The sequence below is a fragment of the Thamnophis elegans genome, chromosome 6 (genome assembly GCF_009769535.1).
Source record: "Thamnophis elegans isolate rThaEle1 chromosome 6, rThaEle1.pri, whole genome shotgun sequence".
Classification (NCBI taxonomy): Eukaryota; Metazoa; Chordata; class Lepidosauria; order Squamata; family Colubridae; genus Thamnophis; species Thamnophis elegans.
Window position 1 is genome coordinate 24,074,125 of NC_045546.1, and position 72,089 is coordinate 24,146,213.

Genomic DNA, 72,089 nt, shown 5'->3' on the forward strand with positions numbered 1-72,089 from the left:
TTTCTCATGGTTTTCTAAGTCAAAGTTAGTGTCTGTTCTAACATATAAATCCTTTTATTGCTTGAGTCTATATTCCTCAAAGAATATAGATCCTTCCCCAGCATCTTATCAATCATAGGCTCTGTTTACCCTCTATGGTTTTGTTAATGGTGCCAGCTGGAAATTATTAGTGTCAAGGCTTTTTCAGTTGTGCCCTTGTGCTATGGAACATCCCCTTGAGGCAGGGGTGGATTCCCGCTGCTGCTACTACAGGTTTGCTCAGGGACACACTGCACACGCTTGATACACATTACATGTCCATACACAGTACTAAAAAAAAAGCTGGCAGTGCCTATGGCGTCACTGAGAGAACGGGTTCGGGGGGGGCAGGCCAAGTTACTACCTATTCGGTCGAACCAATTTGAACCTGTAGGAACTTGTAGGCTTGGGGAGATCTCTGTATGGGGTTTCTGTTTCTATTCCTTGCTTTGCCTTGCTGTAACTTTCAGGACCTTGGAAGGTGGGAAAGGAATGTGCCTAAAGCCAGCTGCCTTATCTCATCTCTGGGGAAGAGCAGCAGTGTTGCCTTGGAGTCAGGAGTGGGTTCCTGCCAGTTCTTGCACCCGACCCTTTAGAAAAAAAAACCCCAGGGGTGTTCAAAATTGACATTTTTAAGACGTGGACTTCAACTCCCAGAAGTCCTCTTCTTGCTCTTCATCTTCATGATATGCGGACGGGCGGGGGGAGGGAGCTGGAACCGGTTCTAAATGGCACTATAGATTTGTGGAACCTCTTCTATAGAAGAGGTTAGAACTGGCAGGAACTCACCCTTGGTGGGTGGGTGGGTTGATGGATAGATAGAAGACAGAAAGGACAAGTAGCCTTCCTTATCCATGATTTTGTTATCCATAGTTGCGAAAGCCTGTAGCTAATATGAATGAGGCCTTAATTTCTGTGCTAAAGGATTTTGCATATCTGCAGTTAGGAACACATGTTTTGTTATATCTGCCATTTGGGTCTGCATAACCGTGTAAATCAGGGGTAGTCAACCTTTTTATACCTACCGCCCCCTTTTGTATCTCTGTTAGTAGTAAAATTTTCTGACTGCCCACCGGTTCCACAGTAATGGTGATTTATAAAGTAGGGAAGTAACTTTACTTTATAAAATTTACAAAGCAGAGTTACAGCAAACTCCCACCGCCCACCATGAAAGCTGGAATGCCCACTAGTAGGCGGTAGGGACCAGGTTGACTACCACTGGTGTAAATCAAACACGCAACCTATTTTCTCAATGATCTGCTGCCAATCTCTCCATCCACCCACTCAGCCTTGCTCTTCCTACTGTTTACCCATCAATCTTAAGCACTTTTCACCTTCCTTCCCTTTAGCTCATCTATCTTCAGTCTTCGCACTATGAGTCCACTATTCTTCACGGTGCCTTTTTCTAGGGCTCTGGAGCCTCACCCCCATTCCTTATAAACTCTAGGTCTCCTTGTCTATGGTTTCATCATTCACAATAGTAGACTGGATTGGAATGTACAGAAAGTATGAGGGACATCTGTTTATTTTACATATATGGTCCACTTGATGTAGGGAGCAAATCCATTCCTGATTTTTTGGCTCTCTGCACCTAATATAAAACCTACTACCAGTGCCAAAAGTAAACAATGTCTATGTATTTGTTTATCCCAGTATGATTTATAAAAGTATAAATCCTTTTATAAACCTACTGAGAATTAAGAATAAGTGAAAGAACTTCCGAATAGGTTTCTGTAGGATTATGATATGTTCCTGGGTTTTTACATGGAATTTAGAAATAATCACATAGCATGATGAACTTTCTCAACTTAAAAGCAAATAAATATGGTAAAGCAGAGCACTTGGAGTAATGTGAAATGAAAATATATCCTGATAGAAACTTCTTTTGTTCTCCTCTGATCCAGCATTAGATGAGAAGGATCATAATTGAACAATGTATCTGAGTCCCCTGAGTTTACTTGCATGTACTATAATAAGATTAAATTGGACTTATGCATATGGAATAAAGGATATGTAAGTTGAAATGCTATCTCTTTTTTTGCCTGGAGCAACAAATATTGAGTCAGAATTATTAATGTGTTATGATTTCTTTGTTTTCTTTGTTTTCCAAAGCTAATTATAATTATATTGTTGTGCTTAGTCACACAGTCAGATGTTTAGAATGGATTTGGCATTTTGTCCACTTTCTGACTCCTTCCCAAAGACCTGAGATGGATAGGTGTTGTTATTCTTCTTGTTGATTACGTTATTAGTTTGAAATGTTGTACTTTAGATTCTGAAGTGCTGTTGCAAAATAATTCAATAACGGAGGAACTTCTGAGCACAATAGAAATAATTCCATTGATTTACCTCTGTAGGTGACAAAGATCTACTGCACTTCAGATCAAAAGACAAAAAGGTGTTTTTGAGTGGCCCACGCCACACATTTAAAGAAACAGCATCCCCCCTTCCCCAGCTCAGATGGTAACTATACACTCCTACAAAAATACGTATTTCAAAGAGGTGCCAGCAGTGCACCCATACTCTCCAGAGAGCACCTTATCGCTGGCTGTCAGCACCTTGGCACAGCTGAATGCAATACTCTATACAAACCACTTGTGCTCTCTTGAGTTTTATGATGCTATCACCTTTTCACAGAAAAACATCTTCAATTGTCATGACAACCTACAAGAGAGAAAGTAAATAGCAGAAACTAGTACATTAGCTGGGGTAGGAAAAACAGTACAGAGGAAGTAAGGCCTTTAGTATTTTTAGATTTCATCTTTGTGGATTTAAAGCCCATATTAAAATTCAACTGGATCAGTTTTCTGTCATGAATGAAGATATAAATGAAATGCTACCTTGCCATTATGCTATTGTTACATTATTCCTATCGATACAGGAAGTTTGTTCTCTTGCTGATTAATCAGAGTGGTGTCCAGATTGTATTACATGGGTGCTCAGTGAAGCACTTTTAAATTTTTTACATAAAATTGACAAACCACTTTGCATTACGAGAATTCTGAAGAGAACACATGCATCCCTACCTGAACCGGGAGGCCCTCACAACAGTCACTCGTGCCCTTGTGACCTCTAGACTGGACTACTGCAACGTGCTCTACATGGGGCAGCCCTTGAAGAGCATTCGGAGACTCCAGCTTGTCCAGAATGCAGCCGCGCGAGCGATCGTGGGTTCACCTCAGTTCACCCACGTAACACTATCCTCCGCGAGCTGCACTGGCTGCCTATTGGTCTCCAGATACGCTTCAAGGCGCTAGTCGTCACTTATAAAGCCCTTCATGGTATTGGACCTGGGTACTTGAGAGACCGCCTGCTGCCAATTACCTCCAATAGACCGATTAGATCCCACAGATTAGGCCTCCTCCGAATACCATCCGCCGGCCAATGCCGACTGGCGACTACCCGGAGGAGAGCCTTCTCTGTGGCTGCTCCGACCCTCTGGAACGAACTCCCCGTGGAGATTCAAACCCTCACCACCCTCCAGGCCTTCCGCAAAGCCCTTAAAACCTGGCTGTTCCGACAGGCCTGGGGCTAAAGAGCTGTTGCCCCCATCTCAAATGGTATGACTGTTGTGTGTTTTTAAATTATGTATTGTTATGTTTCGTCTTTTTATTTTCTGTCTGTACCCCCTTCCCTGATTTGAATTGTGAGCCGCCCTGAGTCCCCTTCGGGGGGAAAGGGCAGCATATAAATATAATAAAATAAAATAAAATCCCTTACCACAGTGGTTCCCAAACTTGGCAACTTTAAGACTTGTGGACTTCAACTCCCAGAATTGAAGTCCACAAGTCTTAAAGTTGCCAAGTTTGGGAACCACAGCCATAGGCTGAACAGAGACAGTCAAAGGGACAGATGTGGCCTGTGGGCCGTAAAATGTCCAAGTCCATCTTAAAGCCTGCAACTGCCACCAAATTAACCAGCCAAAGGAAGTATTGTGTAGCTAGCCTAGTCTTGGTCTCCTGGATATTACTTGATCCCTCTTCTAAAATTTGAGGCTGGGAGCAATTGTTTCAAGACAGGGTTGTTTTCAAAACCATTCTGTTTTTGAATGTAAAGGAAGAGATCTTGTTCCAATTTGGTAGCCAACACATTTGTGATATAGTGCAAAGCAGAAGTGGGTTGCTCCGGTCAGCCTGGATTGGGGCGAACCGGTAGTAGTGGCGGTGGGATGCTCCGCCCACCTGCCCAGATGCTTCTGTGCATGCACAAAAGCATTGCACACAAGCACACTCAAAACGGTAGTAAAAAAATTGGCAACCCACCACTGATACAAAGGAAATGCAGAACAGTACTGATAGTGTCCCTTGAAGACAGCTTGTGTACATAAGACATGGAAAGCTGATCAATGTACAACATGCTCTCAATGACCAAAATGATGAAACAAATCCTACTGATTTTTCCTCATAAGCACTCAAGATAAATAACAATGTGAAGAAATACATCCAATATCTATAGAAACTCTTTTGAGTTTCTAATTATTAAAAGCAGAAAAAGTGATGGCAGAAGCATAACTGGGTCTGTGTAATCTAAATTGAGAGCAGCGGAAAAGTCCCAATTAATAGATTTTAATTATTGCTCCCTAGAAAGCAAGAATCAGTAGAGCTGGATTAAAGGCTCCAGTCATTTTGATTCAACAAAGAATCAATACGTTCAATCTCAAAAGAGTCAGTTCAGTTCATTCTATTCTGCTGCATTCATGAAATTACGCAGAGCAAAATATTCATATCAGGCCCACCTTACCATGAGGCAAAGCGAAGTAGTTGCCTAGATTTCAATGGAGGGGGGAAAGGAGGACTGGCAAGGGACTGTATATTCCATACAGCATCTCTTCCATCCTCCACAGGTTGCCTCTACTGCCTTGGCTGTCCCCTTGCAGTTATATTGAGAAGCAATTGTTGACATTTGCAACCGAACATTTTCAAAGGCGATAGCTTTGGAAAATATGAGATATAAAAATATGAGACATGACAAGATCCTGGCTGCTTCTGAAAAGAAGCAACCAGTTTATTTAGAGCCAACAGACATTCCAACATCTGTTGTATCATTTGCTGTAGAAGAGTATTATCAGAAAATACAAGGTCCTGGTGCTTTCCATCTTAATTATCATAGCATTTAATCTTCACAATATGAAGATTCCTCAATGCTTAAGACTTACACGTGCTCAGTGGAACTGAACGAACCAGAGTTAATTAATTGGACATGGTAAAAAACTTTGTGACATTAAAAAAAAGCAATAATCAAATGATAGACGTGAGGTTTGAAGGTTAAGAGTCCCTTCCATGGGTACTTGGAAATATCTTACATAAAACTGATTTACCTATCACATGAATTGAGAATCTTAAGTCCGTAGGCCTGATCTGGTCCAGAGGTGGGTTCCTACCGGTTCGTCCCGGTTCGACTGAGTAACTCGGTGGGCCATGCCCCCAAACCAGTTCTATCTGCGGCTCCATAGGCTGCGCCATCTTGTTTTTTGCTTTAGCACATGTGCAGAAGCATTTTTTTACCTACTGTACATGCTGCATAGCGCGCATCAAGCATGCCCCTAAGCGAACTGGCAGTAGAATCCGGAACCCACCCCTGATCTGGTCCATTGGGTTGAGCTGTGATTATATTACTAGACGAGAGAGAAATGATTTAAGTGTATCAATGAATTTAATACCATTTTATTAAACATGCAAACAGTAGGAATTCTATGCTATTGCTCAGCAGAAATGCTTCGGGTTATTCAATCCAAGTCTGCCAAAGTATATACTACTATGTTATTTCCGAATAATATTAATATTGAAAATAACTATTTCAAGAAAGCCCCTGGGATATGATGTGGAAAACATGAATGAACACAGCCAGAAATCAGCATGTGGTTTCTGCCTTCACAATACAGACATGCTCATTATGAAGAGCGGTTGGCGGCAAACATATTTACTCACATAATAGTAGTTTTAAATATTGGTCCGAACATACTTATTTCAAAATATAATATGATGGGTTTGTATCTTCATAATATATGCCTCAATAATAAAGCGCTTTTTCTGTGCTGTTTTGTCTACTCTGGAAAATCCCTAGATGATTCATATGCCACTGTCACGGCAACCTTTTCAAACTTTTCCACAGTGCATATATTTTGCTGCAGCGTTTCAGCATCCAGTCACTTTATTGTATTGTTCCCAGAATAAATACTGAGATGATGCTTATCTTTAGACTCCAACAGGTTTACAAATACCTGTGGAAACTACATGTGGAATCCATAAAGCATTAAAGAAAAAAAAATCAAACTAAAACCTAAATGCAAGTTTTCTACAGCAAAAGTTCCTCAGGACTTGGGTTCTGACTGCCATCCCAAACCTAGTAGAGGAGGACATCATTTTGATCTCCGGATGCAAGGGGTTCCATAATGGCAGTGGTGAATAAAGGGAGAAAGCAGAAAATGCTGGGTTCTAGTACACCCTGGGATTCAAAAAAATTTTACTACCGGTTCTATGGGCGTGGCTTGGTGATTGTGTGACGGGGGGGTCATGGCTTGTGGGCATGTGATTGGGTGGGCATGGCCAACTTGACATCATTCATATTAACAAGTGCCTTGCCTGCCCTCTCCTTGCCTCAAAGGCCTCAACGAGATGCAATTTCCATGTCTATTTATTTACTACTACTGAACATTCAAAATACACTATTTAACCCTGGCTCTGATCTTAACAGGGACCAGAATGCTCTGTGCTTTTTTTAACCATTGTATTAGATATTTTTCAAATAAAATAAAATAAAATTAGTAGATCATTCTGGACTTTTTGCATGAAACAGGGGGAAAATAAATGTATAACATATGGAGTTGATTAGGAAAAATTAGTATATAATAGAAAAAAGAAAGATATGGTGTTAACAGCTTAATGTCAATTTGTACATTTATCTGGTAAAAGTCATTTCTTTGTATTTCTTTTTCTCTCCATACTTTTGGCTTTCTTTGTTATTCTTTATTTTCTTTTCCTTTCTATCTTAATTATTATTAGTGTTTGTTAGGGTTCTTTTATCTTTTTATTTGAAAATAGGGATAGGAATTCTCCATATGCCACTTTTGACTTAATCTTCCAAATGAGATGATTCTCCCTTTAAAAAAAAATAGCCCTGCAGATATTACATGCCAAACCATTAAAGGCTTTATAGCATAAAGCCTGCGTATTTGATTTTTAGAGTCTTTTTGTTGCGATTAGAGCGGGGAAAAGAACTCATTTGAGATCAAGCATTTCTGGGGAAAGTAAGAAACAGAACGAATAGCTCCAAGATAGATATCTACTTTAAATTGTGCTTACTTCAGTCCTTTATGAATTTAAAAGGTAGGGAAATCATGCAGAGACTGGCTTCTGGGTTTTTTTTTTCCCCAACACCTTCACAGGTAGTCTTTGACTTACAACCAAACCTTTAGTGACTGTTCAAAGCTACGACACTGAAAAAAGTGACTTAAACTGTTTTTCACACAACTATTGCAACATCCTGCAGCATTTTGATTACAAGATCAAAATTCAGATAATATTTATGATGGTTGCAGGGTCCTGTGAACAACTGTGTTACTCATTTAACAAATGCAACTATTCACTTAACAACTATGGCACTAAAGGTCATAAAATGGGGCAAAACTCAACAAATGTTTCACTTAGCCACATAAATTTTGGGCTCAGTTGTAGTCGTTACTCGAGGACTACCTGTACTTGCAATGGCCATGAGGCTTCTGTATTTTCCCCCCCGGCCTAACCACGTAACATTTGTGTCGGTTTCTGTCCTTTTCTATCCAAGAACCGGGGTGGTGGTGAAATTCAGCAGGTTCTGGAGAACCGGTAGTGAAAATTTTGAGTAGTTCAGAAAACCGGCAAATACCACCTCTGGCTGGCTCCAGAGTAAGGTGAGAATGGGGATTTTGCAGTATCCTTCCCCTGCCACACCAAGCCACCCCCACAGAACTGGTAGTAAAAAAATTGAATTTCACCACTGCCAGGAACTAATCTGGATGTGGGCATAAACACATTGCATATGCTGCCTATTATGAGAGCGAGAGCGACTCTAATCTGAGCAGGTACCTCAGGTGCATATACTGATGCATTTCTACTGTCCTGTTACGGTGCACCTAAGCTTACCTCCACTAGGAAGCACAGCACAGGTTAAACCAGGGGTGTCAAACTTGATTTCATTGAGGGACGCATCAGGGTTGTGTTTGACCTCAGGGTCCAGGGTGGGTGTGGCCAGCTTGATGTCATTCGTGCCAGGGGCACCTGTGGTCGTCCGAGTGCTTTGCCAGTGAAAATGGGCTACTGAGCTCCGTTTGCAGCTGCGACGGCCTCCTGCAGCCCTCGGCCAAGGAAAATGGACCGCCATTTTTGCTGGCAGAGGTACCGCAGGCCAGTCCTTTGCTGTTTCCAGGGTAGCCCCAAGGGCCAGATCTAAGCACCCTGTGGGCCAGATCCGGTCCCCGGGCCTTGAGTTTGACACCCCTGGGTTAAACAATCTGCTCTGGATCACAGAACCAAGATTGGGATGGGGGAGGCTTAGAATGGCACAGATCACAATATTCAAGCTGCTATCTGTCCTGGAATATTTGGAGGATTTTTTTTCTGAAATATTTTTCTCTATAACTCCCATCAGATCTGGTCCATCTAGAAATATGATGGCTCTTCTGCTCAATTTCCCTATCCCTAAACCAAATTCATTCAGTTACCTTTCTTATAGACAAATAGATTGATGGGGTCTCCATCGCCTTAATTTCTTCCCATCATTTCATTGGGTGAGAAAGAATAAAGGGAAACTTGGGAGAGAAGAGAGGTTCCTAATCTGAGATTCTGAACCAAGGTTAGGTAACACTTGACCCTCCAGAGATCGCTGGATTAAAACTGTCAGCATCCTTACCTTAGTGATCCTTCCAGAAATTTCCATTCAGCAGCTTCCTGAGATCTCACCTCTAGATTTGAGAACCTCTGTCAAGGAGAAAATATGCCAGCCAAAAGGAAGAAATTGCCTGATTTTTGGCTATTTCCTCTGAGCAGAAAATCTGTCTCTAACTCTTCAGTATCTAATGTTGGCAAACCTTAACAAGATACAAGAGAGTTTATCCCTGTTTCTCTGGAAAGCAACTTGGGGATGTATTATGACTTAGCACCAGAAGTGGTATTCTGGCGGTTCTTTCTGGTTCAGGCGAACTGGTAGCAGCGGCTGTGGGATGCTCAACCCACCCGCCCCGACGGAATGTATGACCTTCTGTGCATGCACTCACATTTGCGCACACTCACATTCACAAACCGGTAGGGAAGATAAGTTAATCCCACCACTGCTTAGCTCCCATAATTTCCAATCAATATTCCAATGGAAATTATAAGAGTTGATGAAAATCCAAAATTCTAGGGAGTATCAGTTTAGAAAAAGACTGATTGAAACAAAAGACATTTTTTTAAAAGCAAGATAGGACTATTCATGTGCAAACTATTGTGTGATTTCTTAGCTTGGATACTGCAGTGTTGCCCAAAAGTCCTTTGTGTAATTTATTTAGTTCAAATGACTTATATTTATATCTCTTCCTTAGGGTTGCTATGGTTTCCGTTACGTTCATCCCCAGCTAATTTTCCTTTATCTCCATCACTACAATCTTAGTGTGATTTCTTTTTAGTTATAATTTGTGTCATTCCAGACCAATATGGACTAAAAATTCCCATTAAGTCAAAGATAGCAGAAAAAGCATTAGAACGGTAAAGCAGTAAAACCATTAAAACAGTAATTTCAGGCAGCCATAATGAGAGAGGGCAACATTCTTGCCCAATTTTTTTGACCAAACATAGTAAAGTTAAAAGGATTGATTTCTTCTAATTAAAACAATGTCACTAAAGATTTATGTATCATTATAAACTGCAGCAAAGTAATACACTGTAACTGCATCTCCTTTGTTAGGTAGTTAAGAAGCTTAAGTTAATTCCTAAACTTTGTAAAATACCATTGAAAATGTATTTGAAAATATCTACGTTAGGAGAAAGTTTAAAAAAATGTATTAGCTTAAAGAAAAATCTAGAGCAGGGGTTCCCAACTGGGGGTGCGAGACGATATTCCAGGCAGTTCAAAAACTTGGGTTTAGAAGTTTCAAAATTATAGTATATATGAAAAATTATATGCATATAATTTTGTATTTTTCAGTGGTGCGAGAATATATCCGAAGCATTCTATGGGTGTGGGACAGTGGTGGGTTCCTACTGGTTCGGACTGGTTTTGCTGAACCAGTAGTGGTTTGGCAGCCTGGGTCGCTGGAATTGGCAGCAACCCAGGCCTGCCACGCCCCCAAACCAGTTCTCCGGGCAGCACCGTATGCAGCGCCATCTTGTTTTTTGCTTCTGCACATGTGCAGAGCAATTTTGTTGCACTGCGCATGTGTGCCCAGCGCACAGCAAGCGCATGTGCATCATGCCCAGGAGCAAACCAGCAGTAGTGATTGCTGGAACTCATCTATGGTGCAGGGTATAGAAAAGGTTGGGAACCCCTGATCTAAAGTCTTTAAAAGGATGTGTACAAGAAGAAAAAAATATTCTGAGGATAACTTGGAGGGGGTGATCCAAATTTAATGAGTTAATTGGATTTTAGTTGGAATTTTATTGGTCTGTAAGTGAACTTTAATGTATGTATGCTAAGAGGAAGTTTTTAAAAAGATGTATTAGAATGTTTTAATTTTAGAAATGTTTTTAAAGAAAAGCTTAGCATTTTAAAATTGATCAAAATATTTTTCCCTCTAAGGTTAAAGAATCTGAAGAATACAGTGAAATTTGTTAATATAAATGGTGAAAGTTTATAAAGATTAAGTACAAATAGAAATATGTATTAGTTCAACAGCAAGGAAGATAAAGCAGTAATGGTTAAATTGATTGTTCTAAAAAGAGCCGGAGGTCAACGTCTTTTTTTTTTCTTCCCTTGTGCCTCATATTTTCTTTCCCTCTTTCTCCCCCCACCATGATTTCCTATTTTTCTTTTTCTTTGTATTTTATACATTGATAAAACAATAAAAGTTATATATTAAAAAAGAGAGAAGCTAAGGGGAGGATCTGCTTCTTTTTAAAGATATTTTTCAAATAAAATAATCAAAACTACCGACAGTTGTTAAAGAAAATAACGCAGACACATATTGTTTTTCTGCTGTAATCTAAATTGCAGTCCTTAACAGTTGCTATGAAGTTTAGGAAAGTAATTTTAATTTTAAAAATCACACATTTAATTATTGGTTTCCTGCCCAATATCTACTTCAGCCCAAACTTACTTTTAACACACATACTGTGCTATTATCAACAGCTATAAGAACATTAATTCTTGGCTCACCAATTTACTCATTAATAATTTTAGGCATATTGTTTCTCAGCTGAACTTCGTTATCTCTATAAAATGGAATTAATTGTAAACCAAGAAGAAAGGAGAGAACAGAAGTGAACAAATCTAAACACACTGAATAAATGTTTAGTAATTCTAAATGATACCATATGTTTTATGAAAATCTTGAAAGTGTAATCCCATGCAAATAAAGAAATATTGTTCTTGGCAGTTAATAATATTAAATATTGTTCTATAGTGTTTCACAATTTAAAAAACACTACAGATAGTACTAATATTTAAATTATTCTTTCCATTTCACACTGATACATTTTGAAATTGTTCTCAAAACTGTGCTGAAAAGGCAAATAAAAAAATAAAAATTAAATAAAACAACAGAAAGCAAAGATCGGTATTGGTACTAACACCGATATTACTATTACTAATTACTATTACTAATACTGCTATAATAGGTGACTTGGGTGCAATCCCAAAACTCAAGCACCACTTAAACACCATCGGAATTGACAAAAGCACTAACCATCAATTGCAAAAGACAGCTTTACTTGGAAATCTTATATGCTGGGTCATCTTGAACACTAGATCAAACATCAACATTTGCCTATCCCAGATCCTTAGGAAAGACTTCATGGATTAAAAAATGCCAAATCCAGTCTTAATATCTGGCTGATTGTGCAACCAACCATAAGCCCCATATTCTAGAATCTAGATGGTTCAGCACTCCTCAGATGAGTTGGTATAAATGGGTCTTCCTAAACTCCTTGGCAAAACTTGGCAAGGAGTTTCGGAGAGTCACAAATCAATTAAGCGAACGAATTGTCTCCTGCAAACTCCACTCCCCTTTTGCTCCTCTTTTATTTCCTCTGGGAGGAGCCATTCATTGTCTACCTGTGGCCTTACTTCCAAGTCAACCCATTCTTTAGCCGTTTCCTTCGTATGGCAACTCTGCGCATGTGCACACTGGGAACAGGCTCCAGTTGTTCATCTGCCTCACTGATGTCTGACTCTGATAACTGGCATACGGCTCTGACCCCCCTCTGCCTCTGACACAGAACCCTCATCAGAGCCTTCCTCAAACCCCAGGACTGGCCCATGTTCTGCCCCAACCTCCTCACTGTCCAAAATTGCTGCCAGCTCCACTGGCCCCTGGCATGCCACAACACCTTGTGAGAGCTAGGAAGCATCCCTTTTCCATGACAGCCCCTGCACAAGGGAACATTTTTCCCCCTGAAGCTCAGCTGGCCTCTTCCTTCTTAGCCTTCCAAAAAGCACTGAAAACTTGGCTTTTTTCCAAGAACTGGGATAAGATGAGGCAACTGTATGTTGGAAACATAACCAGGTTTTGGAGTTTTTTATGTTTATCTAATATCATCTTAATTCTAGATTAGGAGCCATATATACAGTAGTCCTCCACTTACAATGGTTTGTTTAGTGACCATTCGAAGCTGCAACGGCACTGAAAAAAGTGACTTATGACCGTTTTTCACATTAACAACCGTTGCAGCATCCCCATGGCCATGACATCCAAATTCAGATGCTTGGCAACTGTCTCATATTTATGACAGTTGCAGTGTCACGGAATCATCTGAATCCATTTTGGGACTTTGCAAGCAAAGTCAATGGGGGAAGCCAGATTCACTTAACAACCGTGTCACTAATTTAAGAACGGCAGTGGTTCGCTTAGCAACTGTAGCAAGAAAAGTCGTAAAATGGGGCAAAACTCACATAACAAATTTCTCACTTAGCAACATAAATTCTGGAGTCAATAGTGGTCGTTAAAACACCTTTATAAGTGTTTTAAATAAATAAATAAAATTAATAATAATATGAGGTTTGATTAGATGTTCCCCGTTTTAGTATCAGGGGAAAAATTGTCTACAGTTTTCAGATTAAAGTATCTTGTATCATCAGAATTAGAATAGTTGCAGTGAGCCCTGCAAACTGCTGCACCTGTGTTAAATCAGTATTTAATGTTCCCATTCCAGTGTTTCCATCAAAGACATACTGATAGCTAACTCCTGCTATCATTCCTTTACCAAGAGACTAATCCAGAACATCTGGAGTACAAAATTGATTTTCCAGAAGATGAAACAAAATAGAACAATCCAAATCTACTGGGAGAAACTAGCAAAGATTGCCAAATCCAGTAAATAGGTAGTCAGGTAAAATTTTAAGAATTATTTTTACTTTTAACATACGAGGTCTTTATTTTCAATTTATTTATGGTAGTATCTAAATTATCATACTGAAACTACCATGCTGATATTTTAGAAATATTTCAAAGATTTCCTCTATCTGGGGTTTCCCCCCTCCTTTTGAAGTACAGAAATAAAATATTAGCGCAAAAAAGCAATGGAACTTCTAGTAAGAAAACAGTGCAGGCTCCAAAAATATTTTATGTTTCCCATGAGAGTCCTTATTTTCCATGCAAATTACAATGCCAGGCCACTTTGTTCACAAAGAAAAACAATGAATGGATCTAAAAGAGATAATGTTGTTAAAACTGGAAGATTTATGAGTTACTGATTCCCTCATATGTTTTCGGAACATCACTGCCAACTCAGCTAGCGCAGGAGTGCAAAATCTGTCCCCAGAACAAAAACTGCCACATGAAAGAAAAGTGAGTCATCATTAGGACATTTATTACGACTGCTTCTGTTCAAGGTAAAAAAAGCTGTCTTTTGTTGGAAATGAACACAATGCACCATTCACAGTCTTGATACCAGATGACTTCAACTGCATTTAAATTGGGGGGAAAAAATCTGGCTTGAACCTGTAAATGCTTATGCTGCTTGATTATTCCTACTTGACTCCTCCTCAAGTGGGCATGGCTAAACAAAACAAGAACTCCCTCTTGGGTGGCTTAGTGTTATGTTTGTTTAGCACTGATTAGGTTCTTTCTTCTAACAAGCCAAAGAAATACGTTAGAAAATGTCTGGATTATGTTTATGGATTTTAAGGGAGAGAGAAGACAACAATTCTCAGTTCTCGTGTAGATACGACATTCTGATTTGTTTACTTGCTTCTACTGGCAGAAGGAATCAAACACCAACAACGTTCTAGATTACTTACATTTAATATTAGATAAATTGTAAATTGGTGCCATATCTTGTCAACACAACCTGCATAATGACATATGAAGTGTAACAGGTCTTTGCCACTGGAGCACTTTTACCTACTGAGTCAAACCAAATTTGTCTCAGCTATTTTATTATTTCTTTCCTGGGTTGAATAGCATTGTACAAATAAAATGATTAATACTGATCTATAACTGTAGACATGGCCAAAGATTCTGCCAAAATGTTGGTAATTACAATGTATAAGCAATGACACATGGCATCATTGTAAAGCAAATAAAGGCTAAGGGTGATAGCTGAACCTAAAGTACATCGATAAAGAAGAGATGTCAGCTAATTCTTAATATATGCTAGGGAGGGGCATAGGGATCTATATATGCTAATATATGCTAGGGAGGGGCCAGGGATCTATTTCCATTTTGTTGCTGGCATCAATAATGATGAAAAAAAAGGGCAGCTTTGGAGTGCTTTACCTCTAAGTGAAAAAATACCTAGAGAGTCAGAACAGATTACCTAAATAATGTTTTGACAACAAAACCTTAAGCTTGGATTTTCATAACATCTGAAACCAACAGGATGTGATACATGTAGATAGTTTGATTTGGAAATCCAATCCATGTTAACTTTTCTAGAGCCACATTCAAAATCAGAATCTGCCAGGATCATTTATCACACATCTTTCTTCAACAATAAATAAATAAATAAACCAGATCTACTCATTCAGAGGATCACTTCAAGATCTCAACTATACTTCATATCTACATACTGTAGACCTCACAAATGATGACACTGTTTTGTAACACTTCCCATGTACACCTTTAAAAACAAAATCTTTAAGCATGAATGTACATTGCTACATCTGAGAACAGCATAATGTTATATAAAACCAATGATAAATATTAAAAAAATTTTTTTCTAAAAAAGGAAAAGGAACAGAGTAGTTCTAGATTTCAAGAACAACAATTCAAGTTTGAAGTGTCACTGTGTTCCACTTCAATATCCTATATTGTAAACACACAATTAGTGTTCATAAAATATAAATTAATGTTAAGTTAGATCAGTAGCCATTGGAATACATACGATACAGTCTTAGAATGACTAAGATAGTTTAACATTTTCCTCGTTCACAGTGGTACGCAGAAATTGTGATAGTTATATATCAGTGTAAAGCAGAAACAAGAGCAACAGTGGGTCTGAAATTTCAAATAACAAAAGTATAAAGCAAGTTGTCAAATCCCAAAGCTTCCGATTTTGATGCAGCAAGTGCGCTGATTGCATTTAATCTGCTGCTGGCTACAGTAAACATGCACAGATCAAAATTGCTTTTTAAATTTCCACAAATGATGGGTATGATGTCAAGAGCTCTCTTTGGAGAGATATATCTCCTTTCCCTTATAACTTAACTTTTCCTGAACTGAGTATCCCCCCAGTGCGTTTGGAATGCAATTACTAGAATTCCCAGCCTTCCCAAAGGTTTCTGGAAATTATGGGAGCTGTAGTCCTGCTATATCAAGAGGACAGCAGATAGGGGAAACTAAAATAGTTTTGCTTTATTACTGAATTCTAGCAAATATCATTGTAGCCATAGCAACCTGAATGCAGCATAGAATGATCCCCAATATTTTTGGTGTAGATCATACTGATAATCTTTGCATAAAGGGGGAAAGACAAAATAAAAACCTTTCACCCACATTCAAGGCAGTCCAGATCTGATGTTAATCTGACAAATAGAGCCTAATATTAAGGATGCAGTATTACTCATTTTAATTTCTTCCTATCCGGTCTCATGTCTGATTAGCAGATGAAACTATGTCAACAAAAAATAGGGCACAGGCATTCATTGTTAAAGTGCAGAACACCAAAACTAGACAAGGATTTCTCAGTTTCAACCTTCTTCTATGGAATACTATGACCTCATTACATTACATTTTCATTTGTTCCCCTAAAAGTGCAAAAAAGAGGGGGGGAGGGAAGGGGAATATTGTCCATAAGAAAACCACAAGCCTAAAAGGTTTCAAAATCCTTCCAACATTTTATAATTAAAAATCTAAAATCCTTCATAAAGAGATGTCTCCAGGGTTAAGCAGAGCCAAACTCTGACATCCACTTCTCGTACTTCTCCAGATCTGTGGCTGAAACTGATTTGGAGATTTTCTTCAGAGCCAAGTCAAAGTCCCCCTTGGTGACGGGCATCTGAAGCTCTTCTTTAGAGAGGGCCCGGATCTCTTCTGGAGACAAGCCATTAATGCGTCGCCTCATCGCCATCAATGAGGCATCCCTAAAAATAAAATCCATAAACACTACATATTAGTAATGATATATAACAGCAAGGCTGAAATACCATTTTATTTATTTATAACAGGGTGTTATCGTTGTTTTTTGCATTGCCAACAATGATTCCATTACATTTAATTTCCTATATTTAAAAACAACAGCATAAAAATTTGCATTTGTTTACACATTTTCTTTAAAGGATAAATTCCTATATAACCTATCCCCTGAAATTTTCTACTTATCTTACAAAAGAGGTCTGCAAAATTTGGTTAAGTATACAGGCTGAAAGCTAAGCATTCGAATTGACATGTTAGTCCAAGAAGTAGTTAATTTTTAAAAAACCATATAGATTTCTATGTATCAGTTGTAAATTCCCAACATGAATAGATAAAACACTTATCCTGCCTAGCTGCTTACCTCCACTTCCAATACAGAATCATAATATATGATTCTACATTGGATACGTTCAAGTAGAAACTGGATAGCCACTTCTGTGGCCGTAAGTGGGGGACAAAGGGCAGGTGGAGGGTTAGACTCCATGGTCTAAATTAGAATTTATGAGTTGAAGCTGATATATTTTAAAGCTGCTAAACTTAAGAAACATTGATCTACTGTATATACTCAAGTATAAGCCGAGTTTTTCAGCCCACTTTTTGGGCTGAAAAAAGCCCCCTCGGCTTATACTCGAGTCAGTGAAAAATTTGCCCGAAATGGAGGAGAAAAAGGGGCGGGGCCATGCCGCTGGGTGACGCTTGTGAATGGCCCGGCGCCCCTGTGAGTTTCCCCTCCCTCTGTGTTAATTTGCCGCGCAGCGCGCACCGCACCATCCCCCCTCCTCACGTTCTAATGTAATGCAGGGCTGTCTTACGATTCCCCTTCCTCCCCCTCCTGCCGCTCTGCAACGATGTCCCACCTCCTCCTTGTTATGGCAAGCAGCCACATAGCGATGTCCCACCTCCTCTGGTACAGTGATCCAATGATAGGAATCACTGTGCCGTGTGTCATAGGAGGCGGGACATCGCTCCCACGGCTGCACGGGACATCATCATCACAGCGGGACATCAGCATCATGAGGTGAGTGAAGTATTTCATTGAATACACCACTAGTTTACTGTTTTTCTTTGAAATAAATATTCAAAAACATTATTGGTATCTATTTTTATTTTTGAAATTTACCGGTAGCTGCTGCATTTCCCACCCTAGGCTTATACTCGAGTCAATAACTTTTCCAGTTTTTTGTGGTAAAATTGGGTGCCTCGGCTTATATTCGGGTCGGCCTATACTCGAGTATATACGGTAAATAGTCTCTTCGCCTATGATTTCATAATCCTTCACAGGCAAGTTTGGAAATAAAGATGATACAACACTAAAGATGAAAATCCACCAATAATTCTAGCAAATGAGCAGATGTAAAGAAAGCTATAAAGCAATTGTATTGTTATAATATATAGAGGTACTAAAGCAATGATTTTGATTATGACCTAAAAGACAGTTTAAATTCATCACTGGACTTATTCTGCATTACACTATGCAATAAGTTCACAATCTGATTGAAAAACCAACACAATACATATATATATATTGCTGGATACAGAATATTAAAAGAAAACTTTTATGCTTCCTTCTGGGCATCATATCTTTCTCAGCAATTGCTTTATATCACAGAGCTGTTGCTAGTACTGTATGTCAAAGAAAAAGGCCAAAAATGATATAAAATGGAGAAGGTCACCTGCCAAAAGAACAAAACAGCCCAAACACCAGCTTTATATATAAACTGATCCATCAGATTACACTCCTTCAAACAGTTTTAGACCTATTAGGCCACTCTAAAACGCTTCTTTTTACTACCACAAACACTGCCACTTGCCAATGGCAACTTTTCTTGTATATAAAATTAAGCTGAACTATAGAACAGTGCTGCTCAACCTTAGCAACTTTCAGATGTGCAGACTTCAACCGAATGCAAGCTGGATGAAGAATTTTGGAAACTGAAGTCCACAGATTTTAACATTGCTAAAGTGGAGAAACACTTCTATAGACAGAATTAAACTTCAGCCAGGCAACCTTGCCAGTACTGGAGACTCAGTAAATACTTGCCCCATTCCTCAAATATACACAAGCCAGATTGCAGAGTTGGCACATCAATTATTATGGCTGCTGTGACCTCTGCCTAATCACAAAATGACTGAGGACGATGGACGATGACAAATCCTAAGTCATAAATCATATTTCATCTATCAGAAAGCAAATGGATGGGATTTGCTCTCCATCTTCTCATCTGACATTTTCACCTAGATGCATGATGGCGAACCTGTGGCACACGGAGCCATTTCTTGGAACACACGAGGCACTGCCCTGAACCTCCAGAGGGAGAAAAATGGCCCTACGGGCAACCCGGAAGTCTGTTCCCGAACTTCCGGTTTGTGCATTGGGCCGTTTTTTGACCTCCGGAGGCTTCAGGAGGCTTCCCTGGAATGGTCACGTGCGCATGCGGTGTGTGTGTGCATGTGTCACGTGCACGCCTGCACAGGGGGAGAGGACACATGATCCCTCGTGTTCCCCCCGCTTTTGGCATGCAATGGCAAAAAGGTTAGCCATCACTGACCTAGATGTTCAATATCACTCCATTTAAACTTCTTTTTTCTGTCCATGTGGGAACATTTCCAAATAAGTACGGTTGAACAGCCACCCATTATCTTCTAGCTTACAACAAAGTGTTTGGTTTTTTTCCCCTTCATTCCCTGATTCTTGGAGACTGCCTGAACAGGTCCCTGCAGTTTTCTTGGCAATGTTTTTCAGAAGTGTTTTGCCACTGCCTCCTTCCTTAGGGCTGAAAGAAAGTGAATGTTTCCAAGGTCTCCCAGCTGGCTTCATGTCAAAGGCAGGACTAGAACTCCTGGTCTCCTTAACCACTACACCAAAGCAGCTCTCAACAAAACGTTAGGCCTATCTAAATATATTTTTGGAAATCAAAAGTGATAGGTCATTTTATTTTTCCATTAAAAGAATCTGAAGGAAAAGTAGATGGAGCAGGAAAAATTTTTTCCAGTGATATCTCCTCATCCCATATATTCTAAATGGATGGGTGTTTCAGGTCCTACTATCCAAGGGACCTAGAAAGCTTAACTCTTCCTCGAAGTGCCTGGAAGTATTTCTCCTAAACCTGCTGGCCTTTAAAACAACCTTAAATACATACCTCTTTCCTCGAGGGTTGAGACCAGGCTGAGTGGAGTTTCCACCTCAAGGAATATATGGATTCCCAACTTTTGATTTTAAGTGTAATGTGTGCTTGTTTCCCATATGCTGCCTAGTTCTATTTCTTGTTGATTGTATATTGCCCAGAATCACAAAAATGGGTTGCCATATAAATCTCATACATAAATAAGTCTACACAGTCTCCAACCATAACGGTAAAGTGGAATTCTAAGAACTAAATAGTCCTTAGGTAGTATCTGCAGATATATTAAAGATATATTATTTTTTATTGAATCCAACCAATACGTTGGTGAGTTTTTTGTTTTCTCAAAATATCTTACAGAGCCCTCAGTTAGAAGAGAATTACAGAGAAATATGAATATACTTCACTAACTAACTAATAAGCAAGAATAACACTTGGTAAGCTTGTTGAACTTCCTTTGTGTAGAAAGTGAATATCCTTAAAAAATCCCAAAGATTTTCTGGTTTTCATATAATATAAAAAGTAAGCAAAAAGTGTTCACTCCTGGGCAAAATGTAAGAGAGCAGGAATTACCAGAAAAGTATGAAAAAAATGTATATTCTGGAAGATTCAGTGTTTAGAAATGTTCTTGGGAAAGCTGCGTTCTGATTGGTCTAGAGAAGAAAACAGGATACCTGCAGACATTAGTGATATCAGCACCAGAGTAGCCTTCAATCTTCTCAGCAATTTCTTCCATACTAATGTCAGGATCCAGTTCAACTTCCCGGAGATTAATCTTAAGCAGTTCCACTCTACCTTTTGCTGTAAAATAAATGTCATCTTGATTACAGGAAACTGACAAATAAGTCAGTATTTCTACCACATCTAAAGTTATAATTTGGTTTACTCTGGAGAGAAAAGAGCCTCTTGATTAAAGGAGTTCTGAAAGCAATTTTGTTAATGGCTCTAGAAGTCCCTTCCCTAAATTGGTGCTCTGGAGATACAGGGTTGCTACCGAGGCCACAATGGTTGCATGCTTCGAGAATAGGTCCCAAATCCAAAGTGAGGAGATTGGACGGCAGGTTCTAACTCTCTTAAAACTGTGAGGTATATTTAACAGCTTTTTTCAGAAAGAAATTACAAGTAGCTTTGTGGATTTACCTAGAGTTCTCTAGCAAAGAGAACAAAGTGGTATTTTTTTTCCTTTTTAAAAATGTATTAAAATTTATTAACAATTATATGCAGAAACAAAAGACATAACTTTATGTCATTAGATTATCTAGGAAGCTAGAAAATAGTTCAGTCTGTGTTGCAAATAATTAATAAATTTAAACCAGATGGAGTAAAAATCATCTTCTATGTTACTACGTGATTTTGTTTAGGGGGGTGGAATCGGCTCTTCCATCAAAACTATTTTCCAATGTATTTGCCACCAAATGAAATAATTCAAATTTTCCAGTATGTTGCTACTATCTTTCTGGCTACAACCATCAAGAAAGCTATCAATTTTTACTATGTGTTTCAAGGTTGAATTATTAAAAATAAACTTTGAATTTGACATTTGAATTATTTAAAAAAAATTATAAGATAAATTTAGGATTTAATTTAATGGCCTGTGTGGTGATCTATCCTATTTGAGTAATGTTTTGGACAACTTTAGAAGATCCAACATCCAACATATGATAATATTGCTTTAAACTTTCTCCAAACAAGTGACTTTTAGTAGAATTTATTATGTTAAATTTTCTTGGTATTAAGTAACATCTATAAAATTCTTTCTTTATGGTTTTCCTCAATTTTGGCTGAAAGCAATTTCAATATTTTTCTTTTTTCAGTTGGTCCACCATAAAGTCAAAGATAAACAGGACTTTTATATCTTATTCTCATATGAAAGTTTTTCTTCTCTTCTAATACACTATTGTAACTTTTTGAAAGTTGTTTTTTCCTCTTGTTAGGTGATTAATTTTGCTTAACTTCAACTTCTGCAATTGTTGCTGTATTTGTTTCTGGAACTGCAGTGAAATGTATTTGACATCATGAATGAGCCAAACATTCTAAAAACATTTATAATCGCTCTCTAATTTTTTACTTGTCCCCATCATATACATCTTTTAATAATAAAGTCCCTTCCCTTTACCAACACTCTTTATCTTCATCATAAAAGCATGATGAAATATAAAAGGTTGAAGCAGTAAAAAAAAATCCAAGTTTTGAAAATATTTATAAACAAATGATTTCTGAGTAAATTCCAATTCTTAATAATATTTCTGGGAAAAAGAGTGTCCTAATTTTCACTGATGTTTACATTCCATTTCTAGTCATGATGTTAATTCTTCTGAATTTATCAGCCTAGAAATGTTTGTGATTAGCATCCTAAAAATATTTAATATTTAGAATTCCAAGGTTACCTTCATTGATGTATTTATAGAGAATATTTGAATTCTTGTTTTTTTTACCCAAAACATATGCTTATTAACCATTTTCTGCCATGTTTTTCAGTAATATATGTATACATCAGGGAGGAAGATGTTTAAGAAAGAAGTACAAATTTAAAAAGTAATGACATTTTTACTGCTTTTATTTAACCAAGTATTGTAATTCTAATTTTGACCACTCTTTCAATGGTTTCAAGTTTAACATGAAGTTCATATTTTTAGGAATGTGTTTCCCCATTACATGTAAAAGAGCATTTGCAGTATTAAATTCCTAAATTTTTGCACGATCATAGGTGCATTTATGCACATACATTCTTAGAAAAATGAATAAAGTTGCTAATTTGCAAAAATGGCAAAATATTCTGGAAAATATCTTAAGGGGATTTGAAACAATCAATATAAATCAGTGCAGTAACATACAAATGCATGAATCTATGAATATATAAGAATAATTTATCATCTATCAAGATGGATACAGAATTCCTCAGCCTGTCAACAGAAACAAATGTAAATAGGCTAGAGAAATTCACTTCAAAATCCTTTTGTGGAACATGATGGATTTTTGTTCTTTTGTGCTTTATAGCTAGTGAAATTGCAGAGCCAAGACCAGGTGATAAGAGAAGAAACGGCGAGTGGAAAAAAAGGAAACAATTATTTAAGCAGTAGTGTTCAGAGATAATTGTGCTGGCCTTGTCATGGACCCATATAGGTCAAGCTGGGTTTTATTGACATTCAGAAGCAATTCAGGATGACCAATCCCGAACTGACAGATTCATTAGCCACTTTCTGCCTGCCCTTTGCTGTGTTTACTTCTAACTGCTATGGAGAAGATAGAATTCAGGGATTATATTTTTTATATCCCATTTTAAAGAATACCCAGGTAAATAGCACAAGGGCTACCCATCTCTCTGAATTTGACCAGGACTTTGACATATTTTCTAGGTTGCCCAATTCTTTATTCTTAAGGTTAAAAAAAGGGAACAATGCACTTGTTTTAGCTTCTCACTGTTCCCTACTTGAAACACTCTTAGGGGCGTTTTTTTCCCCATTAGAACCAAATGAGAACATTTCAATGGAATGTAAGGCTTTTTGTCCAAACTTTGAAACAAACTGCCTTTATTTTCATTAAATGCACACCCCTAGCAAGCAGGAAAAATAACGTATCAAGGTTAAGACAGTCCTCCTTTCCACCAAATTTCATTAAAACCACTGTCACACTGTGTTCTTATTTAGAGTCAAGTGGTAAAAGGCAGGTAGCATGCTACCCTAAATCAAGAAAAGAGACAGCTTAAAAGCAAACCTAAGATGATACAGAATCTTGAAGTTAATAGCAGTTCTGACTGACAACCTGAAGAGTCATTCTGCAATGAGGTTTCCTCAAGCAGGGAACAAATCAGCCAACCGCTCTATGAAGAGCTCAAAATCTAGTCATAAAATTCAGGCAGGAGTTGATTTACAACGCGGCAAGCTTAGAAGTTAAAATTAATGGCTTCACTTTTCTGTATTCAGCAATGGGCACATAGGAAAATGCATTGGCAATAATTCTTTAAAGATGTCTACAAGGCTCAATCTGTGCTCGTTTAAGGAATGCCTGTTAAACATTCAAAAAAGTTTACAAGTTCATTAAAAAGCTTGATCTCCCTCATTGAGTCTACATTGAAAGACTGCTACAGCTCTTTCATTCTGCAATCGCCAGCAACTTTTTTTACTTTTTCCCCCATGATCAAGATAATTATTAAAGCCTGAATATCCAATGTTGTTGCATAAATTTCATGTGTTCTTTAACAGCTCCCTGAGGAAGTGTCAAGTAACAAGTGCCAGACAAGCACATTAAAAAGAAAACCCACCTGTTGGCAAAGGTATATAAATTCTTTTTTCCAGTCTCCTTCTCAAAGCTTCATCAATATCCCAGGGAAAATTTGTAGCAGCAAGCACCATCACCATTCTTGAAGGGTCGTCATTCTCCAGAGCTCCGCCTACACCTAAAGGAGGAATAATAAAGCTAGAGTACATGGTGCTTTTCTATTTAGTTCACTTTAATTTGAGGTTTTGCATGCAGTATACTGTAATCTGAATCTTGAAAGCATCTTAGTTCAGCAATACCACATATTGTATGGGGGGGAAATGGACAATAAGAGAACCCTGCATGTTTAGAAAGGCCTAATTACTGGGAAAGATTGAGGGCAAAAGAAAAAGGGGACGACATAGAATGAAGTGGCTGGATGGAGTCACCGAAGCAGTAGATTGAACGCAAATGGACTCCATAGGGATAGTAGAGGACAGGAAGGCCTGCAAGAACGTTGTCCATGGGGTCACATGACTTCACAACTAAGAAGACTTAAATTAAATATAGGTAGTCCTCAGGTTACAAAACATTCATTTAGCAAATATTCGGTTAGAACGGCACTGAAAGAGCGGGACTTATGACAAGACCCTGAAGTTCTGGCCATTGCAGTAACCTTGTGGTTACATGACTGTTATTTGGATGCTTGGCAACAGCTTGCAATTACGACTGCAGCATCCCACAGTCACATGATTGCCTTTTTTAGCCTTTCCCTCAACAAAACATTAGGAAAGCCAGCAGGAGCTGGCATGTCACCCCCATTCCTGCTGATTTTACACCTGCCACTCACACTTGTAGCACTTGCCCGCGGTACCCACTCACCTGCCCACAGTTCTCACCCATAACTCTCACCTACTGATCTGCTTACCTGAGACTCCCTCCCTTCCCACTTTAGTCAGCCTGGTCCTAGGATTACAATGGCTTTATGATGGCACGGCTTAGCAAGAAATTCCAGTCCCAATTGCCAACATAACCCAAAAACTATCTATTGGTATGTTGAACTTTTTAAAAACTATGCTACAAAAAGGACAATATTTTCAGCTCCATTCCTTCAGGGAAATCTACAATTCCTGCAGTTCTCAGAATCCCCAAAGGTTCAGTTTTTTAAAAGTGGTCTCTGGATGCACAAGTTGCCTGAACCAAGTGTAGAGAATAAGCATCGGTGACTTTTTCTTTAAAGTCCTTCCCTCCTTCACAGTCTATTCTACAACAATGTATAAAACAGGAAAAGACTTTGCAATGCAGGCAGAACAAACCCTATTTACCATCCATCTGAACCAGCAGCTCCGACTGACTCGGCGGCTTGCCTCGTGTTCATCCACAGTGCCTCTGCGACTACAGATAGAGTCTATCTCATCAATGAATATGGTTGTAGGTGCATAAAACTTGGCCTTAAAACAAAGACAAACATTTCTCATGAGACTTAGGGATTCATAAGGGTTTTTTTTAATCATACACAACATCCCTCAGTGTACAGCCATATTAACAAAGATAGATACCAATACATTTTCTTATAAGTATAATCTTTATTGTCATTGTACTTAAATACACAAAATTGTTTAATGCTAAATCAAGATAGTTGTGAATTTAAGGAATGTCCTATGGATGCATAAAAACAAATAGTAAATAGTATATCAAGCTAAGACATAGATATGCAGGAAACTGGTCATGTTGTCCATTTAAACCATCAGCTCCCAACCAATTCAGTATCGGCATTTATAGTATATTATACTCACTGTAATGTATATTGATTGCCTGAAATCATTTTACAAAGAAAAGGAGCCAGGAAGAAATTAATGCAAATAAGAGTTTAATATCTGAGGGAATCAACAATACCTACCATTTCAAACAGCAAACGAACTAATTTTCAGACTCGCCTCGATATTTTGATGTGAGAGTGGAGGAAGACACATTGAAAAATGTAGTTCCACATTCTGTAGCGACGGCTTTTGCTAGCATGGTTTTACCAGTCCCAGGAGGACCAACCATAAGCACTCCCTGAAATTAAAATCCAAACACTGAAGAAACCACAAGCCTGATACAAGCATATAACAACATCGTGCAATTAAATTCATCTAAACATAATTTAGATTGTGGATCATCAGATTTAGGCTTTCTCAAACAAGGATGTGGTGACACTTGACTATCTTATACAAATTCTGTATGTCCTGGATCTCTTGGCGACTTTCAATACCATCAGCCATGGTATCTTTCTGGACTGGCTGCAGTGATTGGAAGAGGCATTTTTGCAGTGGTTTTTCTCCCTTCCTATGTAGCCAGTTGGTGTTGGTGGGAACGGAAAGGTCCAGCCCTAAGCCCTTATAATGTTTGAGCACCTCTACCCAAAACTTGTGAGTGGAGGCCATCCAATGGAATGGAGTTCAACATTTAATAGCAAATTATATCCAGTAATGATACCCAAGGGATGTCATCACAGTGCTGATCCAAATACTCAGAAGCTGTGAGGGTCTGGAGGCTGAGCTTCTTTTTGGGTGCAACACAAGGTGCTGATAATCTTTTAAAACCCTTTATGACCCAGGGCCAGGTGAATTTGAGGAACTGTCTCTTTTTGAGGGTAATCTGCCTGCCTCACTAGGTTGGATAAGTAGGAATACTTCAGGTCCCTTCCCTTATGTTTGCCCTTAATAGAGCATCCCCCAACCGTTCCAGCTTGGACCACTGGGGGGAAGTGTTTGGATGGTTCAATGCGAGGGGCAGGCACATGCCATTTGAGTAAGTGCCGGATGTGCGCACCTGCTGTCCACACAAATGGAGTTTTGTGCACAAGTGTGAGCACCCACTACTCACACAAGTGGAGCTGTGCATGCACAGTCACCCGTTTGTATGGCCCAGCTTCGAATACACCGAAGCCCAGTAGTAGGCCACGACCCAGAGGTTGGGGAACCCTACTTTAGTGAACCTAGGAAGCATGACTTTGTCATAGCGCCCCTGCCTTCTCTTTGAGATCTGGTAGGATCCCATCCGCTTAATCTTCCGAAAGCTATTAAGAGATTACTTTAATCCCGGGGATTGAGATTGCAAGGGTGGAGCCTGGGAGAATACATTGGGGGAGGGATGTAATTATTAGACCAGGTGTACGGTTTTTTTCTTTATGTTGTATTGTTTTTATTGTCTTTTATTACTTTGTTAGCAACTCACGAGTTGTGTCTCACAAAATGGGCAACTATATAAATCTTTTTAAAAATCACTCATTCACTCCTGGATTCTGATGCTTCCATTTGCCTTGTGAATAATTAAAGATAATTAAACATTGGGCCCAATTGTATGTCTTTGATTATTACTGCTCACAGAAAGAACTGTCAGCACATTTTCAATAATTTATTTGTAACCATCTTCTGTAAAAATTGAATGTTTCAACTAAGGTTCTCCAGCACTGAAAGCATTTAATGTTTAATTTATATTTATTTATTTTTATCCCATCTTTATTTTATTTTTTTACAAAATAACTCAAGGCAGCAAACATACCTAGTATTCTTTTCTCCTCCTATTTTCCCACAACAACAACAACCCTGTGAGGTGGGTTGACCTGACAGAGACTGACTGGTCCAAAATCATCCAGTTGGTTTTCCTGTCTAAGGCGGGGCTAGAATTCACAGTCTCCTGGTTTCTACCTTGGTGTCTTAACCTCCAGACCAATTGGACTAACCACAAGACAAGCAATACTTTTCATCTATTATTAATATAAGAACTGGATGTGTTAACAACGATGAGAATCTGAACCCTTGAAATGGGAAGGAGAAAGCTGCATCATTTGACCTGGTAGTTTCTGAATTTTACAGAGCTCTTTCTTCAGACGTCAAACTATATGAACCTGTATTTTTCAATTGTATAGGACGCAATTCCCCACCCCCAAAAGTGAGTGGAAATATCTGTGAGTCTTATAGTTGCTGAATGTTGCTGAAGCCCCACCCACTTGCCGCCCCCCCAGCATTCGGCCTGTCTCCCAGCAATATGCCTCCTTGCAGCAAACAGGAAACGCCTGGTCAGCTTCAGCACAGCCTGATTTAGTACCAGCAGCTGACTGTGGTTGGATCAGCCTCCCGGAATACTGCCTATCAGCTGTTCCAGGCTGCGGGATCACCACCACCCATCACCCACCGTGCGCCATTTTCGGCCTCCACAAGTCCCCATTTTTGAGCTCTGCAGGCCCATTTTCAGCCTTTTCCAGGCGGCGGGAATAAGCGGCAACAGCAATCCCCACAGCCTGGAACAGCTGATAGGCGGTATTCCAGGAGGCCGATCCAACCGCCATCAGCTGCTTGTGCTATATCAGGCTGTGCTGAAGCTGACTAGGCTGTTTACTGTTTGCTCTAAGGAGGCAAATTGCTGGAAAATAGAGGAAGATTTTTTTTTCCTGTTTTCCTCCCCAAAAGCTAGATACATCTTATAGTCCAGAGCGTCTTATAGTCTGAAAAATACAGTAATTTTAAAAGAAATGTCAACTAAAATCCTATTCTGCTCTGGCTGCCCTCCTGTCAGGCAGGATCCCTACCCAGGTCTAGTGTTGAAGTTCCTTCATCTTTGAGGTTTGGGTGACTTTAATCTCCATGCACTGGCTAGAACCGGGGACAACTGGGATTTCATGGCCTCCACCTATGAAGATTAAGTAACCATGAGTAATCGTTGGCCCATCATACTCAGGCTGCTATATTTTTGACCTCATTTTGCCTCAGACCACTTGTTACATGATTTTGATATGACTAGCATTTAGATAATCTAAATAAAATGGTCATCCAGATGATCAGGCAGATTAAGATAAACCACACCATGTGTATTATGAAAAAGAATGTATTCAAGCAAATGCTCAGGAGAGTTCCCAGCAACCGTAGCCTATTCTGTTCAATGTCTGGTGAATTGAAAGCAATTGGAGGTGACATAGGCCCTTGAAGTTGATCACTCCCAACCAGTCTTGGCTCTTGGCCTGTCTTTCAATGGGCATGGTCTGTTGTAGAGGCGGGGGAACATTTCGCAACATCAGCAAGATTCTTTTGACATGGATTCTGATGAAATGTAGAGGATGTAGTCTTCCAGGCCCTCTGCCATCTACAGGCTAGGTCTATGCCTTAACTGAGTTTCTCCAGGGGAAGAATAAATGCGACTAGCTGATGTAATAGTTTCCACTCCTGATTTACAATAAATGGGCAGCTCCTAACTGTGTTTAGATTTCTGGGACAATCCTATCTGGTCTGTGCCTGTCTTGGAAAGCTTCACAATTATATATTTTAAATGATAAGTCCACAGCACAGCACCAGTGTGCCTAGCATCACTTAGTTCTCTCCAGACCCCCAGATCATCTGATTTTATTGTTTTGTTCAGACTTCTTTTAAATAACTGGTGGTTGCCCAAAAAAAGGAGTATAGAATATCTTGAGAGGAAGATTTATCTTTTGCTAAATGTCTGTTTTATGAGCAAACCCACCACACTAATCATTTTGTGATGTGCCCGCAAAAGGAATTTGAAAATTCCAATATACCTAATGGTTCCAAAAGTTAAAACTCACAATTTAAATTTCACTTGTTCTTTTGCCACCAACCTTGTAAAAAATTTAGAATTTACCCCGGAGAAAGAATGAAAGAGTCATTGGTGGGGGAAGAAAGGACAAAGCCATTAAGAAAGGACTTGAAAAAGAGACTGCATGCTTTAGAGACTGAAATAAGTGTGAGAAAGAAACTCCAAATAATCCCATCTTGATTTTGTTTACATAAAATGAGATTTAAAAGCTTGGATATATTCCTCTCTGAGGTATCTATTTCTTTATCTGGTCAATCTCAAAGAGCTAATTCCATCTGTCCTTCTGCCTAGTGCTCTAACCATAATCCTTACAATTTGCTATTTTGACTGTGCAAGGTAAATTTTCCATCTTGATCTGTGTGAAATGTAACTCATGAATGCTTAGAATAAGCATTTCATGATCTTTTCTCTTTTTTTCATCAATGCGTATTCAGAGCTGTTGAAAAAGTCACATATAATTCATGAAGCAAGGTTAACTGCTTCTGTGTAAAACCGGGTTTTTTAATTACAGACATTATATTATTTCATAAAAGGAAAGCAATGAATAAAGGGAATACACACATCACTTTGCTACTGTTACTGAATATCTTTTATCCACCTGAAAATTACTATCAAAAGATTTCTAAAGAAAAATTGTACTTTTAGGATAATCACATTAACACCAGACATCAAAATGACTTTACACTATTAACAGCGTACATATTTTTACAATAAAAGAGCTAATGAAACTAAAACAAATTTTGCAAAATGCGTGCTTTCGGGGGGGGGGGGGGGATAATTCAAAATTATTTTTAAATTATAAAAATAAATATAACAAAATTAATTATTCAAAAATCATGTTTCTTCCTAATATGTTGTATTCTTCTAAAAAAAAAACTCTCCTAACCAGTATCCTTCATAACAAATAAAAGTTAGCTACCAATGTTATCTCTACCCTGGACCTTATCTATATCAGGACTTTGCCATCAAGACAAAAAAAACCTATACCACAGACCTTGCCTTTTGGAAGAAAAACAAGGGGGGGGATTCCAAGCATCTATAAACAACCATTCACTATAATGGGAAGGTTCCACAGACCTACCAGAACATGTATCCAGACATATATTCAGCCATGGTGAAGAATTTATGCTGAATTCTTGCATAAAGCATACTCACAAAAATATAGTATTCTGTGCAAACGCTGAAGATTTTTTTTGTCCACTTCAGACATAAGCAAGAAATAATTCAAGATATTTTATATTTCCCATATCCTGGGAAAGCATACAACTGCAGATCACTTAAAAAACCACGTAGATGTGTTTATATCATAATTCACATCAACACAACACAAAACACAACATGCTTTTTACTGGACTGTGTGCTCTCTCTCTCATTAAAGACCTGGATGAACAGACTGATGTTTTTGACTCTTCTAAACACCAGTCATCCATATCTTGGAGGATGCCTAGTTCCAGTTAGCAGATGCTGCTAAAGCGAAGGTGAAGATGGGCCAAAATGGTGTATGGGGTGCCTCTGCCTTCTGCAGCACTCTGTCTCCTGCCCACGGAGCTGGTTTGGAAATATCAAAGGACCGGCCCACAATGCCTTTGCCAGCCAAAACAGGGCATGGGGGGGGGGTGCATGCACACACACACCCGGGTAGCCAGTTTTCAGCCTCCAGAGCCTTCTGCAGCACTCTGCTGGCCCAAAACGTGCCACAGAGGAGCCTCATGTGCCCCCCTCCGGCAGCCCATTTTGGCCATTAGAGGCACTGCGGCCCATTTCTTTGATATTTCCAGGCCGCATCCAGAGTACGGGCCTTGAGTTTGACAGCCCTGATCTATAACTATATCAACTATATGTGTTTTAAGTCAAAACAGGAAAAAGCCTTATCAAATGCCTACCTAACTATTTAAGCTTAAGTGGAGGTAAGTTGCATTTGCTTATGTTTATCGAAATGACCCTAATAGGCTTATATAACTAGAGGTAGAATGGATTATTTTACAGGTCAGCTGTATGTTCACTCTGATACATTAGGGATCTCTAGAAGCTTGGCCTGCTGGAGATCCCATTACGGAATCAGATAATAAAGCAGTAATTTAAAAAGCCTGAAAATTAGACTGACAGGTGTCTGGGAAATGAATGATAGCTACATCTAAAAACAGGGTCGGTTGGCTAACACTGTCTAAAATGAAAGATATTCAGTGAATCAATAATTCAATTTAAAATCAAAAATTTAGGGAGGAGGAGAGGAATATGCAGCCACAGAACTAAAGCTTTTATTAAAAATCCAGTCTTCCTAAAAAACATACTATTTGATAATAATGGGAATAATAATAATAATAACACCATTTTCTTCATTTCAACGTAAGACAGATAGTGGAACTTGTTCCAAATAAAAATACTGAGCCATACAAGTCTCATAATTTCAACCACCCCTACAAACTTGTACTCCCCCACCCCCCCAAAAAAAAATCAAACATGAGTAATTTGATCAGTAAAAGCTTGCAAATTCATCGCAATAAAAGATACCTGATATTTTAGAATGGTTTGGGGGAAGGGCATAGGACATTTTACTTGGAATAATTCGTTGAATGAGATTTGCTAGATAAATGGCAATGGAGAAGCTGTTAATACTATTACAGCAACAAGATAATCTGATGCTATCTTAGAAATGGCCAATCTGGTGACCTTATCATATGACTTCTGCCCGGGCCATCACACAGCTCCATTATGTGTATAATCAAGACTTCCTCATTCATGGTTAGTGATCTCTTGCTTGGACCTGTACAAGCAGTTTACATGGGCTATTCTTAAACAACATTTGGAAGCTACAGATAATTCAGAATGCAGCAACTTGAGTAGTCATGAGAGCACCTTAATTCAGTCATATAAGCCCACTACTTTAGGATATTTTATATGCAATTTCAGGTTCTGGTTGGCATCTTTAAAAGCATTCACAGCTCAGGAACAGGTATCATTGGGACCACCTACATATCTACCCAGTCAATAATATTCTATGTCTGAATTCTGGGAATGTCATCAAAAACATCACAGAAGTGAGCTTTGTCAATTGCTGCCTCCCTGCTCTACCATCCCCCTGAAATAGTTTTAGAGTTTTAGGAAGGCCATTAAAATGTGGCTTTTCCAGCAGACCTTGGAATTGGGAAATCCTAATGTTATTCCCTCTGGTTTTGAAGTATTTGTTCAGTATAACTGACATTTCCAAAGTTTATAACTATAGACCTATTCTGATTTTGTATTGGAAATTTTGTTAGTTTATGACCTGATTACAGAGGACATCATGATGCACAGAGTCAGAAGTAACTAGAATGAAAAGAAGCCCAGCAAATAAATAAATGAACAAAAATCTAGCCTTATGTCCTTTACAGGAAGAACAAAAGCCTCAAACAGATCTTCTACAATGGTTTAGCATCAGCTGATCATACTCATTAAGTATATTCAATTATTTGTATCAAAAGAGTACTCCTCAGTTTATAACCATAAGCAAACTCGGAATTATGGTTTAAGTCGTGCAGGTCATTAATTGACCAACTCAATTTATAAACAATTTTTTCCAGTCATCCTTAAAGTGAATCAGCATGGTCATTAAGTGAATATGTGGCCGTTAAACAAACTCAATTATCTGCAATAGGTGTTTTGCGCTTTTTTTTGTAGGAAACCAGAAGCAAATACCGTTTTCCCAGCAAAAAAAACAAATCATAAATGAAGGTCATTTAATGATAGAACACTGCAAACAGCCATAAATGTGAACCAGTTCCGAGTGTTCGAAATAGGAATACATGACCGTGGGGAGAGAAGAATCGGAATTTCAGATCCAGATCGTAACTCCCTTTTTTTTAATCCGTGGAGTCAAGGAGTCTCTATTCAGAATATTTCATTTTCTTTTTTTTTTAAAGTAATACTAAAGATTACATTTAACAGGTAAGGTAAATGTTCCCTCACACATAGGTGCTAGTCATTCCTGACTCTAGGGGGCAGTGCTCATCTCCGTTCTAAGCCAAAGAGCCATCACTGTCCAAAGACATCTCCGTGATCATGTGGTCGGCATGACTAAACACCAAAGGCGCACGGAACGCTGTTACCTTCCCAAACAAGATGGTTCCTATTTTTCTACTTGCATTTTTACATCCTTTTGAAACTGCTAGGTTGGCAAAAGCTGGGACAAGTAACAGGAGCTCACTCTGTTAAGCGGCGCTAGGGATTCCAACCCCTAAACTGGCAACTTTCTGATCGACAAGCTCAGGGTATTAGTCACTGAGCCACCGAGTCCCTTTATTTAATATATACCCCCAAATTGGTAGATTTATTGCAGGAGAAAATGTTTGAATATGTACAATTGGTAGATTTATTGCAGGAGAAAATGTTTGAATATGTAATCTTCATAAGGACATCACACAATATAATAACTAGACCGTTTCTTACTTTCCAAGGTCTTCTGATTCCTTTGAAAAAATCTGGCATCCACAGTGGAAGAACAACTGCTTCTCTTAATAATTTTTTGGCTTCTTCTAAATCTGCAATATCATCCCTATGGAAAATGAAACTCAGTTTTAGAAAGATAATGTATCTTTTTTTTCCAACAACAAATATATAAATAAATGTTAAATGCTTGCACTTCACTTCATTGATAAAATATATAATGACAAGTTCTTGCACAGGATGCTAGGCACAATTCAGTGTTCTGAAAATGACCTTCCACTTAAAAGACATGCGGAAAATGACTTGCAGCTAATCGCGGAACAGAATGTTCAGTTTAAAAATAATTTTCTTGAAAACATGATTATCAAGGCAACACCTAAAAAAGCTTTTCAGCATTGTTTCACATTTTAATGAGTGTCTGTAATGAGCCTTTTGTTCGTGGTACTGTTTTAGACATGAAGTGGGCTTTGTAAGCAAAATAGCACTCGCAATTAGCTAAAGAAGCTTTTCCGCCGTAGCAGACTGGAATGAACAATATGGATCTGTCATATCACTCTTGCTTCAGGTCTGCTTTCTAGATTTGGCTACTGTCCTCCAAACCTCTAGGTGACACTCAAAGCTGGCCCATCTATTGAGCAATTGAAAAACCTATATCTCCTTAATCTTTCAATAATTCCCTGTTTTAGTCATAGTAATTATTTTAGCAAAGGACAGGAAATCTGCACACTTCTGCAGCCCAGGACCCAATATATGAATAAAGTAACCAGCAGATTAAAGACAATTAAGATGATATTGTTATTTTAGGGACAGGCAGAATGAATAGAAGGAAACCCAGGATCACATGCAGAATTTCAAATTACAGCATTGCTACTTTTCAGGCAGCTCCTTAAAACACTACAAGTCCATTTCTCGGTGATCCCAGAGAAAATGAATACCGTATTTTTCGGAGTATAAGACGCACCAAGATTTTGAAGAGGCAATTTTTTTTTAAAAAAAAGGGTTTTGCACTCTGCAGACCTCCCCAAAATGGCCGGTTTTTCACAAAACGAGCCCATTCCCACCCCCCAAATGGCATGCATAGCCTTTAGGAGGCTTATAGTGATGCTGGGGGCTGGGGAGGCAAAATTGAGCAAAAAATGGCCAGTTTTTTTGCTCATTTCTGCCCTCCCCAGCCCCCAGGAGCACTCTGCAAGCCTCCTAAAGGCTATGCACGGCCATTTTGGTGAAGGGGCGGGGTTTCTGGAGTCAAAAAAATGCTGTATTCGGTATATAAGACGCATCCAGATTTTCAGCCTCTTTTCTGAGGGAAAAAGGTGCGTCTTATACTCCGAAAAATACGATAATATGGGAAATAATAATGAAAGATGAAGTTTTTAGGTGCTCACATAGCTCACCTGCCAACTTAGATAGAAACACAATGGCTGCTAAAATTACTTGAGAATTAAAGATATTTCTGGAAATCTTATTTGAGCTATTTTCAACCTTTTTTCAGTTTCACATGTTTACAATCCCATCTAGACTTAACAGTAATTATTGTACTGTTATGGGAGCCTTGTGAAGAGTTATAATGCTTTAAGGCTGAAGTATCTCCATATGGTATCTGTAATTTACAGATTTTTCCAAGTAGATATTTATAGCTGCATAAACAGCTTTTAACAGCATAATCTTCCATAAAACAATATGCAATATACATTTAAAATTTAACATCATCACACTTTTATGTAATGATATAGAATATTATTGGCAATTATCAGTTTTTCAAATCTCAAAATTCTATTATGCACAATTCTCTTATTTGTAAGGCAAGAATAACAGACTCAATATACAAACTGCCCAGAGCATATTAGCTGATAAAAGACTATTTCTATTTGATCTTTTCTTGACAATAATTTGCTATTTTAAATGTCATGCATCTATGAAAGATTATTCTACCCTTTTAAAAAAGGAAAAGTACTGCAAAGATATCCGAAGTGTTATCCAAAATAACCCGATATGTAAGAAATAGTTGTTTTTATGTATTATGCTCTCAATTTATTGTTCTGCATTTAGACTAATCTATCAAGCCCTACAAAACCATTAATCTTTAATGTGCAACAAATCTCTTGAGTTTTTTAAATATCAGCAGTTACTACAAAATAACACAATCATTGCCCAAATGTCAACATCTTCTGGATATGTATCCACAATGAATATTAATATATCTCATTTTACAGAATTACTATACCAATGAATACTCAGATTTCTTGACACAATATCTCTCTCAAGAGCTTCAACCAGATCTTTATCATATCCTGTTCCATCAAATTTCTGAATTTCACTGTCACCACCACCATCCTGGGGGATCTTCTTTCCCTGGATAAAGTTAGAGGCACATAAGTATTCATCAATATTTCTTTTTCCTCTCTTAAAAAATTACCTGGGTTCTACTCAAATAAATTTGATGGATTGTAGTTGTGGGATGAAGGAACCAAAACCAGTAACCAGCCATCATAAATACCAGGGATTTCCAATATTATCTTTCATGAAAAATGAAAATGAAAGATCTGAAGGCTAGATGACCATTGTGGGAGGGAAAGAATAAGTAGCATTCAGGAGTTGTTTAGCTATGCCCAGCTTAATCAGAGCAGAGTAGAATAGAATTATTTTCTGGGTAATACTTTTTCTTCTTCTGAGAACTGTATTTCCTTTGAGTTACTTTCAAACCATAAATGCCTACTATATGCAAGACGTAATCCAACCAATGTTGGGAATACATTATTAGGGGAAGGAAGGAAGGAAGGAAGGAAGGAAGGAAGGAAGGAGGGAGGGAGGGAGGGAGGGAGGGAGGGAGGGGAGGGGAGGGAGGGAGTACTAAATAATAAAGAGCTAGCTCTACCCCTTGTTCTATCTGTGACACCATCTAAATGCAGGACTAAGAGTGCAGATACTTCTTTGTTTACCCATTCTAAGAGCACAGTCCCCAATTTCTGCTCAGTCTAGAGCCAATGGTCTTAGTATCTGTGATGAATCAGTGAACATCACAGTTTTATAATCTATGCCTATGCCTGTCTGAACCTGGCAAATACCGGTAGCTGCCCTAATTCCAACAGTTGCTTTCTTAATGTGTGTGTAGTGAGTGAGGTGTTTTCTATTGCTTTGGACTACAGTCAAAGTGGCATCACACCTTCCTTTCTTGTCTGCTGCCCCTATGTTTAGTCTGCTTTCACCTCATGTCATTATCACAAAAAATGGGCAGAGAGCAATGCCTCCTTCTGTTGACTTTGATCTCACCAGTCAATAAACATAAGCCTATATTCTTTCCTTTATAAAACATAAGCCTTATTCTTTTTTATAAAGCATTCTTGTGAGTTACAGAAAATGCCTTCAGAATGCCGCAAGGATATAAGTTGGAAACCTCTGCTCTATGCCTTACCTTTTCATCCTTCCCTTTTCCTTTAGATTCCCTCTCTCGACTACTAGCAGGTTTTTCATTTTTTGATATTGGTTGAGCTCTGCCCACAGGTCCCCGTTGTAATCCTGGCAATTCTCTCCGCAGAGGTTTCACTTCTCGATTGGGTCGTTTTATCTGAGGTGGGACTCTGTGTCATGTGAAGGACACACAAGAAACTGCTAAGATAAGTAAACGTATTTCCATCTTGTATTGCTGTTCAATTTTAGTCTTCCGAACACATTGTCCCCCAGATACATATATTATACACTATGTCCAGAATTTCAAAACATCATAGCCACTACTGAAAACTCTATGAACTCAGTTTTGAAAGGTGCCACAACTGAGGAAAATTGATCAACTCTGGGGGAAAGCTAATGTTCAAATTGCATATCTTGATCTCTAAAGAGCCAGGGTATAGCTATGCTTTGTGGTGGAGGGTCTGCTACCTCACAGCTACATAGTTCTTTTGTATCCACATAATCCCTTTCATCCGTTTTCATTGCTGTGCAAATGATGATGATAGAAATTAAGTGAAGACATTGAAAACTACGTACACATCTCACACAATGGAGCAGGAACTAGGAAACTGGGGAAAAGGTAGAGACAGAGACAGATGCTAGAAAATAAGTAGAAAGGTGGAAAAAAGAAGGCTGAGGACTTAGTACTACAGTCTGATCACAATAGGTACGAGAAATAATTGGATCAGAAGCTCAATTCAGGCATAGCACCAAACTGCAATTTAGGAAACTTAGCTACAATTCTGTGCCAACTCCAAACTAAATTAAGGTTTTCAATAGTCCAGCATACTGGAATCTAGGAATTATGGTTAGAAGTGGTTTTGAAAAAAATAGTATTTTGGTAAAGTCTTCCATGAAAGTCTGTAATTATAACCTGTAATTATATATCCGTTTTTAATAACTGTCATACTAACAGCAAGTCAGCAGAAAAAACAGACCGTAACATTATATTTGTAATGCAAATATGTAAATATATTGTAAAGCATTATTAGAATAATAGTTCAAATGTTTGATCTGATAGTCAATGCTCACATTTTAAAAAGGAGAAATAAGGTAAAACAGCTCTTTTCTCAATCATTATATTACTTTGTCTCAAAAAATGTAGTTGCTACTGCCTGCCTGCAAGTAAACATGCCATCCTATTTAAACCCAATTACCTGTGCTCAGCTGGAACAGGAGGTGGCCACACAATTGGATCTCTAAAATGTTCATCTTGATAAGATACAGGGATATCTGTAGGCTTGTCTATTTTAAAACTCTCTAAGGTGTTGACAATGCTCTTTACTTGTTCAAATTCTTCTAATAATTCTTGCCGAACCTGAAAAACAAATAAATATGAAGCCGTTCAAAAATTGAATTGCAAGGTATTACAACATGCAGTTTAAAGTAAGAGCAAATAAAACTGCTGTTGGTATAAACCAAAGCCTATTTGGAGGGGAACTGTTGATTTCTGGTATTATTTGCACAAGGCAAACTAAACTGGATAAAACTCAAGTCACTCTAATACAAGGGCAGTGCCAGTCTAAGATCTGCATCATACCTGTGTTTTATACATCTCACATGAGCAACCAAATAGGACCGCCCGTTTGCTTATTGTTTGTTTTAACCAGCAGAGCTGGAAGGTTTAGAACATAAAGTGAATTTTGCAATTCCACTAGATAAAACATTTCCCTTAATTTTCAATTAGAAACACAACTCACCAGGACCCTACTATGTACCTCAGAAACCCCTCCTCCTCAGTTTTGCTTCCTTTTGCCAGCAGATCAAAATTGCCACAGCCCTTCTGCCAATCACAGTAAAATAGAGTCACTCCCGCTTTCCCAGAAGAGAATAAAGTTAAGCCCATAACTTTATTCTTATTTTTGAGCAGAGATTCTAGAAATGCCTTAATTTGCTGCCAATGATACCAAATGCATCAGAAAAGAAGATTCATATAAGGGACATTCTGAGACCACCATTGACACTTTTGCCGCTTGGGGGGTGGTCTATTGAGACCTAAACCATCCCGTAGAGATGGTGATCAGGAAGACAAAGCCTTGCTGGTCTCAGGGATATCGCAAAATCCCTGTTAGACCCAAGGGAAGTGCTTTAAGCCCGCGGTGAACAGACAGCCCCTAGGCTGATGAAGTCGGGACACTCCGGAAGGAAGGAAGTAAAAGAGAAAGTGAGTCCATCTGGTGAGGTATTTTTTTCTATTTTGCTAAAGACTGCCCAAAGAAATGTTTCCTTAAAGCCAAATTGATGCTTAAACAAAAGAACTAAGCTGCAGAAATAATCCTAATGGGATCGCTGTGGAAATTTTTTCCCTTTGTCATTGTAACTATTTTTTGTGGATTGAAATGTTTGTCACGTTCTTTATTTCTCCTCTTAAAGTGAACCGATTGTTTTTGTTTTTTTTTCTGCTTCTTGTTGCTTTATTTTTTGACTTCTGGATTAAAACCTTTCTTTTTTTTAACAGTTCTTCCTACTACGTGTTATTAAATTACACTAAAAGCAATCTAAAGAACTTTGTTTCCTACAGAAGGTGAAAATTAACTGCCAGTCAGAGGTTTTTTTTTAAAAAAAAACAAGTATCTCTTTATTTGACTTCACTAACTCTGCAGCTGAAGGGTTTGTAACTTGTTTACAGAAACTGATAAAAAACCAAGGGCACCAACTGTTTTCACAGGTGCCTCTGAGAACTATTTTGGCAGAGAAACGAAGGAAGGAAGGAAGGAAGGAAGGAAGGAAGGAGAAGGAAGGAGGGAGGGGGGAACGGAACCCTTCCCCTTTGAAGAACATAAAAGAACTTGTGTTTAAGTCAACTTAAATAAAATAAAAGCTAAGAGAAGCCTGGAAGACTAGACTGGCAGTCATTATTGGTTTTTTTTCTTTTTCTTTCTCTCTTCTGTTTTAGAAACATGGGACAATACTTAGATGAGGAAACCTTAAAATTCCAAAATATCTTGGCTGGAATTCAAAATCTATTGGAAGGATATCGGAGAATTGAGAAGAAGCTGGATAGACTAGTCTTCCTCACAGCAAAAGATGATGGGGTTGGAGCCCCCAAAATTAAAGGGGACAATGGAGATATAAAGATAAAGATAAGAAAATAGATGAATTTAATGATGGAGTAAATGTGGGTGAAAATGGAAAGGGAATGTGGAAAAAGGAATTCGACGAATTGGAGCTCTACCTCATATTCCAGGACCAGAAGAGAAAAAAATACTAATGATGATAGACATTGGAAGAGAATTTTTTTCAGAAGCAGGATTGACAAACAAAGACAAGTTAACTTTAGTAGCAGTGGGCAAGGAGATTATCTGAGAGACCCTTCAAGCAACAAAGTGAGGAGAGAAGCCTATAAAACCTTATAAAGGAGACAAAAAGAAGACTGACTCCACAGTTGGCAAGAGACTATTTTGTTACTGGAAAGCTACAGGTTGACAATAAAACTTGATAATAAAAAATAGTTTTTTATTATTGGTGTTTAATAAGTAGGAACATTGTAACTTCTAGATTGTTTTAGATTGTTATTAAATGTTTACTCACTAACAATTAATTAACCATAAATAATGAAATGATAATGGATAGAGCGTAATGATATATACATGTATTGACAATTTAGTAAAAGAAATTTGGATATAAATTGTAAATTGTGACTTGGGAAAAAGACCTATAAATTTCATTAACAAATTTTCATTCAGATCTTGTTATAAAGGTGTAAAGTGTTTTTTTTTTGGCGGGGGGGCTGATGAGAGATGGGGCATAAATAGTAAATGATTTTTAGCCAATTTTAATAACAACAAGGAAATGTTAATGATCATTGTTTAACATATATACATGCTGTAGTATTGGCTAAAGTAACTTAGATATAAATGTTAGTCAGTGAGTTGGGGGGGGAAGAGGCGGGAAAGGCTTAAAAATGTTAGCTAATGACTTTTACTTAAAAGATGCTGTAAAGGTGTAATGTTATTGGAGGATTTTTTGAAATAGCTAATGAATGCCATTATGTGATTGTGTCTTTAAATATGAATGATTTGAGGTAAAAGCATGTTCAAATAATTGTAATCAAATTATAATTGACAGTAAAATATACAAAGATTTTTGACTTAAAGTGTATAATCTAATATGAACTATAAGTAATGACTGTGGAAGAAATGCACGAAAGTTATCTGTAACCAATTGACACGCTTTCTACAAGATGTAATGAAGGATGATTCTTTTTTTGTGTTTTTGTTTAATTAAAATAAAAAAAATAAAAAAGAAGATTCATATGAAGTTATCACATAAATGTCCTTGCAAAATTTTTGTCAAGGTGTGCGAGAACTGGTAAGTAAGGCAATAGCAATAGCAATAGCAGTTAGACTTATATACCGCTTCATAGGGCTTTCAGCCCTCTCTAAGCGGTTTACAGAGTCAGCATATTGCCCCCAACAACAATCCGGGTCCTCATTTTACCCACCTCGGAAGGATGGAAGGCTGAGTCAACCCTGAAGGCAGCTCCACCACTCCCATTCCCATCCTAGCTTATTTTTTACTTGTGTGTCTCACCCTACCCCCTGCACCCCAGGGGGTGGGTGGGATCTTAATTAGGGCTAATTTTGTGGGTGGGGCTTAATTTGATCGCATGTGCTCAAAAAGGTGATAGGGCTTATTTTCAAGGTGGGTCGTCTTTTTTGGAAAACACGGTAGATGAAATTGAGTGAAAAGAGCTCTTCTTTCTCATGAGGATTATGTATAAAAAAGGGAAGTCTTTTTTGTGAAGTAGAAGCAGCCTGCACTTACTGGCTTTTTGGAAACAACTTATAAAACTGAGAACCATTTTTACAAAGTACACTGATGTGCATCTCCACCTGTCTCTCTTCTCTTTCAAGCAGCTCCCAGAGCAGCAAATCCCCCAGTCCATCAATCCCCTTAGACCTCCCTTCCCTCCCATCAGCCACTGCCAATGTCTCAGATAACATTGCCCCCAATATCCCAAGTGTCTTCTTTTTTCCCTGTCCTTTAGCCTGTTACCCACTGCAACCACTGTCAGAGCAGTTGTCAGATCTTTGCTAGCTCCTGAACTGAGGGATTTTCTTTCCCAAATACAAATTATTGTGTTTTTTCCAAGCTTTATTCAGATGAAAGCAGCAGTGATATGTGAATTCCAACAAGTGAATTAATTATCTTCAGTTTAGAATCAATATCTCTGTGTACATTAGGACAAAGACTTCCTGTGTCTTTTTTCTTTACTTTCTGTACACAGGGAGGACACAAGTCTCTTCTGCAGCCATTCTTGCCAGTCAAGAGGAGCAATAATTTTAATTTACTCTGCTTTGATCAGACTCAACTTCAAATACCCTACCCTTCTGGCACTTCAGTTTCAGAAGGATTCAGAGAACAATGGGGATGAAAAGAGGATGAGACATAAATCCTATGACGAGAAATTGAATGAATCGTGATTGTTTAGCTTTGAGAAAAGTGAGAGATTACAATACCTGAAGAACCTGAAAGCAGGACACACAAAATACTGTAATGTTAACTTACAAGTAGGAGGACTCTAGTGGAGCTGTTAGAAAAACTTTGCAACAGTAGGAGGTGTTAATCACCCAGAGAGATGCTAAACCCCCTTCCCATGATGTTTTAAGCAGAAATTGATAGTTTTCTATTTTACTGTATATGCCTTTTGGAATTTTGCAACGAACAAGGACTTGGACTCCATGGCTTTGAAACTCTTTACTGTAAGTATATTATTCCATAATGGTTTATATATTTGTTTTCATAATAGCGTATTTCATCTCAAGGAGTGATCTACCTCTACCTCTTGGCTTTCAGGAAGTCTTAGAACCTGCTCTGCCAAATGGCCTGGAGTCTTGATGGGAATGTGCCACGCTTGAGATGGCTAGTGGATTAAGAGGCAATTCTACTTCCACCATTTTGTATATCACTTGCTTCCTTAGCCATCTTTATTAATTTTAATTTCAACATTTATAATTTTAATGTTTTGATGTTGCTGTAAGCTGCCTTGAAGAGACGGGCAGCATATAAATGTAACAAATAAATAAAGTTATCACAATTCTAAAACTGATATTTATTAAGAAGCATGATTGGTCTACTGTTTAGGGCAGGGGTCACCAATCTTTCAGACCTCAGACTAAATTAATAATTTTAAATCCCGCGGACCACTAATATGAATTTTTAAAAAGATAAATAGTATTTAGTGCAATATAAAAAAAATGCAAATAATTTTTCTGTGGACCACGATTTTCTCATGGACCACCAGTAGTCCATGGACCACCAGTTGGTGACCGCTGGTTTAGGGTACCAGATTAGAAACCAGGAGACTTTGAGTTCTAGCCCTGCCTCAGACATGAAAAACGGCAGGGTGAGTTTGGGCCAGCCACTCTCTTACACCAATTCACCTCACAGGTTTGATATTATTGTAAAAATAGAAGAAATGTGTATTAGGTATGCTTGCCACCTCCAGTTATTTTCAGTTAGTAGCTATGATACTAAGCAAATAGCCATTTCTAAAACATCTGTACATATCTCATTTCTACCGGAATCTAGATGTAGTCTAGATTCCTGAACAGAAAAATGAAATTGGACTCAGTCTCACAAGTTCAGGTGGGAATTCAGTCACCAAATTCCTTAGAATGTCCTAAATAGCTTTCAGTTATGGTTCTGGTATGGCAAGGAACAGGCACAGAACTGATAATATTGGGGGATGAGCTCCAGGAGAACTTGTACTGTAAAGCTTTTGGCCCTATTGGATATCTCAGTAGCCTTCAATTCCATCAATCACTGTGGTATCTTCTGAACTGTAATGAAATGGGAGCTAGAGGTCCTATTCTGCAGTATCCCTCCTTCCTTCGTATGCAGTTTCAGTTGGCTTAGTGAACCCTAGGGAGATATTGCAGGATTAAGTTGTTTCACCACCAGCTCTTTTTAAACTTCTGCATAAAGCCATTGAAAGAAGTCATCTGTCAGTTCAAGACGAAATATCATCAGTGTGCTGATGATAGTCATGCTGCTATCCCAGGCTGCAGTGATGATGCTATGGAAATCTTGTCCTAGTATCAAGAGGGTATAAGAATCCCATTGGGGCAAAACAAGCTGAATCTAACCCAAATAAGATGGAGTTACATTTCATTCATCAAGATTCTTGGTCGGCTCCAGTACTGCCTCTTGAGGAGAAGCACTACACCAAAGGCTCTGGTCTGCCACTGGGGGATTCTCCTGGACTCATGTCTACAACTGAAGGAAAGGTAAAAATGTTGTCAGAAGGACCTTTTTCCAGCTTTGGCTGATAGGCCATTTGCAAGCCCACAAGGATCTCACAACTATGACTCACGCCCTCATTACAAATCAGTTGGACTACCATAATGCACTCTACTTGGGTCTGTCTTTGCAAACCATTTGGAAATTAGTTCAAAATGTGGCAGTCCATTTATTGGCAGATATCGATCACCAAGTGCCAACAGATATTTCAAAGCACTGGCACTGACTTATATGGTTTGGTGCCACCTGCAGGATGCCTTCTCCAACCAGAATCGGTTGGATTGTATGTTCAGCTTAGGAGAAGCACTTCACTGGTTGCTCCCCATGGGTACTATTCTCCTGATTCAATTGCCTGTCTTACAGAAGAGAGACTCCTTGAAAGTTAAGTATGGCCCTGTTGTTACAGGTTCCAGAAGTTATTTCAGATGGATGGCATTCAGTCATTAGCATCTGTTGCCATATTTGGTATTTTTATTATGTGTTTTTTTTATCATGATTATGCAAAATAATAAGTAGGATTATTATTTCATTTTTGTGTTGTTACTGGTTATTGATTATTGTGGATGTGTTAATTGCTTTTGTTGATAATATTTACCATGATATATTAATTATTTATTTAGGATTATTAAGTTCTGAATGTCTAGATTTAGATTTTAGCTTTATTTGTATGCCGCCCTTTTCCCTGAGGGGACTCAGGGCAGCTCACAATTCAGGGGGAGGGAAGTATAAAACAAGTTATACACATAAAGACAATACATCGCTAAAAAGCACAACAGTCATACTATTCAGGTGGGGTTGAAGTCTTTAGCCCCAGGCCTGTCGGGATAGCCAGGTTTTAAGGGCTACGCGGAAGGTCTGGAGGGTGGTGAGGGTACGAATCTCCACGGGGAGTTCGTTCCATAGGGTCAGAGCAGCCACCGAGAAGGCTCTCCTCTGGGTAGTTGCCAGTCGACATTGACCGGCTGATGGAATTCGGAGGAGGTAGTCTATGGGATCTTATTGGCCTAGTGGAAGTAATTGGCAGTAGGCGGTCTCTCAAGTACCCAGATCCAATACCATGAAGGGCTTTGTAGGTGACAAGTAGCACCTTGAAGCGCACCCGGAGATCAACAGGCAGCCAGTGCAGCTCGCGGAGGATAGGTGTTACGTGGGTGAAACGAGGTGCACCCACAATTGCTCGCGCGGCTGCATTCTGGACCAGCTGAAGTCGCCGAATACTCTTCAAGGGCAGCCCCATGTAGAGCACATTGCAGTACTCCAGCCTAGAGGTCACAAGGGCACGAGTGACTGTTGTGAGAGCCTCCCGGTTCAGGTAGGGACGCAACTGGTGCACCAGGCGAACCTGGGCAAATGCCCCCCTGGTCACAGCTGACAAATGGTGTTCAAAAGTCAGCTGTGGGTCCAGGAGGACTCCCAAGTTGCGGACCCTATCTGAGGGGCGTAGTATTTGACCCCCCAGCCTGAGAGATGGAACACTTGGCCAATTAGTGGGAGGGAAGCACAACAGCCACTCGGTCTTATCTGGATTGAGTACAAGCTTGTTAACCCCCATCCAGTCTCTAACAGCCTCAAGGCCCTGGCTCATCACGTCCATCACTTCATTGAGTTGGCACGGGGCGGACAGATACAACTGTGTATCGTCCGCATACTGGTGGTATTTTATCCCGTGCCGTCGAATGATCTCGCCCAGCGGTTTCATGTAGATATTAAAAAGTAGGGAGGACAGGACCGAACCCTGCGGCACCCCATATGTTAGGGGCCTAGGGGTCGATCTCTGCCCTCCGACTAACACCGACTGCGACCTGTCCGAGAGGTAAGAGGAGAACCACCGTAAAACAGTGCCTCCCACCCCCACCTCCCGCAGTCGTCGCAGAAGGATACCATGGTCGATGGTATCGAAAGCCGCAGAGAGGTCAAGGAGTACCAGGATGGAGAGTCTATGGCAGATTTGGCAGCATAGAATTGTACTTCCAATCCCACTTTTCCATAATTTGTATAATTCTTGAGATCAGCAGCAATACTATCAAATAATGTTATAAAATAAACAATTCATAAAAGTAACATTATTTATAAGAAAAAGAAGCCGGAGAACCACCAATATAAACAGATAAAAGTGCCTAGAACAAACTGGTGTTGGATTCTGGCATACCACAGAGATATCATTCTGCACAGAGCAGGCATCACTATGGAAAAAGTCCAACTCTACATCATTGCTAAATGAAATCCTGCTTTCTAATTTTGGATGCAGAACAGCTGAAAGGGCACCTTCTACAAATGTCCTCCTCAGCTTATGTAAAATATAAGGAACTGTATATTCCAAGTAGCACTTCATGTTCAGAGATGTTCCTTATTAGGCAAAGAAAATCCAGCGAGTTCAGATAAGGAAATATAATCTATTTTTTCTCTTAAGAAAAAATTAATTTGACTAATGGTCAAGGATATTTAATAACGGAAGTGACAAGTTCTGCTCTTAGTTTTTAACATTATACAGAGTCATATTGTCTTTCAGTGAGTTCCATTTTCATATTGTTATTCTGCTACATAAGAAACATTGGCAGCAATTAAACATTTGCATTTAAGCCTTTTGTTATTATACCTGCTGCCATTTGCCCTTTAATGTTGGGTCTCTGATCGATTGACAATGCCGTTGAATTTGCTGGACACCTTGGTAATAAACCATGGAAGAATCATAATTTCCAAGTAGTGCATATTCTCTTCCTTTTTTAGCATTATCACAAATCTCAGCCAAATTCATCTTCTTTGAAAACCTACAATACAATGTGAAACAAGAAGTAAAAATTAAATTACCCTTTGGCAGAAAAAAACAGTTATTTCACTTAAAACCATAACTGCAATTTTTATTAAAGTGTGTGTTATTATTTTGTTATACTAGTTACGAAAACTATCAATCATTCTAGAGAAGCTTTGCAATCTTTTTCTTTACTTTTGAAATTTCAGCAAGAACTGCCCATGTATTTGCTACCACTACTGTATATTTAGAACTAGAAATCTGATATTCTAAAATAAAATTGACAGCTATGTTCTTAACACTATATGTTATACTTTTTCTTCATTTTCCCTCTTCCAAATTGCAATGCACACAATACATCTTTAAGAAATGGGTTTTCCAGCTCAATACAGAAAAATCATGGGTTTATAACTAAGAAATTTGGCAAATAGCCATAGTGAGGTCTAGCTCTCTGATTCCGCTATCTCTTTTGATTCACTATTAGTTTTGCTTTTTTATATTTTTGTACTAATTGTATACGGTTAACATTTCTAGGGAATCACTTCGAAATTTTTTCAATGAAAATGCTAGATGCTAACAGTTTCTGATGGGGGAAAGGTAATCTTCATAAATAAAATATGTGAATGACCTACATGTATAAACAATGTATTACATCACCAGGAAATACAGCTGTAACATTCATACATAAATGGAGCTGAATGACAAAGCCTACTAGTTTCCTTCCCAAACTGCTCCATAAAAATAATCTTCAATCTCCTCTAATCCCAGATGTTAAAAAAAACAAAACCTCACAAACTCAAAAGCAAACAAGTTTGGCCTATTTTGTTTGTATATGCTTTAGTCTTCCAAAAAAAATCTCAAAACATGAGCTGCATGATATTGCAAACAAAGCTGTTTCATTTGAATGTACTAAACTATTAATTGCTGGAAGCTGGCGTCTGTTCAGAACATAATCCAAACAAATTAATTCACTTGAGATACAGCAAATCCATATAGATAGTTTCTCAATGCATTGCTGAAGAAAAGCTGATGTCACCCAATTATTTTTGGTATATAGCGACACATATACAGCATCCTTTACTTAATCCTCCAAGGAAAGATTGAAGGCAAATGAGGTCCAGGCAGAATAACATCATTGCTTCAAAACCTAAAGGACTGGTTTGGACAAAACTCAGCAGCACTTTTTCATGCAGCTATTGACAAAAATAGGATTGCCAACCTGATCACCAACATCCGATCACGGATATGGCACAAGAAGAAAGATATGGCAACGCAATTTAACATTACAACTTATGTGATATATCAAGAAACATGCCCTTAAGGATTTGTTCAAGATATTGTTCAAGAACCATCAACCAATACATTCCAGCAAAATATAAAGATTCTCTGCCTCAGAAAGAATATTGCTCATTTCAAGAAATGTTCTAAGCCAGGCTGAGGACCCCAGTTAACCTTTGAGGAATGTGTCAGGGCTGCCTTTCAACAAACACGCTAAGATTAAATTGGATTATTTTATTTATTTACTGGATTACCGAATTTTTGGAGTATAAAACGCACCGGAGCATAAGACGCACTGGAGTATAAGACGCACCAAGGTTTTGAAGAGGCAATTTTTTAAAAAAGTAAGTAGGTAGATAGAGGGATAGAGAGGGAGAGAAGAGAGAGAAATACAGTGGAACGTGGGAGAGAGAGAGTAGGTAGATAGGTAGGTAGATAAAGGGAGAGAGAAATACAGTAGATAGGTAGGAGAGAGAGTAGTAGGTAGGTAGGTAGGTAGGTAGGTAGTAGGTAGATAAAGGGAGAGAGAGAAATACAGTAGATAGGTAGGGGAGAGAGAGAGTAGGTAGATAGGTAGATAGAGGGATAGAGAGATAGAGAGAATACAGTAAGTAGATAGGAGAGAGGGTGGGTGGGTGGGTGTAGGTAGGTAGGTAGGAGGTAGGTAGATAGACAGACAGACAGACAGACAGATAGAGGGATACAGAGAGAAAGAGAAAGAGAGAAATACAGTAGGTAGGTAGGGACAGAGAGAGAGTAGGTAGATGTTTCCAGGAGTATTTAACCATGTGCTGGAAGGAAATCGCTGACAATCTGCAGCACCTAAGACTTTGTTTCTGTTGGCACAGCATTTGATCAATATAATTCTCATCAATCAGTTAAGAGCTTTCCAAAAGGAAAAAAAAAGTTTTTGCACTCTACAAAGCTCCCAAAAATGGCCCGTTTTTTGCAAAAATGGGCCCGTTTTTGTTTTTTGTTTTTTTCAAAAAAAGGCATGAATAGCCTTGGGGAAGGGGGGCTTGCAAAGTGCTCCTGGGGGACAAAAACTAGCAAAAAATTGCCCATTTTTTGCAAAAATGAGCCAGTTTTTTGTCAAAAAAAATGCTTGCATAGCCTTATGGAGGCTTATAGATTGCTGCTGGGGGTTGGGGGGGGGCAAAAATGGCCCATTTCTGCCCTCTCCAGCCCCCAGGAGCTCTCTGAAAGCCTCCATAAGGGTATGCACGGCCATTTTGGTGAAGGGGCAGGGCTTCAGGAAGCAAAAAATGCTGTATTCTATGTATAAAATGCACCCAGATTTTCAGCCTCTTTTTTGAGGAAAAAAGGTGCGTCTTATATTCTGAAAAATGGTATTTTATTTACTACCAAGGGGCTTACAGCAATAATACAAAAATAAAGCAACTATAGCAAATCAATAAATACATTTACAAAATTGTAACATCATGAAACCATAATTACATCCTAGGAATCAGACCCAACAGTGCAGACAGTTACAGTACAGGTAGTCCTCATCTTACAACAGTTCATTTAGTGACCATTCAAAGTTACAACGATAGTGGGGAAAATGATTTATGAACACTTTTCACTCTTACAACCACTGTACAATCTCCCTGGTCACATGATCAAAATTAAAATGCTTCGCAACTGACTCATACTTATGACAGTTGCAGCGATCATGTGATCACCCCTTTTGTGACCTTCTGACAAGCAAAGTCAATGGGGAAAACCAGATGCACTTAACAGCCATATCACTAATTTAATACTACAGTGATTCACTCAACAACTGTGGCAAGAAATTTGGAGCTCAATTGTGGTCGTAAGTCAAGGACTACCTGTAATATGAGTCTTTTCTCTCTATTTTCTAGGCTTCTTTCCTGTGACAGTAATGTTACAATTTAGTTGATATAGGCAGAGGTGGGTTGCTACTTTTTAGGGTTTCTACTGATTCGCCAGACTGGCAATTTGCGTACAGTTCAATGTAAATTGTTCTTCATGCATGTGCAGAACAATTTAGTGAACTGCATATGCACAGGCACTACTAAAAACATGCCGGCAACAGGAGCAGCGACCAGGGAACCAGTTCGGGGGCGTGGCCAGCCTGGGTCGCTGCCAGTTCTGCGAAACAGGCCTAAATGCCACTACCGGTTTGGCTGAACCAGGCCAAATCGGGAACAACCCACCTCTGGATATAGGGTTTATCCCCTAGAGCCCTCAGGAGCTAGGGGGAACAAATGCATGCTTGGAACGTCAAAATGTAGTTCCTTGAAATCTCAAACCATGGAAAGCAAACTATTTATTTTTTGATCCATATTTGTTAATATTTAGGTTTATTTCTAGCAGTCATTACATCTTTTCAAATGCCAAACGGAATTTAAAAGTAGATAGTTCTCAGTTTGTTAGTGGATAAATTGCATGCATATTCCATGTTGGTACTAAATCAACCAACTTAGGCCAAAGACTTGACAAATCACACATTGCAATAAGATCCATGTCAAAAGTCCCTCTACCAGCAGAGTTGCATTAAGAGAGTTGTACTAGTTAATTGTATTCCATCACTGGTTCCTATCTGTTTCTATTTTTTACCTTACATAAATTAAGCCCCTATTAGCACCTTTTTCAACGATTAAATCATGTAAATCAAAACATCAAATCCTTTTTCAAAAATGAAACTTTTTGAGATTATGGTCCCTATATACATGAATCTAAATTGCAGAAAATTATGCCACCCATTTTTAGCACACACCACAGAATTTTGACAGAATGATTTGAAAAAAAGATCTGTGATAGTTTCCTCAGTTGCCAGTTTAGATAATGAGGAACAGCCAGCTCCAGGAACATCTGGCAGGGCTTATGAGGACCACCTGGGGGATTTCAGAACCAAGGGTTCATCATAAGTTCAAACAGTCACTAGATGACTGGTTGCAATTCAAGGGTTGCCTGTATCAGACAGGACACATGACCAGGTGAGCCAATTCTACTTTATTGTAAGGCTTTATTAACAAAATCTAGCAAGTCTGATAATACAAATCTACCATCATCTCTTTTTCAGCCTGAGAAGTCAGGGAGGTTCCTGAGTTTCTTTCTCTGCCCATTATGATCGGCAGTGATCAGCAGTGGCGATCGGTGACAGGGATCGCCATCACTGCCGCCTAGAACACCACTTCAGCGGTATTCTGGGAGACCAATCCAACCACCAATCAGTTGCTTAGCAGGAAAGGCTCCAGCATTCCCCATCCGTGACAAAAGCACTAACCCTCCCTCCCCCCCGTCACAATATTTGCTCTATAAGACGCAGACATTTCCACCTACTTTTGGGGGGAGATGTTTCTTATAGTGCGAAAATACGGCACTTTATGGATGATTTAGTGTGAGAATCTCTGGGTTTTCAAGCAAAAAATTAAAATGTGTATATTTTAGGATAACCCTGTCATATAGTATTTCTCAGATTTCTTCTGATAAAAAGATACCTTGAAATATAGGAAATTGAATTTATTACTTGGATGTGAAGGACCAACACTATAGATTTAACTTAGTCATTCATCTTTATTACTATTCATGGGACTAATATCTATAAGGTCAATTCTATAATACTATTATCAAAAATAATCTCACACTAACAACTGTGCACATTAAAATACAAGCCTATATATCTTATCAAATAATGCACACATAAATTCCTACTAAGTGATTGCAAGGAAAAACCCTATCCAGATATTGCACAGAATAGTTAAATTAATCAAGTTAAATTAATAGTAGCTGATTCATCATTTAACACCGTATATATGTAGTATATATATGTGGTCCCCTTAAACATATAAATAACTTTGAAAAAAATACATTGGGGGACTGGTATGATTTTCATTCTTTTTATTGCAAAATCCTAAACCTGACATGAATCTTGAGATCTTTTAAATATTTACATTAGATGTTAGAGAAAAAGCAACACAAAAGTGAATTACCGCATACAATATATTATTAACTGTCAAGTTCTTTAAGATGAAATCTTATGAGAGAGAAATAATAGTTTCAAAATAAAGTTTTGAGAAATTGAGTTATGAACAATGATCTCGTACAACATACCTAACTTGTATGTTGATTGTAACGTCTTCTGTCCCCTGACATTTAATAAGTTTATCTGAGGAAGGAATTATTATGGTACTGTACATATATCATACCCATCAGGATCTCCTTTTTAGGATAAACCCTAATGTAAGTATAGAAATTAATACAACAATAAGCCGAATAAATTAAAGACATAAGATAAGAAAAATGAAAGGATTCCTCTATACCTCTCCTTATCTTTCCAACACTGCAAACCATCTTTGCATCCATTCCACCAGATCTGTTTTATATATTTGCCTTTCTTGACTCTCTTTATGAGCTCACTAATTTCTTCTAACCACAATTTTCTTCTCTTTTCTTAGAAACACATTAGCTACTTGGGGTAAAACTAGGATGGGATGCACTTGTGGCAAACTAGCCAGAATGCACCAAAACTGACTAGTACAATATTTTCTTTAGTTTTAGAAGAGTTGCTGCTGAGTGGGCAGGTATACAGTAAAACTGTCTCTATCTTCCTAGAATGCATTATGTGAAAAATATTATATGTTTGTTGAGTTAGATATTAAGAAAGTAAATAGGTTGGAATTATGAAAAGTTTTGCCATAGGGAATTGAAATTTGAATGCTGAATACAAATAAACAGTATGTGATAGACATCAAACACATCTGTTAATAAATAGAATGTATATCAAATGGTTCAATATAAAATTGGGAGCAAAATACAAGTGTGATGATCTCCTTGATTATTCTGGGTCTATCTATATCTATCTATCTCTCTCTCTCTCTCTCTCTCTCTCTATTTATCTATCTATATAATATTATGTATGTATGTATTTCCTTCAAATACAGAAGGAATGTTTATGGTGATGTTTAAAGGTGTTTCAGTTGGGAAGATAAATGTGCATGTATTGTGTCTGCAAACATTATCATGTTATTGGCTGAGAATCCAAATAATCTGCAACAAATCAAGTATGGATTTGAAAATTAATGTACTAAAGACCAACATACAGTAATTGTGACTGATAGAAAAAGAAGTCAATGATTGCACGTTATAGAAATGAGGCAAAAAACTAGAGCAAGTATAACGCTGTTGATCTTGTGTGTTATTGAAAGAGGCAAATTCTTGTGTGCAAGAAAGTGCTTCTGTCCACTGTGCTACATAGAACTTCTGGCCACTCTGTTCCATGGAAGTGAGCTTTGGGTATATCAAGAGAACCATAAAAGAAAATTGAGTGCAGTGAGAAGAAAGTATTTTAGATGTAGTAAAACAATAAAACATAGGCTCAATAATGAATGGGTGATGAATGGACACAATAGTGAGCAAGCAAGCATGAAAAAACGTACTGAAGAAAAAGTCCAAATTGTAAACTGGTCTTAAGGAGGAGTGAAGATGTCAAGAGAAAGAAGACAGAAAATAATAGATAGGAGTTCATAATATCCTCAAAGAGATTAGACTTTTGCAGAGCAAAAGGCAATGTATAAAGTTGTATAGATATGGTTGAAATCAATTGATGTTGGATTACATGCCACTGAATTATTTCAACACATTGCGATCCACCGGCTGAAATAAAGGATGGCTGCACAAAGACAGAAAAACATGGAGCCTATGTTTTTGTGAGATGAGTCGTCATATAAATATGACACATAAATTCATAAAAGTGAAAATTTCCTTTGTTATCTCATGCCTGCGATTTCTTTTGCTCCTTATTTTTATTCCTTTATTTATTGCTTCATAGAAACTTGTTTTATCATGAAAGTGAGCATCATTGATTGGTATTGCAACTCCTCTTGTCCCCCACTCTTCCTTTCCATTTGCAGCCCTTGCAATACTGGCTGGCTAACTTTCTGCCTCCTCACTTAGCACTGCATCATATTTATACTGGTACCTCAGGAGCCACCCTGAAAAGTGCTGCATTGGCAACCCCTTCACCTTGTGCCTATTGTGCCACTAGCTGAGAATGGAGGGAGCCGAGTTCCATACATCTATAGGACGTCAGATTGGAGGTGGAAATCCCAAATGATCAGGCCTTCAAAAAAAAAAAACTCATCATTAAAGAGGGGCTTCTCTGGGCCGTTATAATTAGGACCCAACCCTAGTTACAATTGCTCCGCGTCGAACTCCGTCGATTGCACAGGTAAAACATGTCTTTCCTCACCCTCCCTTAGAATAAGCAACTGAGCATCCCAAACCTTATTCTCCCCCACACACACCTAAAAGGAACAAGAAATCGCCAGCATCTGTAGTCCTTTGAAGCCCGCTCTTTTCGAGCAGCCGCCAACAGGACTACAACTCCCATCATGCTTCTCGGAAAAAATCTTTTTCTTTCCAATCCGCCCCCCCCCCCTTGCTCACCTGGGGAGGGAAACGCCTGTTACGAATTCCGGGGGCTCGCGATTCCGAACGGGGAGGGTGGGTATCGCATCCTCCGTCTTCCAAGCTAATCCTTGGGTCTAAAAAAGTAAAAAAAAAAAGGATGGAGCTGCTGGGCCTACGGCGGGGAGGGGCCGCCGCCTTCGCGTGCTCGTGCGCGCGGGGCGCGGAAAGAGATAGTGGGTGGGGGGGGGGGGCAACACCGCCTTCTGGGTCCTTCGGCTCGTTGGCGCGCGTGCGGACAGTAGCGGCGGCGATTGGTTACCATGGAGGCAGAGGGAAGGCGGGTTGAAGCCTCCCGACGCTCCTCCCCCTATTGGCGGGAGGGAGACCCGAATCTTTGCTGTGGAGCCGCTTCCCGGCACAGTTTCGAGATTGGACGGTCCCGGCTTTTGTTTTGTTTTTCCCCTCGTCCGTGCTTTCTTCCTTCAGCCTGAAGTGAACTCCGCCACAAAAAATTTCCGCGTGTATAGAGAATAGAATAACAGAGTTGGAAGAGACCTTGGAGGTCTTCTAGTCCAACCCCCTGGCTAGGCAGGAAACCCTACAACACTTCAGACAAATGGTTATCTAATATCTTCTTTAAAACTTCCAGTGTTGGAGCATTCACAACTTCTGGAGGCAAGCCGTTCCACTGATTAATTGTCAGGAAATTTCTCCTCAGTTCTAAGTTGCTTCTCTCCTTGATTAGTTTCCACCCATTGCTTCTTGTTCTGCCCTCGGGTGCCTTGGAGAAGAGTTTGACTCCTTCTTCTTTGTGGCAACCCTGAGATTGGAACACTGCTATCATGTCTCCCCTAGTCCTTCTGTTCATTAAACTAGGCATGCCCAGTTCCTGCAACCGTTCTTCATATGTTTTAGTCTCCAGTCCTTTAATCATCTTTGTTGCTCTTCTCTGCACTCTTTCTAGAGTCTCTACATCTTTTCTACATCGTGGCGACCAAAACTGAATGCAGTATTCCAAGTGTGGCCTTACCAAGGTATATAAAGTGGTATTAACACTTCACATGATTTTGATTCTATCCCTCTGTTTATGCAGCCTAGAACTGTGTTGGCTTTTTTGGCAGCTGTTGCACACTGCTAACTCATATTTAAATGGTTGTCCACTAGGACTCCAAGATCCCTCTCACAGTTACTACTATTGAGCAAGGTACCACCTATTCTGTACCTGTGCATTTCATTTTTGTGGCCTAAATGTAGAACCTTGCTCTTTCCACCATTGAATTTCATTTTGTTAGATAGCTCCCAATGTTCAAGTTTGTCATTCTGTATATTAAGCCTATCTTCTTGAGTATTGACTATTCCTGCCAGCTTGGTGTCATCTGCAAATTTGATGAATACCCCATTTATCCCCTCATCCAAATCGAAAAGAAAATTGCTCCTTTTTCATTTGTGTGTGAATACACACTGCCTTGAACCATGGGGGGGGGGGGAGGGCAGGTTGTGAACCTAGTCAGTTGGAATTCCTTCATATTAAAATAAACTATAACTAAGTGCAATATGGGAATGACACCAGTGAAGCCAAATTTTGCCTATGTGAACCTGGAGCCCCAATTTAGACCAATGGCTTGGATAGCATAAAAGCCTTCTCAGTCCATCCATGGGATGGCATCTGCAGCAAACCAGAATGAGCAAATGCATAAACCCTGCAACAGTCTTGACAACACAAGTCTTGGAGTGTTAGTGAACAACCAATTAAATATGAACTAAGTGCGGTGGCAGCAAAAAACCCAATGAATCCTAGATTGCATTAATGAGAATACAATCAAGATCAAATAAGTTACCAATACCACTCTATAAAGCCTTAGTAAGACCATACTTAGAATACTGCATCCAGTTTTGATCACCATACTATAAAAAGATGTTGAGACTCTAGAGTGCAGAGAAGAGCAACCAAGATGATTAGGGGACTGGAGACTAAAACATGAAGAATGGTTACAGGAACTGGGCATGGCTAGTCTAGTGAAGAGAAGGACCAGGAATAGACATGATAGCAGTCTTCCAATAGGGGCTGCCACAGAGAGGACGGGGTCAAAACTATGTTCCAAAGCATCTCAAGGCCAGACAAGGAATAATGACGAATAATGGAAACTGATCAAAAAGAGATTCAACCTAGAAATAAGGATAAATTTTCTGACAGAACAATCAACCAATGGAACAGCTTGCCTTCAGAAGTTGTGGGAGACTGGCTCCTCACTGGAAGCTTTCAACAAGAGACTGGACTACCATCTCTCAGAAATGGTGTAGGGTCTCCTGCTTGGAAGTTGGACTAGATGACCTACAAGGCCCCTTCCAACTCTGTTAAATTATTAAATCTGTTACAGTATGCCCATTCTTTCAGCATTTGAAGAGACCATATTCATAAATCCTCTTAATACACTGAGATACGCATTCACAGCTGGTTCTGTTCAGCAGTATTGGGCTTCAGGTTTTAGTGAACAGATTTCCTGATGTTTTGCCGACAACTGTGACTCATATCTTTAGAGGACGATGCCAGCCACAGTTGGCGAAACATCAAGAAATTAGTTTTTTAAATCAAGGTCACTAAACCCTGAAATGCAACAAGGGCCAATCTCTTTAATTTTCTTTAGCTGTTCACTGCTTCTGCTATCTGTTTACTCGAACAGTGGTGACACTAATAAAATAAAACAAAGTAAATATGTAAAACCAAAAGTGGGATTTCTTCTTTTTGGCTAGTAGCCACACCAACCTTTGAACAGAGGGTCACAAAATGCCTAGTATGTAATGGAAGTTTCACACTTTGCATCAGATGTTAATAAACCCATGAGACTAGAATCACAGAGGATGCAAAGCAAAACCCAAACAAATTTAAGCAAACCAATGATGATTAGTATCCAATTTGCCTCCTAATAGGATCCTCGGGATTGTGCTAAAACTTTCCATGTGTTTCCTTTATAAACATAGTAAAAACATTGTTTATAGAACTATGTCAATTCTGTACTTGAATAATTAATTCGTTAACCATTATTTACTTAAATTTCTCCTGAAGCAGAGAATGGATTCCTGCATTAATAACTTTAAATGTCTTTACAAATTATAATCATGCACTTTTTAATATAATTTTAATTGCTTTTTAAATAATAAAAGTATAATCATGTACTTAATAATTACAAATATACCCACTAATTGAAAATAAAATAATAAAATTCTAGATGGGTTTAACCAGAAATGTCCCACTGATTTCAAAAAAGTGTACACAGCCCTCATTCACATATCATGCAAGCCATGGTTTATATTTATCCTAAGGTTTTTAATAAAATAAAATTGCCTAGATTGAAATACAGTGCCAAGCCACAGATCAGATGCAGGCATTTTTTTTTCAGCTTGGGGCTGTGCTTTCTCTTTCTTCCTTGTCTGGGGACTTCAGGGAATATGACTGGTAACGTATCATATTATCAAACTGGACAGAAATATTAAATGTTTTCCAGATTGGCAGAAATTAAATGAGTGAAATTGCTTTTCTTTTTGGTCTTTAAAACCCCTCCAAAGTAGAAAATCATTCCAATTTAGGGCAAAGTAATTCATGAAACATCTGTTATCTGGGATATAATCCTAGCTACTGTGTTTATACTGCATATTGAAGATCTGGCTGGCAGAAAAGGAAGAATTTAGCTTTTCTCAGATCTGTCCTTTAGGTTTCTACCTGGTGAAGCAAGTTAGGACTGGAGGAGAAAGAGGTGTGCCATTTGAGAGTCAGCCAGTTTGAGTAAATAAAGCTATGTTTAGGTTGCCAAGACAATTTAAGCTGTTACAGTGCTATCTGCTCTGTTGCCTAATGGCCTGTCGCTGTTCCTAAACTGTCTGAGCTTTGGCATTACCAGACGATTCTTGTCTGAGGGATTTCAATGTCTATGCTGAGCTTGTCCAGAGAGGAAGTGCCAAGGACTTTTTTTACTCTGTGAAGACCACAAACGTATCCTAATTAGTTGCTGACCCCACTCCCTGTAGCAGAGCCTAGACAATGGACATTTTAGTCCCTAGTCAGTTTTAGCCTGACTACTGTTAGATACCTTTGCAAAAAGATATGTCCCATTAAAGTGATCTCAACCTATTAATTGCTTCCTGACACATGTCCCTCTGCCTCCACTGGAATCTCAATGACATTCCACATCTGAGACAGCTTAAATGCCATACTCTTCATGGTGCTTTAGAGCCTTCTCTAAGCGGTTTACAGCCAAAAAGTCATAATTCTTTGCAGTCTCATAGAGATAAATAGAATGAATAATGGATCAGATGATGTAAACAGATAGTTCTCGACTTACACTGTAATTAAGCCCAGAATTATAGCCATAAGTTCTTATGTTTGTTAAGTGGGTCATCATGTGACAGGACCAGAGGTGGTATTCAGCAGGTTCTGACCAGTTCTGGGGAATTTTGAGTAGTTCAGAGAACTGGTAAATACCACCTCTGATTAGATCGGGCGGAAATGGGGATTTTGCAGTATCCTTCCCCACCAAGCCATGGCCACCAAGCTATGCCACGCCCATCAAGCCACAGTCACAGAACTGGTAGTAAAAAAATTTGAATCCCACCACTGGACAGGACCCAATTTTACATTTTTTGCAGTGATCCTTCAGTGAACACCATGGCTGTTAAGTGAATGCATTGGTCTTTAAGTAAATCCATTATAGCTATGTGCATTTTTTGCCAAAAACCAGAAGTAAATGCGAGAAAACTGGCAACAAACATCAAAACCATAGTTATTAAATGCTAATCACTGCAATCACTTGTAAAAGTGCCAAAATGCAATCATGTGACTGCAAAGGTGTATGTGTGCAGCTGTTGTAACTTCAAAATCAGGTCGTAAGTAACTTAACAACTGCTAAAAAACAGTCATAAAGTTGAAGACTATCTGTAATCTCATTTTTAAAAAAAAATCCATCTGCTGATGAGACAATGGGAAAGAAGAAAAGAAGAAAAGTTACAATAATCAGAGCATTGATCATTCCATTGGCAGAGGGTTTTTATATGTTGAATAATCTTGGCTGGAGTTGGAATTTCAACCAAGAGAATTCCAAAGCACAGATGTTGCATGTTAAAGCTATAGAGACATGTGTATGGTTATGTGTAAAGGCACACTGAGAGGGCAGCAAAATCTAGGATGCCATTTTCTTTTGCGGTCTAGGATGGGGGGAAAAACTAGGGCAAAGCAGCTGTATGTATGTGGCCTAAATCCTTAGTTTACTGTATATGTCAAGTCAGTGCTCACTCCTGGAGATTGGATAAATCCCTGCAATTTTCTTGGCAAGGTTTCAGAAATGGCTTGCCATTCCTTATTTCCTAGGGCTGTGAGAAATTGACTTACCCAAGGTCACCTAGCTGGTTTTGTGGCTAGAGCAGGGTTCAAACTCATGGTTTCCTGATTTCTCGCCTGGTGCCTTAACCACTACATCATACTGGTTTTCTGAGTTTCCTTATTGCACTTGAGGAATTTCTCCCATTGCCTATCAGCGATGCTGTCAGCACCTTGACTGAATTGTAAAATGCAGAGACCTACGAGCAGTTTTCATCATGTATTGGGTTCTCACTAAAACAAGGAAGATCACAGCTAACAACAGTTCTTTATTATATTCCAGGAAACAAGAAATAAGGCCAGCAATTTCTGTACGAAGAGAGTGGTAGTTCATAAATTGGACAGGTCTCAAATCCTCCTCGTCCTCCTGTAGCAACATCCCAGAGAATGAGAGAATTGGATTTCCTATTTCTAATCCTCGTCGTGTTCATTCGCCAACCACAGAAAAATGGGGAATCTGATGCAAGGATTTCTTCTCCCTTTCCACATTTTTCCCTCCATGCAATCTCTGGACCATAATAGTTCTCTGCTTACTATCACTACTATCCCCGGATCCAAATTTGCATGCCTTTCCTGGATAAGCTGACAATCGTCCCTATTCCTGCCTCCTTCCCTGCATAATCTGGATGCACAAGGTCAGGCTAGGAGGACACCGTGAGCTATGATGGCAGCTGTTACTGTAAAGATAGGGTAGCTAGAGAAAAGCACTCCACTCTGGAAGCAATTGCTGTGAATCTGTGGAAACATAATGTACTGCCTGCCTGCCAGCCAAAGTGTGTGACCAGAGCTGACCCTCCTTCTCAAGGCCCATTGCAACTCAGAGCTGTATAGCTCTCCCAGTCAACCCAGTGCCAAGCCAGTGCCAAGTCATTCCACTCCTGCCATTCATTCTACTACCATCATACATTCAGGGGTGGGATTGAAAATTTGTAGCAAAAATTTTCTGCTAGTGAGCTTCCTGCGCCACAGCAGGGGGGGGGGGCATTTTTGCTCTCCCCAGGCTCTGGAGGCTTTTCTCAAGCCTCCAGGAGGGTGAAAAAGTCCTCCCCGGGCTCCGGAGACCCCCCCCCCCCCAGAGGCTGGAAACAGGCCTGTTTTCAGACTTCCGGTACTTTCCGTAGGCCCGTTTTTTGCCCTCCCAGAGCCTCTGCAAGTACCCTAAATTTTCCTCATCTACAAAATGGACCACAAAGAGACTCCTGTCAGGGGAGGGGAGGGGCAGGAAGGGTCACCCGGTGCTTGAAACTACCGGTTCAGTGAACTAGATTAAAATTAACATCCAGTTCGCCTGAACCAGTCCGAAACAGCTGAATCCAACCCCTGCATACATTGATCCAGACCGAACCTACCACCTGTTATGATTGAAGAAAGAATGCAAGAAGGAAGGGTGGAAGATGCTTTCGTGCCATCCTGGGTTGCCAACAAATGCCATCACAGGCCAAGCAGAACCCTTGTCCTTTCCCATTTGCCATTTGATACCTGAAGAGGGAGAGGAGAATTAGAGAATGTAAATACCTGGTAGTCCTCACTTATCAATCACTGTTAGGACCAGCAGCTCAAGTCGCCAAACACCAAGGTTGCTAAGTGGAAAATCACGTGACTGCAACGGGCTTATGACTTTATCCCCACCCCCACCCACCCCGGTTGTAAAGCAAAGTGCCACATTCACTGAGCAAAACTCATTTGACTGCAACTTGTGATTTACTCCTGCTTGTTTCATTAACTTCGCTTGTTACACGCTAGTTGCAAAGCAAGCAAATGGTGATCACGTAACTGCAGGAATACTGTAAAAGTTGTAAATACAAGGATTGGTCACTCACAAAGTTATTTTTCAGCACTCTTGTAACTTGAAATGGTTGCTGCACTATGCAGTTGGTAAACGAGGACTACCTGTAGATGTACAGATAGAAGAGATCTAGTTGTTGGTTATATATAAATGAACTCAAATATAGCACAAACAAAACATATAGACAAGGAGAAGTTGAAGAGCGATTGCAAAAGGCTGAAGACAAAAATATCAGAGGGAGATGTAAATTAATTAAAGGAAGAAATTATAGAATTGCCATGCATGATGCCAAAAGAAGTAAATAACCGTCTTTTTATACTCTGAATAAAATTGCTCATTTACATTTCAAACACTGTCACCCCTATAGTCAGAATCTTCTTGTGCATGTCTGTTTCAGTTGCTGTGACAAATCAAGGTTTTTCAAAACTGAAACCAATAAAAAGTTGTCTGAAATCTACAATGAGTCAAGAAAAGTGATTGATCTGCCAGGAATTGCTTTTGAAAATGACATCACTTATACTAGAAAACTGATAGACTGAGAGCAGTCTTTCTGAGACAGACAGCAAGGAAAATATGTTTTAAAAAGTAATGGTAATGTATCTCTCATTGCCCAACTCAATACTTCTCTGAAAGTAATTCACATTTAAATTTTAAATTCAATGCATGTTTGAAGTTTTGTTTAGGTTCTACTATTTAGGACTATTTTCAACTTGTAGATCCAAGGATGTGGGCAGAAGGTGGGGAAGGAACCAGTGGTGGGATTCAATTTTTTTTTACTACCGGTTCTGTTGGTGTGGTGTGACTTGGTAGGCATGGCTTTGTGGACATGGCGGGGAAGAATATTGCAAAATCTCCCTTCCCTTCCCAGCCCATTCCAGGGCAAGGATACTGTAAAATCCCCATTCCCTCCCCACCCCACTAACCTGCTTTCCAGCTCTGTTCTCTTGTGCAGGGCAACAGAAGAAGACCCAGCCAATCAGCTGGGATGCCAATCAGCTGGGACTCGGGAGGCAGCGAATAGATGCGGGCAGAACCAGCCAGAGGTGGTATTTGCCGGTTCTTTGAACTACTCAAAATTTCCGCTACCGGTTCACGAGAACCGGTCAGAACTGGCTGAATACCACCTGTGGAAGGAACCCTGTGCTGTCAACCAGCATGGGGATCTAATAGTAGGATGAACCCTGGGGTTGGCTGGTGGCTTGCGGATTATCTTTCCATCTTTTTAAACGTTGTCTATTTTGTACAGATTTTTGTGTGGATTTTAAAACTTTTTTATAGGTGTAAACCACCCACTTGACTAGTGGATGGATGGTGTATAAATTTGAATAAATGAGTGAGTGGATTAAGTAATTAATTAATGAATGATGTATATTCTTGCGTATTGCCTTGTCCTTCCTGCTTATTTAAATTAACTGGCATAGGGAAGCTGTGAAGAGAAATGGCATGTTAAGCGTTTCCCAGTGACCTGAGGAGATTTGTTACAAACTTGTTTATTTTAAAAAGATTTCTCTAGCTTACAAGAACTATACAATTATAGACATATCTCAAACACTGCATTTTGGGAAAATATAATTGGAAAGATACTAGCTGTACAGTTTCTGGGATATCTGAATTATACGAATTATCTGGACCTTTGTCAATTAGGCCTTCAGACAGAATACAGTACTAAAACTGATTTGATTGCCTTATAGTAAATAAACTATTCCAGAAAGTAGATGAAAAGAGTTCTCAACCCTGTTAGTTCTCCTGCTCTCTTGGCAGTTTTCAGTACCATCCACATCTGCACTTATGTCAGTGTTGTGCCTTAAGGGGACAATTCTACAGTGACTCCAGTCCTTCCTGTTTAGATTTGTTCACAAAGTGATGCCGTTTCAGTTTTGCTGGAAGCTGAAGCTTTTTAGATACGTATGTGAATGTTCTTTAGAGCGTGAATCTAACCTGAAGAAGAATTAGTGAAGCAGGTTTTAAGAGAAAGGAGATGTATTGACAGACAATATATTTTAGAGATAGGAAAAGTCTAACTAACAACATCCTACAAGAGAAAGGTTTCTAGGTGCTCTAGGCATGCATGCTTAAATAAAAAGGCAGAAGGAAGTGACCTCAAATTAATTACACATCTTTTAGACAAAGAGCAAGTAGAAAGTAAACAAAGAGGGGACCCAGAGTAAATGCTTAACCTCTAACCACATCTTTATGTATCTTGATGGTCAGTAGACCGTGAAGTGCTGAAAAGTCAATGCTGTTGACTTTGTAACCTCTAGTGTGTTTGAGAGAGCTCTGTCAACATCTAGATAAAATTGCTGGGTTTTGGAATTGAATATCTCCAATATCAGCTCTATTGCTCCTTGTTTCCAAGGATGTAGTTGGTACCCTCTAAGATTAGTGATTAGTGACCTAGCTGAGGGAGAATAAGCTGATATTAAATCCAGATAAGATGGAGATTCTGTTAACAAACAAGAAATTGGGCCCAGAGACTGAGATTCGTGTTTTGGATAAAGCTCCATTTGCCCTAAGGAACAGGGCACAGTGGAAATCTCCTTGATACATGGCAGATGTGGCAAGGCATCTTTTTTCCATAATTAGATACGTTGTGCCAGCTAATCATTTGGCAATAATTATTCACACATTACTTACACCCTGTCTTAAGTACTGTAACACAAGGGTCCCAACCATCAGGCTGCAACCCTAATGCCAGGCTGTGGCCTACTTGGAACTGAGCCATACAAGATGTGGGCCAGCGCACATGCCCACTCACACAAGCAGTGGGCCAGTGCGCACAAAAATGCACGCATAGTTCCACTTGCATGAGCAGGGGATTGGCGTGCACACGCATGCATGCCAGAGGTACATTGCTCCTATTCTGCCCGGATCAGGTGAACCAGTAGTGGCAGTGGCGGGAGGCTCCGCCCACCCACCCGGATGTTTCTGCGCACACAAGCAAACCGGTAGTAAAAAAAAAAATGGAAACACACTACTGATGCACGCACAATTCCACTTGCACAAGTGGCAGGCTGGTGCTCATATGCATGCACGTGGGCCTGCTGCTTCTGCAAGTGGAGCTGCATGCATGTACATGTGTGCCATCTGCTACTCTCGTGACCCGGTTCCCCTCTTCCCCCCCTCCAGCTGGGCCGCCATGGTCAAAGGTTGGGAACTGTTGCTGTAACATATTCTGCATGAAAAGTATGTGAAAGCGGCACCTCGTATAAAATGCAAGGCCAGAGTGGTAACCCATGTAAGTAGCAGCAGTCACATGATGCCTCTATTTAAAGCTTTGTATTGGTTCCCAGTTCCTATCAGGCATAGCTTAATGTGCTACATTTTTCAGCCCTTAGCAGTTTAGACCCTGACTATCTAAAAGTGAGTCTCTCCTGTTACCAATCCATCCATCTGCCTGTCCTGATCTGCAGGAGGAACCATTCTGAAGATGCACAGCGGCTTGTTCTTCTGGCACAGAGAAAGGAATCTACATTAGCAACTGACTCCCATTTTCATTCAGATATCTGTAAAGACAGTTTAGTTAAAACATGCCAAAGACACATATCTTTTGGCTAAAACTTTAACTATTAATTAGTGTTATTATCCATATTATGTTTTTTATCTTTGCATATTCTGTTGTAGCCTTTACTGGACAACACAACGAGACAAATACTACCAGGACTAACTCTCTGCAAAGGCAGTTATTCATCAACATTTTATCAGGCTGCAGGAAATACATGGAAAACACTATCAGACCAAATTCAAGAGTTTAGACACAGAACTGCTTTCCTAGAGGGGCAAAACAGAAAATCTAGCAACCAGCAAATATTTAAGAGCTAAAGGTTCCCTGAAGGAAAAGACAAATGACCCAAAAAGAATGCTGAGAGGAGAGTTCTCCCAGCAAAGCCAGACAAGGTGTGAAGGTCATTCCATATGGCCAGCTAAAGCAAGCTGGCATTTATTTAAGGCAGCAGCAGTAGAGGAAGATGCTAGAGGCAGATTATCACATTAATGTCAACTGCAAAGTATCATTTCATATTGTGCAAGAAAATACACTGGAAAACCATGCCTGTATATTTTACCAAGAAAACCACATGACTGGAGAGAAGATAAAGTGGTTGCTGATGTAATGCCAAATCATGGGCCTTTCGGGTCAGTTGATCCTTAACATCCTTAAAAGCCATGGTGGCACAGTGGTTAGAATGCAGTATTTCAGGCTAATTCTGCTGACTGCCAGGGGTTCAATCCTCATTGGCTCAAGGTTGACTCAGCCTTCCATCCTTCTGAAGTTGTTAAATTGAGGTCCCAGATTGTTGGGGAAAATATGCTGACTCTGTAAAATGCTTAGAGTGGGCTGTAAAGCACTGTGAAGTGGTATATCAGTCTATTGCTGTTGCTATCCTGTTAAGGAATAACTAAGGAACAGTCTTTCACAATATTTGTGGTGCTGATGGCACAGCTGTATTAAAGCCCCTGGATGGATGGATGGATGGATGGATGGATGGATGGATGGATGATGTGATGCAGAAAAAGAAAATCTAAAAAGAGCTTTAGAATGGAAGAATGGAATCCAAGGAGCATGAGCATGGGGAAGCTCAACACAGTGAAACATGAAATTAATTCATTAATGATGTATTGTTGTCTTAGGCATCATTAAATTGAAATGAGCTAGAATTCAGCATTGTCAGATCTTTGTGGTAGACCAGATCACAAACAGCCACTATCATAACTACTGGAATATTATGGTTACAGAGTATATATAATAGCAGAATTATACCACAGAGATTCAAGCTGGAGTAGTCATGGATTTCTTCCTTGCCTGCTCTTTCCTGATTAAGTTGATACTTTTGCAACAGCTGCCACATAACCTTCTGCAGACAATTTCAGTCAGAACATCCTACTGCTTGCTACACAGGAAACAAAAAACAAAAAGGATAGTCAGAAAAAACACTGCAGTAAAATGCAGTCAATGAGCAAATAATATTAGATTTTGTGAAGAATTCTTTCATGTGATAGTTATCCAAGTCAATTCTCCAACCATTGATGCAGAAGAAGGAGATGTTGATGAGTTCATTCTGAAATTGACAGAACATGCAAGCAGGATGTGCTGGTTGTCACTGAAGACAGGAATGCCAAAGTTTGAGTCAGAAAGAAGAAACTTTAGTCAGACTGTATGGCTTGGAAATCAGAAATGAAGCAGGAGAATGACAGTCCAATGATTCTCTAATCCAATGGTTTCTTCATTCCTTACATCTCCTTCAAACAACCAGAATGACACCTAAAGACATGGACATCACCAGGCAAAAATCAAACTGACTAAATTAGTACTACCTACCCTTTGTTCTACCCTTTGAAATAGCCTTCTAGGTGAGATCAGGCATGCCTCACATTAATTTCAATTCAGAAAGATGTTTGGACTGTGCTCTTCCCTAGAACATTTCTCAACTGACTGGTAACCATCCAGGTTGAACGTAGAGTTTGCCTTTTATTTAATGTTTAGAGTCATTTACATATTTAATTGAATTGGGTTTAAAAAATATTTACCATTTTATTTTTAAAATATTATCTACTGCTGGACATCCTATAGAATTTGGTGGTATACAACAGTGTTTCTTTCAGCCTTAGCAATTTTAAGGTATATGGGCTTCAACATGCTGGCTTGGATATTCTGGGATTTAAGTCCATACATCTTGAATTTTCTCGGGTTCTCAACTGCTAGGATTGAGAAACTCTGGGATGGGTGGATGGGTGGATGGGTGGGTGGAAGGAGAGAGGGAGTCTAGGACCACAGCTTTTCTGTGACAAATAGCTCTAGTCTTTGTGTTTTTTCCAGGACTCAATGTTTGTTTGTTGCTCAATCCTAGTGTGCATGATTATACTTTTCTGGATTTTTTTAGAGTAGAAAAAGTGTTGTTTTTGTTACTAACAGATCTCCTCAGAATTGAAAATAGTATTATGTCTTTTTAATATTCCAAGTCAGTAAACTGCAGACTATACCGATTTGCAGAAGGAAACTAAAGTTAAGCCTTAATAAGCTCAAGTGGCATATTTTTCTTTCATTAAGAAAATTAGTGTGATTTAAGAGAAAATACAGGAAAAGCCTGAGTCAGAAAGCAGTAGGAGAAAGTGATCCGATCAGTAAATGCCTGAGGGATACAAGTGTGCTGTAACTTAATAAAAGATAAGCAGATCGTCTTCCTACATTGGGGATTGGAAACTTAAAGTACGTTTTTGACTTTTGACTCTGTTGACTCGGATTGAAGGAAGCTCAGGTCCCCCAAAATAAGAAGGGCAGGATTAGCGGTGGGATTCACTTACCTTCCCTTCCATTTGCAAATGTGAGTGCATGTGCGGCATCTGCACATCTACACCGCCTTCTGCACATGTGCTGTGCGAGCGCATTATGTTGGGGCAGGTGGGCGGAGCCTCCCGCAGCTGCCGCTACCAGTTCAACCGAACCAGAGAGAACTGGCTAAATACTACCTCTGGGCAGGATGCCTATTCAAGACCCATATTTGTACATTTTTCACAGAAAAAGTGAGCAGCCTCAGAAACAGAGAAAAGACTTGGGAAGAGGTAATGTTAACTCTTTGACAAATTATCTTCCAGCAAGAGTCAGAAGCTCCTTTATATGCATTTTGCAAGAAGTTCCCATTGGTTTCCAACCTTCCTCCCTTCCCCTCCAATGGTGCTGAGAGAACTGCTATTTGCACTTTCGATAATTCACTTTAATGGCATTCAATCAAAATCACCTCTTGTTTGGCTCTGACTTCCATACAAAAAGAATGTAGGATTGGTTAGCCCTGTCATCCTTCAACTACATCTCATTGTTATGTACCACCTAGTGGTGTGAACAAAAAATGCAGTCTGAGAAGAATGCTTATCCTACAATATTTTTTTTAAAAAAAGTGCTTTTCAGACAGTCTGATAACTGCTTGGACAAGACTTTGCAGTTTTATTTGCAACGTTTTAGAAAATGGCTTGCGATTTCCATCTTCCTAGGCTGAGAGGGGGGGTACTGGCCTATACATATATAGCTTTATTGATTAGCCTATAACAGCAGGGATAACAAACCCTTTTTGGCTCCCGTGCCAAAAGCGGAGGGAGCGCAGGCAGGGGTCGTGTGCGGGCGTGCCATACCCATAATGCTATGCATGTGAAAAACGCCCCCCCAGTGCAAATGCGTGTGCGACCAGGACACACACACACACACACACACACACCGCTTTTGGTGCGCTTTTTTCGGCCTCCCCAGGCTCTAGAGGCTTTCTAGGAACCTGGGAAGGGTGAAAACAGCCTCCTTCCCTCCCCCCCCCAGATGCCCTCCGGAAGGAGGTTCCGGGCTTCCCTGAAGGCTCCAGAGGGCGAAAAACAGCTCTACGGCCAAACCAGAAGTGACTCCTGAAGGCTCCGGAGGGCGAAAAACGGTCCTAGGAGCAAACTGGAAGTCCGTTCTCAAACTTCTGGTTTGGCCATAGGGCTGTTTTTTTGCACTCCAGATGCTTCAAGGAATCCTCGGGAGGGCGAAAAACGGCTTCAAAAGAAGGCCGAGGTCAGGTGGCCAGCGTGCGCATGTGTGCTGGCCAGCTGACTGGGCAGCGCCTTGCATGCCCTAACAAATGACTTTGCGTGCCACATGTGGAACACATGGCATAGGTTCGCCATCCCGGGCCTATAGGCCATATCAAAGCACAAGGTTCAAACACATATCACCAATAAAATCCTATGCAAACAATTTAAAATAAGAGTAAGGTAAAATACAATAGTTATAGGATAAGATATAATATAATTTAATACATAAATACATTAAATAGAATAAAATGACATAAAATTTATATTCTGGTGTCACCCTTACAATCTACCCCAATCAGTCCCACTTATCTCAACTGAACCATTTTGTTTATGTACTGTGCTGTATGAAATGTTATTTTCAGGTTCTGGCCGCATATAAAGTAAGTTGTTTTGATATGGGGATCCCAATGGGCTATTCATTTGGTATATTAGACCAAGGTACCTGTCTCTCACCCCCTTCTACAAGCAACAATCAAATAGGATGTGAGCCAGGCCTTCTACCTGTGCTGCTCCGCAAATGCAGAGACCTAGTTGGCCCAAGGCAGAATTAGAATTCATGGTGTCTTGCCTGATGCCTTAACCACTACACCAAACTGACTTTTTCATTTACTTACTTACTTATCAAGTTATCAAATTTATAGATGCCAATCTATTTCATCATACAGGCCAACCAATCTGAATGATTGATCTTTTTTTTTTCAATTTTAATTTTATTCATTAAAAAATATTTTGTTTCAAGTTTGTATAACAAACAAAACTAGACAAGAACATTAGAAATATAAATTAAAAAGAACAAAAGAAACCACACATATTATCCCCCTTTAATTGAACACTGACAAATTTATTGCAACAATAATAGCTCCCCTCCTTGCAAAGCAAGTCCAAATTTTTTAGCTTCTATATTTATTTAAGTTATTTATTTATTTAATAAGGTTATTATTTAATAACCTAATTGATCTGTTATTAAGAACCAAAGGAGGGATCAGAGATAATGAATGGGACAATTTGTGGTAAATAAGAAAAACTGTGTAGACTTTCAATAACAGTAAATTATAATAACAGACTATTAACAGACTGCCTTGAACTTGAACTTTGCTCTTGCTTAACCTGTTAACTATATTTTTTCATATATGCAATGATTTTTCATTGCCATGTATTTCACTTAAATGTTTCATCCAATTTTATGCTTTTGCAATATCCAACATTTCTGTTCTATGAAAAGGTAATTAGATATATTTATCTGACTTTAAGACAGGATTTGATATTTTCAGATATCCATATTATTTTACATGAAAACTGATGCTCAACAACATCTGTCCCATTCAGATTGCTAAGAGACTGGTCTTTCAATAATGGAACCATAAATTTATGGCCCAGTTACTTAGTGGATTGAAGACCTGATATAGCATGCAACATATACACAAATTGTATAGATTTAGGTTATGTATGGATACTTGCAATGAAATATGCTCATCCTTTGTTAGAATGCTATGTAAATATTGAGAGCCTTTTATATTGTTATAAACTTGTTGTGGCTCCTTGCTGTTTTTTTCCCCTCCTTTTTCAATATTTTCCTTTGATTATTTTCTTAAATAAAAGTCAACAATATCGAAGACTTGTTTCCTGTTGACTGTTCTCTCTCCTTTCCACACACACTCCACCCCTATCTTCACATCTTTGCAGCAGACACATAAAGGAAAGATAAAAAGCAAGAGAGGGTCTGCACTGCAGTGGATGACATCAGACAGAATCTTCTCACATGTAACAGAGGCACCGTGTGCATATTTGAGTGGGGGAAAGTTTGTTAAATCATTACCTCATACGTAGCCTTGCCAGCTGAGACTTTTTATATTTTCTATTTTTTTCAAGTGAATCTCCACCCAAGCCAATGATCACGATGGAAAGGATTGGTCAAGCTCACTCTGCTTAAGACTTACTTGGGCAAGAAAAAAGTAAGGTTCTACATTTAGGCAAGAAAAACGAAATGCACAGGTACAGTATAAGTGGTACCTTGCTCAATAGTAGTAACTGTGAGAGGGATCTTGGAGTCCTAGTGGACAACCATTTAAATATGAGCCAGCAGTGTGCAGCAGCTGCCAAAAAAGCCAACACAATTCTAGGCTGCATAAACAGGGGGATAGAATCAAGATCATGTGAAGTGTTAATACCACTTTAATGCCTTGGTAAGGCCACAC

At 39.1% G+C, this 72,089-nt stretch overlaps 1 protein-coding gene across 1 annotated transcript; it reads right to left on the bottom strand.

The window, feature by feature from the left end:
• Positions 1 to 14,000: 14,000 nt before the first annotated feature.
• On the bottom strand, positions 14,001 to 55,411 carry KATNAL1 (katanin catalytic subunit A1 like 1). Its single transcript, XM_032220466.1, is given in 13 exon segments — positions 14,001 to 16,707; positions 20,556 to 20,682; positions 24,143 to 24,277; positions 25,404 to 25,430; positions 25,433 to 25,529; positions 25,979 to 26,007; positions 26,010 to 26,136; positions 34,096 to 34,201; positions 36,317 to 36,444; positions 37,505 to 37,670; positions 38,697 to 38,857; positions 47,381 to 47,551; positions 55,224 to 55,411. Coding segments are annotated over 12 exon segments (1,461 nt in total). The 5' UTR covers positions 47,540 to 47,551; positions 55,224 to 55,411; the 3' UTR covers positions 14,001 to 16,508.
• Between the last annotated feature and the right edge of the window lie 16,678 nt (positions 55,412 to 72,089).